This window comes from Cyanistes caeruleus, chromosome 23 (genome assembly GCF_971803275.1).
Source record: "Cyanistes caeruleus chromosome 23, bCyaCae1.hap1.1, whole genome shotgun sequence".
Lineage (NCBI taxonomy): Eukaryota > Metazoa > Chordata > Aves > Passeriformes > Paridae > Cyanistes > Cyanistes caeruleus.
In genome coordinates, this window is record NC_141723.1 from 5355861 (window position 1) to 5424559 (window position 68699).

At 43.6% G+C, this 68699-nt stretch overlaps 4 protein-coding genes and 1 long non-coding RNA gene across 9 annotated transcripts in view; 4 read left to right on the top strand and 1 right to left on the bottom strand.

The window, feature by feature from the left end:
• Window positions 1–2529: 2529 nt before the first annotated feature.
• LOC111939203 (uncharacterized) lies at window positions 2530–15671 on the top strand. 2 transcript variants are annotated; one of them, XM_086861024.1, is made up of 23 exons: window positions 2530–2621; window positions 3097–3268; window positions 3490–3678; window positions 4591–4771; window positions 5128–5267; window positions 5942–6061; window positions 6748–6919; window positions 7195–7354; window positions 7609–7729; window positions 8136–8372; window positions 8930–9178; window positions 9471–9659; window positions 10497–10661; window positions 10809–10949; window positions 11626–11824; window positions 12234–12320; window positions 12477–12596; window positions 13030–13151; window positions 13230–13316; window positions 13931–14077; window positions 14395–14589; window positions 14852–14973; window positions 15128–15671. In XM_086861024.1, the coding sequence occupies exons 2-23, from the start codon at window positions 3266–3268 to the stop codon at window positions 15357–15359; spliced, it is 3378 nt and encodes a 1125-aa protein (XP_086717150.1). In that variant the 5' UTR covers window positions 2530–2621; window positions 3097–3265; the 3' UTR covers window positions 15360–15671. The 2 variants fall into 2 exon arrangements, with proteins under 2 accessions (XP_086717150.1, XP_086717151.1); XM_086861025.1 differs by having other exon boundaries at window positions 2551–2621; window positions 13033–13151.
• A 628-nt stretch (window positions 15672–16299) lies between these two features.
• On the bottom strand, window positions 16300–19022 carry BTG4 (BTG anti-proliferation factor 4). 3 transcript variants are annotated; one of them, XM_023941615.2, is made up of 5 exons: window positions 18849–19022; window positions 18317–18518; window positions 17660–17797; window positions 17334–17529; window positions 16300–16738 (listed from the first exon to the last, which is right to left on the bottom strand). In XM_023941615.2, exons 2-5 carry the CDS (start codon window positions 18487–18489, stop codon window positions 16562–16564), a joined length of 684 nt encoding a protein of 227 aa, XP_023797383.1. In that variant the 5' UTR covers window positions 18490–18518; window positions 18849–19022; the 3' UTR covers window positions 16300–16561. The 3 variants fall into 3 exon arrangements, with proteins under 3 accessions (XP_023797383.1, XP_023797382.1, XP_023797381.1); XM_023941614.2 differs by having other exon boundaries at window positions 18317–18521; window positions 18849–19008; XM_023941613.2 differs by having other exon boundaries at window positions 18317–18521; window positions 18962–19007.
• A 4294-nt stretch (window positions 19023–23316) lies between these two features.
• On the top strand, window positions 23317–28237 carry LOC147649491 (uncharacterized). Its single transcript, XR_015278875.1, has 2 exons — window positions 23317–23497; window positions 24723–28237. It is a non-coding gene; the product is annotated as an uncharacterized LOC147649491 (long non-coding RNA).
• Window positions 28238–28621: 384 nt separating this feature from the next.
• On the top strand, window positions 28622–35624 carry LAYN (layilin). Of its 2 annotated transcripts, XM_023941436.2 has the most exons (8): window positions 28681–28757; window positions 29347–29370; window positions 30703–31000; window positions 32836–32993; window positions 33290–33328; window positions 33664–33747; window positions 34065–34167; window positions 34812–35624. In XM_023941436.2, the coding sequence occupies exons 1-8, from the start codon at window positions 28691–28693 to the stop codon at window positions 35149–35151; spliced, it is 1113 nt and encodes a 370-aa protein (XP_023797204.2). In that variant the 5' UTR covers window positions 28681–28690; the 3' UTR covers window positions 35152–35624. The 2 variants fall into 2 exon arrangements, with proteins under 2 accessions (XP_086717152.1, XP_023797204.2); XM_086861026.1 differs by lacking the exon at window positions 29347–29370 and having other exon boundaries at window positions 28622–28757.
• A 3479-nt stretch (window positions 35625–39103) lies between these two features.
• SIK2 (salt inducible kinase 2) overlaps window positions 39104–68699 on the top strand; it is a 31089-nt gene continuing 1493 nt past the window's right edge. Inside the window, exons 1-15 of the mRNA XM_086861047.1 lie at window positions 39104–39355; window positions 45399–45515; window positions 46306–46369; window positions 48927–49088; window positions 55321–55445; window positions 56910–57033; window positions 57263–57483; window positions 58518–58670; window positions 60718–60882; window positions 63572–63800; window positions 64471–64755; window positions 64986–65149; window positions 65581–65709; window positions 66264–66355; window positions 66791–68699. The exon at window positions 66791–68699 is cut by the window's right edge and continues 1493 nt beyond it. Of these exons, the coding sequence (XP_086717173.1) occupies window positions 39206–39355; window positions 45399–45515; window positions 46306–46369; window positions 48927–49088; window positions 55321–55445; window positions 56910–57033; window positions 57263–57483; window positions 58518–58670; window positions 60718–60882; window positions 63572–63800; window positions 64471–64755; window positions 64986–65149; window positions 65581–65709; window positions 66264–66355; window positions 66791–67349 (2739 nt within the window). The 5' untranslated portion in view covers window positions 39104–39205 and the 3' untranslated portion in view covers window positions 67350–68699. The remainder of the gene's footprint in view (window positions 39356–45398; window positions 45516–46305; window positions 46370–48926; window positions 49089–55320; window positions 55446–56909; window positions 57034–57262; window positions 57484–58517; window positions 58671–60717; window positions 60883–63571; window positions 63801–64470; window positions 64756–64985; window positions 65150–65580; window positions 65710–66263; window positions 66356–66790) is intronic.

Below are 68699 nucleotides of genomic sequence, written 5' to 3' on the forward strand. Positions count from 1 at the left end.
GCATGGCACTGCAGGGTTGTTTGCTGTTTGCACAGGAGGTTTTGTCTCTATTTCAGCTTTAGGAAGGCCTGGATGTTCCAGCACAGTTCTTCCCTCTCCTCCTGCAGGTTTGTGCTGTGCCCAGGGATTTCCAAGGCTATGACAAATTCCTTGGGCTCTGCATTTGTCACTCTGGCAGCCTGGAGAGGGTGTGCGACTCTCAGTGCAGGAGGCAACAAAAAACCACCCTGCAGCTCTCCTGTGCGGGGAAAACAGCTCAGCTCCTCATCACCCACACCAATGGCAGCAAGGTGAAATAAAACTCTTCATTTCCACCATCTCCCTGCTTCTCCTCTCATTCCTTTTGCTCAGAAAATTCTAGAATCCAACAACAACAGCAAATCCCCAAACCTTATTCTGTTACGCACATAAAGTACTTTTTAATTATATTTCGACCATGGGAAAAAAAAAGAATAAAATTAAGGTTAAAAAAGAAGAAAAATCTGAATTATTTTTCTCCTAGACCACTGTTCTCTTGGAAGGCTTAAGGAAAGTTCTACCAAGACCAAATTTCTCTTTGGAAGATGTCTGTGCTGCAGGACAACAAACCCATCCTGCACACCTGGTGGAGATGAGCGGTGAGGAAAAGAAATTATTGGGGTATTGAATGGGGTTTGCACACAAAAAGCCTTTCCATGGGGTTTAAAACATAAATAATGAGAAATCTTGATGTTTAATGCTGAGAATGGCAATGTAAGTTTAGCACTCTACACCAAATTTATCCTGCTCAATCCCAGAATATTCATTTGAAATTTATTTTCCAAGGGAAATTTGAGTATTTCCAAAGGAAATTTGTGTATTTCCAGTAGTACAGAAAAGGACAAGTATTCAGGGGTTTCCTTCCTAAATTACAGCAAACAGCTTGGAATCCCTTCTCAGCTCCTTTACCTGCACAGATTTTTTTCTTGGCATTGAGATTTTTATGTGCTTTTTCCTAGCAAAATTCAAAGGAGCTGAAAAACTTCCCCTCAGAATTCCAGATCCAGGCTTAAAAGCAGAATTTGCACAGAAAATTTCATACAGACAATAGGAAAGAATTATTTGCCTCAGCACAGGTTCATTGACTTCAACAAAGTTCAAGCAGTTGCTGCATCAAAAAATCCCTAAAAGCTTTGGGCAAGGCCAAAATGTTTTTAAAAAGTGCCCCAGAATGAACAGAATGTGCTAAAAATGATCCCATTTGGGTTTCGAGGTTGCAGGTGATGCCTGGGGGCTTTGCTGAGCAGATGTTCTACAAGGAAAAGCTAAATTCAGAGCAGAATTCATAGTGAGAAGCAGAAATGACCGAGTTTTGGGTTTTGTACCACTCCAGGGAAAGGATTTTTAGGGGTTTATAATCCTGACCCTCAACAATTTCACGACCTCGTGGTGCTGGATGAAGTTTCTCCGCTTCACCGAACGAATTCTCCTTCAGCAGCAGGTGCAGGTGAGTTCTGCAAAGCTCCTGAATTTTTATTTCATTGAGATATTCTGAAAATTAATTGTGCTTTTGTCACGTGCACACAGCCCCTGCAGCACCCACACTCAGGGAGAACTGGTAATTCCCTCAGAAAATGCCAAAATACACAGAATTCCAGGGATTCCTGCAGCTCCCCAGGCTCTGCCAGGGCTCCTTCTGTTCCCATTCCTCACTCTGGGCAGAGCTGGGATTCTTCTGGAATTCTCTGTTTCATTGTCTTGAAAATTGTCTAATTCTAGAAACTAAATTTACATATATATATATATATATATATATATATATATATATATATATATATACACTTATATTTTAATACAATATACATATCTATATTCTATATTTATATATAATATATCTCTCTAATTTTTATATATTTATCTTTTTATTTCTATATACTTATACAGTTTTAGACTCAGATTTACTTAATTTCTATTACTAGATGTTTATATATATTTATACATTGATTTTTATTATTTATTTCTATTTATCTTATAAAAATATATTTATATTATAAAGATAAATATATTTAAAGATAAATATTTATAAATATTTTATGTATTTACACTATAACAAATATTAAAAATATTATATATGAAATTAAATTAGAAGAAGTAAAAAATTCTAATGAATTAAATTAAATTGTATTATTAATATTATATATGAAATTAAATTAAGTAAAAAATTCTAATGAATGATATTAAATTAAATTATATTTAATTAAGTTAAATGTTACATATACTCTATACAGTACATGTTATACATAATATAGAAATTATATTTTATTATCTATTTAAGCATCTATTTATGAATATAAAAAGGAATTTCCATCTCCTGAGGTTGTTTTGTGCTCTCACAGATCACCCTGGCCCCGAGGAGTGCAGGGATCCCCTGAGCCCCCCAAATTCCACATCCCAACCCAAATTCTTTGGCATCCTCAACCCCACCACCTGCATCAGTGGCAACGTGACCCTGCTGTTCCTCGTCTCCAGGGAGCATTTCCCAGTTTATGATGTGTAAGTACAACCAAGAACAGAAAAGAACACCTCTCAGACATTTTCAATTCAGCAAAGAGAAATTCTTCACCTTCTTTCCAACACAGAATTGAAAGAAGTGACAAGGAATGGTAAAATTCTCTTTATTAACCATAATTCAATGTATTTTTCACACAGAGGGCTGTGCTGTAGGAAACAGCGCTTAAGTCATTAAGAAATTCAAGTTTACTTATTAAAATAGGCAAAATTAAATCTGTACTAACTTAAGTACAGATTTACTTAAGTTAACTTAAGACTTAACTAACTTAAGACTTGCTCTTCAAGCCTTGGCGATGCCGTTCCTGGCCTAGAAGGGCTCCCAGGAACTATTTTTGCACAGGTAAATAAAAATTCCTGTTTCTTGGGGTTAATTGCTGTATTTTGGGGGTGAAATGCTGGAGCTGTGGGGACATTTCCGTGCCTGAAATCCCCCTGATGCTCCTCAATTTCCTGCTGGGATCAACAACCCCCAATTCATAAACCTCCACCCTACTTATGAGCCTAGAAATAAAAATAATTCAATATAAAAAAGGCAACCACAAGGAATTTTTATGTTTTCCCTCCTAGAAACAACCTGTACAACACAAACGCTGAATTTGACTGGGGAGATTTCCGGAGCCTCAGGGAGGAAATCAGGGAGATTTCCAGAAATTCCCAGAAATTCCTCCTGTTCCTTTTCCAGTTCCAGGCCCCCGGCACTTATGTGCTCCGGCTGAGCAGCAACAAGCACAAGAAAATGGTTTGTACATAAAAAAACTCCTTTTTTATTTATCATTTCCTTCCTGGAAAAGCATTTTGTGCTGCAGGTGAAGGTTTGGAAGCCGCCAGAACCCGTGAGTGCCTTTTTGTAGCGCAGAAATAACCTGAGTTTGTTTCTGCCAGGGCGCGATCCCTGCTCAGTTCATAAATGCGGGAAAAACGGATTTAACGCGATAAATTTGAGTTTGTGTTGTCGTGCAGTACCTCAGGGTGATGCCAGCGGGGGGACACTGCTATGAGGATGGTCCCTTCTTCCCCAGCATTCCCAGATTTGTTGTCCAGGTGGGAATTGCCAGGAGAAGGGAGTTGCTGCTCAGCCCTGACTGGGCAGCGATCTCTGCGGTGAGCTCTGGGCTCCTCCTGCTGCTGGCGGCCTCCCTGGCGTTGGCAGTAAGTAAAATTAATCTGAATTTCTCACAGAATATGATGGGGTTTTACAAAATGAACCCAAGGTTCCTTTGTTCTTTGTTGGTTTTAGTCAATGTTAGACGATTTTAAACAAGAACTCGTAATTTGGCTGCTCTCCCCAAGCTGAAAATCAGAATAAATTGTAACCCAAGCCCATTTTATGGTTTATAGATGGGGTAAAATTCATCCCCATGAACTGATCCCATCAAAACCCCAATATATATACACACACACACATATATATATATTTCTATTATATATATTTTTATATTCTATATATTGTAATATATAACTTTATTTATTATATTATATACAACATATTTATATATTATATACATTTTATATATTATATACATTTTATATATTATATACATTTTATATATTATATACATTTTACATATTATGTATATTTTACATATTATGTATATTTTACATATTATATATTTATATATGTAAAATATATTTATATAATTATATTATATATTAATTTATGATTAATTATTAATATATCAATAATCGATTACTAATAATTTGGTTAAAATTAATTGTTATGTTTACTATTAATAATTAGAAATATTAATTAGAATATATATTATATTTTATTACATATGTTAATATCATACAGAATAATTAGAAATATTAATTTCGAATTGTTGATTATGGTTATTAATAATTAGAAATCTGGCTCTGGGGTAGGTGATGGGTGAGGGTTGGTGAGTGAATGGCATCAGTGGGAGGGGGAAGAAGAAGAAAAGGGGATTATTGAAGAAGAAAAGGGAATTATTGAGGAAGAAAAGGGAATTATTGAAGAAGAAAATGGGTTTATTGAAGAAGAAGAAAAGGGGATTATTTGGTGAATTTTGGTGAATTTTGGTGAATTTTGGTGGTTTGCAGCTCCTGTGCCGGGGCCAGGGCTGGGCACGGAGGGGCAGCCCCAGCCCCCGGTTCCGCAGGCAGCAGCTCAAGCACAACCTGCAGGGATATTCCTCCAAAATTCCAGCTGTGTTTTCCATGGAAAAGCCTCACCCCTCTCTGCAGCCCCAGGCTGGGCACTCCCACAGCGCTGCTGGCACAGGTCAGGCAACAAAAAAACCCCCAAAAACTAAAAATCAGTGGGGTTCTGCACAGAATGGAAGCCAAATTCTGTGTTCAGGCTGCTGGGTTGAGCATTTGTGTGCAGAACCAACCTAAAAGTAATGAAATAAGAGATAAAATTTATAAAAGGAAGAACAGAAAAGAAGAAATAAAAAAAAAAAATTAAAAATAAGTAAAAGAAAATAAAGAAATAAATGAAAAATAATTAAAAAATGAAAAATTCATTAGAAAGATAAGTAAAAGAAAATAAAAAATAAACTGAAAATTGAATAAATAAAAGGAAATTTTAAAATAAATAACCTCCCAACATTACTAAATGAAAATTCCTCTTTCCAGGCTATTTCCTGAGGAGGGGGAATGCCTGGGAGCCTGAAGGACAAATAGACCTCGACTCTTTTAACACCAAAGTTTTCTTTGAGCTGCTGCTGAGGCAGTCCCAGTCTGTCACCACCACCCTGGGGCACTTCAAAGAAGAGGTAAAAATCAAGATTTGGGGCTGCTTTTCATGTGAAAAGCCCAAACCTGAATAATTTTGTCTGTTCCCATTGTTTCATCAACCCTTGACCATGAGGTCGATGCTTTATTTCAACTTTCATCTCTTTAGGGCACAAGAAATAAATCAATCTGTCCTCATTTTATTATTTCCTAAAAGTGGGATGAGCAGGGGCCTTAAGGCAAAATATTTTGTTTTTCTTAAAATTATTTCCTGTTCTGAACTGATAATTTTTGGAAAGCGACTTCAGCTTCCAGCTTCAAGTTTTCATCTAGAAAATGAAAATAAATATGGATTTTCTACACTGGAGAGCTGCATGTTAAACTGAGGAGAGATGAATAAATGACTAGATGAGCGTGTAATTTGAATTTTATGGTAAATATATTAATTAAATCAATAGGAGAGCATTTCCCAGCCCAAATCTGACCCCACCTGTGGCACTCTGGTAACTCCAGGTGAGGTTTTAAAGACAGCAGAGGGAGCTGGATCACAGCAAGCATTTAACAGATAAATAAAAATCATTATTCCCCAAAAAACTGACTCAGCTCGGGGTTCAGTACATAAAGGGAAATTTCACCAGTTCCCTTCAGCTTTTTATTTTATTTATTTTATTTATTTCTTCATTTTGATTTATTTGCTTTTTATTTTGGACCTCAGGTAAAAGTTCTGTATCACAGGGTAATGAGTGAAATATCCTCGCTGAAAAACCTCTGGATAAAGGCTCTGAGCAGCCCAGGAAAGGAGGAGGATGAAGAGAGCACAGTGGCAAAACAGCAGGTAGAGCTCAGCTCTGCAAGAGTTAAAAATGGAATAAATTAAATTCAAACATGGAGTAACAAGCTGAATTTATACATGGAATTATAAATTTAAACATGGAGTAACAATTTGAATTTATATATGGAATTATAAATTTAAATGTGGAATAACAATATGAATTTATACCTGGATTAACAAATTGAATTCCCTTCTAGAAATTTTAGACACAGCCACATAAAATGTTACTTTTAGTACAGCAGGCATTTAATATTTTACAGGCTGCAAAACAATTTGTGTATAAACAAGAGGTGACACCCCAAACCTGCAATAACAAAAAATTTACACGAGAAAAGCATTAAATATAAGTCAAAATTCAAATTTGCAACATTTCTGTCAGGGTGGAGGATGTGAAAAGATCTGAGAGTTTGGGACAATAAACACTGGAAAAGGCTTTTAAGTTGTTGTAGCATTTATTGAGTTATTATAATTATCTGTTATTAATCTATCATTTAAGTGTCTATAATTATATATATATATAAATATTATCATTGTAATTATATATATAATATTATATATTATATATTTTATATAATAGATAAAATATATATAATTTTCTAAGGAAAGACAGTGAATGCCAGGAGGTTTAATTTGATAAAAATGATATTTTTGACAGACAAACAGCCTCTGTCTGCTCTGTGCTGTTCCAGCTGCCTTTCTCGGGGTCACCACAGAGCTTGGAAAAGCCTCAGAGCAGCAGATTTTATGGTCTCAGTGGGATCTCCAGTAATCCAAGCGAGTTCATCCCAAAAAAACTGATCCCACTGCTCCAGTCTGTGGTTCAGGTGCTGGAGGAAAACAGAAAAAACAATTTATCACCAGGTAAGAGAGAAGAGAAAGGCACTGCCACTTCCCTTATTTTATTCTTGCATTATTTCAACTTTAAACCCAGAAGATTTTCCATCTGACAGCTGAAAATCAGATTTTGTTGAACAAATTAAATTAAATTGCTGCAAACTTGCCCCAGGGTGGGATGAGCCCTGAAATCACCTGTAAGACTCAGTTTACCTTAACTTTGGTGAGGGCAGGCAAGGAAAAGTTTGAAAAATAATTAATTTCTTGCAGAAAAAGGTGTTTCCCTCTTGTTCCTTGTCCAGGCTACTCCTCGAGGAGCACTTTAAAAGCCTCTGCTGCTCACACAGAGGCATTAAAAAGCAAAGAAAATCATGAAACCACTCCAGCTTCCACAACATCCCCTGCCCTGCTCCCCTCACCTGCAGAAAGGATCACCCACATGCAGCAAGAAATGCAGATGAGGTGAGAAACCCCTGGGATTCCCTTATTTTTGGTGAGAAAAACACATTATTTGCAAGTTTTCCCCTCAGGGGAAAAACTCTGGGGGTGGTGCATGGCTCCAAGGGAGAACCCCGATCTCCAGGTGTGCGTGGATGAGGCAATAATTTTGGAAAAGCATATGTTTTCAGGCTGTAATTTTGGAAAAGCAGATGTTTTCAGGCTGTAATTTTGGAAAAGCAGATGTTTTCAGGCTGTTTGTGCACATCTGGCTGCAGGTTCCTCTGGGAGAAGCACAGCTGGGAGCGGGCACATCTGGAAATGGCCCTGCTGGCACAGGAGATGGGCACTGTCTGCTCCTTCTACCAATCATCCAAGGAGTGCCACCAAGGAAATTGGGTAAGGTTGGAGCTGTGCCATCTCAGAGGTCTCAGCTGACACACAGGAGAAGAGTTTTCCCTTTTCCCATCTCAATTCCTTTCTGTTTTCCCACATTGCTTAAAAAAATTGGAGCAAGGAGTTGTTTATTAAAAGGAAAAAAACCCCAAACTTGCTTATGGCAAAGTAAAACAGAACCTAATTCAGTTTTCCTCTCAATATTAAGGCACAAGAAGCAGTGGCCTCATTTTCAGTAACTCCTGTGTATTTAAGATGGAACTTAAACAAACCAGGATTTTTAAAATCCCACTGCTGGTGCTCAAATGAGCAAGGATTTTTAATTTTTGCCAGAGTATTTTACACCTCAGGCTCAATTCTCCTTCACCTGGTGCTCCTGACCATGCAGGTGGGATGTCCATAATTTCAGGGGCTGGAGAACAGGGCTGGCACGCTGGATTCACTCCTGGAAGAGCTCTCAGAACACCACGGCCAGGCTGGACAAGCCCTGCTCCAGCGACACCTGGATGAATTCAAACATTGCAGCCTCAGCCCTGAGCTGGCAGTGCCCAAACAGCCCCAACATTTCCTGGAAGAGCTTCCCCATCAGTTGTCCTTTTGTCTGCTTGGTTTGCAGAGCCCAAGTTGTGAGTTCAGCGAGCAGCAGGTGAGTTTGAGGCATTTCATGGGGGTTTTTGTCACCTGGCAGGAGTGGATGGCACAAACACACAGCCCCATTCTACAATTATCAAACCACCTTCAGCATGACCAGAAATTCCAGTGTTCCAGGTCTGCCCTGGGAATTGGACCTGCTCTGCTGCCCACAGAGCTCATGGTTGGTGTGGAAAATCCCACTTTTTAAAAATCCTGTTAACAGAAACATTCCTGGAATGTTGAGCCCTCCCCAGACTCTGTGGCCCAGAGGCTCCAGGTCTCAGGGATGAAGATTGTAAAGCTGGAAGCTCTGCAGCACAAGTGTCTGTACAGAGTACTGGATCTCTACAGCCACCTCCAGGTAGAGGATTTTGTGATTTTTGTGCCTCCCCACTGCCTGCTTGAGCCTCAAGGCACCTCACAAAACTCAAAATGGATAATCCAAAAATCTACAGATACCTGTGATGCAGAACCCCTCTCTCCAAACCCATCATTACACCCAGTGCTGGATAAAAACAGGTAATTCCTATGAAAAATTAAATATTTTCTCACTATGTTTACCTGCTCCAGGCCAGGGCTTGCCCAGAAGGTGTGAGCAGCATCCTGAGCAGGTTCAGCTGCCAAAATGCAGGTGAAGAAGTGGCCCGAGAGGTTGCTGAGAGCAGAGAGCAGCAGCAAGCAGCCAGAGCAGTGGATTTCCTCCAGGAGCACCATCGCGAGGGGAATTTGCTGAAGGGGTTAAACGCTGAGGCTGAGGCTGAGCTGAGGAAAATGCAGGCACAGTTCAGGCTGGAGCTTCAAAGCCAGACAGAGGAAAAGGTACCACAGCTAAAACAGAGGGATTGGGGTTTCTGAAGGGCCACACAGAGGTTGGGAGCTCAGTAAAAACCCCTGCCTTTGTTATTTTGGGAATATTTGATGGGATTCACAATTATTTCAATTGTGCTGTTCACAGAAAAACTTTCAAAGTCTTTTTGGAAGCTGATTCCATTATTTTCATGGTGGTTTATTTTCATCCCCTCTGGATTTGTAACTTGTAAATTGATTTACCAATGTAAATTGTAACATTTCCACAATTCCTCAAGCCAGTAAATCTTTGTTTTCTTCCCAGCTGAAAGCCAAAGAAACAAAAGTGATCCAGGAGACCAAAGGACAGAAATTTGGAGATCTTGTGGTTTATTCCCTCCTCTCACAGAGGCAGCTCAGGCACAGGGTGACTTTGCTCCAGGATTGTCACAGGCTCAGGAACGCTGCCCTGAAATCCCTAAAGGAGGGCACAGGCCTGGAACACCTCTTGGAAGTAAAATTCTCTTTTTATTTTTGCTTTAAAATTCTCCAAGTTTGGTTTAGAACCTGGACTGTGCTGCTGCAAAGATTTACAAACACTCAGGAATTATGTCTGTTTAGAGAAATGTGTCTAGAAATGAAGCTAAGTTCAGAATTAAATTAAATTACTATATATTATATATTATTATATGTATATCATTTATAATATAATTAATAATAATTATATAGTATATAATAATATCTATTATATATTTTAGCTATACTATATATAATATATTCTATATAAAATATATATGTTATCTATATTATATATAGATATATAGTATATGTATATTATATAATTATTTGTGATATATTATTATATTTTCTATTATATATTATTATTTATATGATATATTTATATATTTATTTATAAATATTTATATATTTATATTATACGATTATATTATTTTATATATTATATATAATATTGTGTAATAATTATAATTAATTTATATTATATTATAGATATTATTATATTAAATGATACTGCTTTTTAATGGCAAAAATTATTGAAACCATCCTGAGATTTTCTACTAAAAAAATCCACTTTCAACATAAATTTATGTAAGGCTCCTACAAGAATCCTAAATTTATTGTCAGCAGTTGTGGGTTTGTTATTTGGGTGTTTATACACAAAAAAAAATAAAAAATTGCAAGATACTTTTACCAAATTTCCACTGTTTTTTTAAAAAATCTTCTGCATTTTCAAAACTCCGGGTTTTAAATCTGTCCTCAGCATATTGTGTAGAAATTGAATTAACCAAAGGAGATTTCGATATTCCAGGTGATAATTCAATTTACCTTTCAGGATTTATCAGTGGATGATGCCAGCAGGGACATTTTGCACCTCCTGGAGGACAACACCGAATATTTGTTTTTAGTGCTGGAATTTATACAAGCTGTAAGGTCATTACAGCTGAGAGAAACTCACTTTAAGGAAATAATCAGAAGTTTAAAAGGCTGTAACCAGAAGGTAAAACTCAAAATATATTATTTTCTACTCTTATTCAGAAAATAATAAATAGTTGCTGTTCTCACTGTGGAAAGGGATTTGTTCTCTGAGTATCAAAATTCCCAAAACAATAACAGGATCTTTTTTGGATTTTTTTTTCATTTACAGTTTGTGGATGATGCAAACATCATAACCAATGGAGTGAAAAAATTCAGAGAGCAGAAAATCAGCAAGCTGAAGGAACACCTGAAGCACTTCCTGGAAGAGAAAAAAACTGAAAATATTTCGAGTAGTTTTGATCCATTTCAGGTTAGAAAAGAGCAAATCCCAAATGTTTTTTTAATTCAATATACAGCATATGCATAGGACATGAAATTAATAGTATAATGTTAATAAGAGCATGACTGCAGCTGTCCTGAATGATGAAATTCACATTTTAAATGTGAATATATATATATATATATATATATATATATATTACTATTATATAGGACTATTATACTTTTTATATATATTATATATAATATTATGCTTCTAATATATATATGATTAAATTGGAATATTATACTTCTAAGATATATAATATTATATATTGGATTTCTAATATAATAGAAATATTATATATATATAGATACATATGGATATAGATATAGATATAGATATAGATATAGATATAGATATAGATATAGATATAGATATAGATATAGATATAGATATAGATATAGATATAGATATAGATATAGATAAAATGGCTGAAAGCAGAGACCAGGAATGCAATACTTGAGGAAATTGGAAAGGCACAGCAGAAGAACCTTCCTTCTAAAGGAGGTTACACACAAAATGGTGATTTTAGGGGGTTTTGAGGGTTTTTTTTACTGACTGTGAGGTCTGGACCTGCCTTATCTACCACAGAAACTCATCCTCAGAGAGCCTGAGAAATTCCACAGCTTTTTCCAGGCACTTCATCCCTTCCTTTTCCTTGCAGAGTTTGATGAAGGATGGTGCTGAGAGAAGATCTTCCCTAGGAAAGGATTTCCAGCTGGATCGGCAGCAATTGAGATTGGGAGATAAAAAAGGGAAAATGCATCAGGACAGCAAATCCTCCTCCCACAGCAGCCAGAATTCCCAGGCTCCAGGGACACATCCCAGGGCACAGGATCAGCTCCTCCTGTTCCTCACTAAGAGTAAGCCAAGGAATTTCTGTGAGCTGGGATGAGTTTTTGGTATTGATTACCTGGGGGTCCCTGATGGAAATGAGCAGGGGAGAGATTCCAACACATTTCTACGTTGTTAAACCTCTTCCAAAGATTAGATATTTAGTACAAAAATCACAGCTTTTAATCTTAACAGCTCGTTCTTAAACAAGGCCCGGATGCTGTGCAGGAGAGTCAAAACTGGCTAGTGGAAAAAGGAATTTTATAATATTATATACCATATATTTTATTCTATTCTAGATTCCATATACCATTCCCTATTCCATTCCCTATTCTATTTGCTATTCTATTCTCCATTCCCTATTCCATTCCCCATTCCATTCCAATAAATCCCTCTGGAATTATGCCAGAAAACACCTGGAATTTTCTCTTCTCCCAGGTACCAAGGTGCTGAAGCAGGCAGAGCACCTGATGGCATCCAGGGTCACGCTGCTGAACCCCCAGCTCACAGCACCTCCCCTGCAGGGTAAAAAAACCCATAAAAATTAAAATAACTTTGACTTTTCCTTCTTTTTCCTGCCACTGTTCCCACCTTCCCTACAAAATTCCCCACGTTTGCTCAAAAACCACGGTGAGAAATGGATTGTTTAGGAAAACAACTTTGCTGTGTTTCTGTACCCAGGGCAGGAAATGAAGAGTGAAATCCCCTCTTTTCTCCTCGGCCTCCTGAAGGAGGTGAACGATGAGCTCCAAATTCATGTGCTAGCAGCTGGGCTGGGACAGAGCCAAAAGCTGGAGAAAAGTAAATTTTACCTCTTTTCTTTCTCATAAAACAGCCAGAATTGGTTTAATTGGAAGATTTCTGCTTCATCCTTCAGGGAGCTGTTGATTTTGATCACATTTTACTACACAAACACCTCATTTATTCTCCCTATCACTGAAGGAGAAAGACTCAGCATCCAAATCACCTGAATTTGGTGCTGACCAGCTCTAATTCTACTTTTCCAGACCTTGATTATGAGGAGTTTCTCTAGGAAAAGTAAAATTTTGGCCATTTCCTTCATTATCCATACAATAATTCACAATGCATCAACAGGGATTCATTTTGCTTTGGAAAATATTAAAATAAAGATGAGAAATGCAGTGTTTTATCCACTGGTATTGCAGTGTTACCTCTTGGACAAATAAAAAAAGCAAATAGAGATGAATTAATCAAATTAATTCTGTTTTTGCAGCAGGAATTACTGCTCAGGAAGGAGAGCTGAGAGCAGTGGACCCTGCAGCCCTTTCTCCCAGGGAGTTTGTGGTGTTCCAGTACGGCCTCTCCATCCTAAAATTCCTCACGTTTCACATTCAAGTAAGAAATGAGCTTAGATCTGGTTCATCCCTGACTTGCACCAAGTTCTTACAGGAGCATTTTCAATTCTCTCTGCAGGCTCCAGGAATCACCCTGGCTGTTGCCTCCAGCCTCCCCCAGAGCCATGCCCCAGGCAATGCCTTCAGGAATTCTTTCTTTTATCAGGTTTGTCCCCTCCACATCCATGCAATTTTGTTCTATCCGTCAAGTTCCAGCACTGGGAAGCAGAATGAAAAGCATTAAATATTTTCTTCAATAGTTGGATGTTGGATACTTTCTAGGGAAAAAAATATAAGAAATGATCAAATGTTAATAACCTCCAGGTATATCTGAGCACAAACCTAAGACAGCAATGTTTAAATTCATGTTTAATGAGAGGGTCATACCCAAAGCACATTTAATAAATAAGCTCTGGTTTTCCAGTTTCTCACATCCAAGTTTTACCACTTTTCATCTTTACCAAATTCTCCCCAGGTCAGCTTCACAGGAATAAGTGGCTTTTTCTTACCATATTTAAATTACAAACTGCTGTAATTAAATTATAAAATCAGGCCATTTGGTCTTACTTTTTCTAAGTTTTTTAAATACAAACCTTCCTGGAGAGGACAGGAATGCTTTAAATTCACAGATTATTGAACAGAGTCTTGTGCACATGGATATTCCCCAGCACTGATTTGAATCCTCACACTCACCTAAAATTGAGATAAACCACTGGAAGATTTCCATCTGCTGAGCCAATTCCTGCTGTCCCAGCTGGGGATTTTCCTTTTTTTTGCCAGAATTCTAAGAAGAAACTCTTCATCCTGAGGGATTCCCTGGGCTCTGGGGGAGGTTTCCTGCTGGTCCTGGTGCACTGCTTGGCTCACATCACTGCTGGGGACCTCAGCCACGACACCAACCCCCTCTTCCTGAGCCTTTTCCACCAGGTACAGCAGGATTTTCTCAAGAGAATCACATTCAACTCATTTCTGTTAAAATTCCTTCTTTTAAAAGTGAAGGGTTAATGCTGGCCAGAACTGAGAAAATAAAAAGGCAACTCCACCCTAACCCCACCTGGGCAGTAAAGGGGAAAACCCAAGAGAAAAACACTTTTATCATCACAGTTCTGGCTCAGAACACAGAGAAATTCATTGGGAATTAAAGCAGGAACTGGAATTTTCCCCCCCAACCCCGTGATGTGATGCAGGTTCTCAAAACTTTTCATAAAGTTTTTTTATTGTTGATTATTTTTTGATTTCTCTAGGCTCTGAAGGCCTGTCTCAGTGAGATGTTCTCCCTCAGGCTGCAGCTCTCAGCAGCTCCCCAGGGGGATAAATCCCAGGGGATAAAGCAGATGCTGCTCAAGGAGGAGCCATTCTCCACAGAGGAAATAAACCTCATCTCCCAACTTTTTGAAGCGAGAGTGAAAAGCCAAACAGACATGGAAGCCTTTGAGAAGGTAACAAGAACAAAATAGAACCAGACCTGGCTGAAATTATCCACTATCCCTAATTTTTTTTAGTTTGGCAACTAAATAATTTATAAAACCCAGCTGGTTCCAGATCACTCTGCTTAAGCAGGAAGGTTAAAATAAATTAAATTTCATGTAAACCATTAGGGTCAGCATAAACAGCAATATCATAAAAATATACTTTAAAAATCTACAAAAAGGCTTTTATAATTAACATTTATCTGTTCTCTCCACTTCTATGTTTACAAAGAACCTCTTGCTCCGTGTGAAATCTGAGGAATCACTCAACAACAAGTGGCTGATGAAGAAAAAAGAGAATTTCCTTCATCCCCTGAGCAACAGTGGAAGGGACAGCCTCCGACAGAGGGCACAGTGAGCATTATCTTCTACTTACTATTTAAATTGATTATTTCACTACCTTGTACAGTGAACTTTTTCAGGCTTGCTCCTGTGAAGGTAAACTTTTAACTCTATTAAATGAAATGGCATTTCTTCTCTCTCAATTTCAACATTTCCCTCTTTTTAGCCTTGAAGGGGAAGCTGTCAATTCCTTGTTCCCTTCAGCACTGGAGGATAAAGTGGATGCATTAACTGAGGAGCTGCTGCAGATCATGGAGGATGAAGAGCAGTTTTTAAGCAGTAAAGGCAATGAAGATCTGCTCTCTTACTACCTTGAAATAACCAGTTTGGAGAAGGAGAGTTTGGTAAAACAAATAAATGCATTAGAAGAGGAAATAGCCCAGGGCACAAAGTTGTGATGCTCAGAACTTTGTGGTTTGGTTCCTGCCCCTCTGCTCTGGGCATTAGGCTTCAATCCAAAGTAAATCCTCTGTTTTTGCTTTAATTCCAGTGTATTTTTCCTCTCCATCCCAAAGGCTCATTAAATCAAGAGGGAAAGTAGAGCAGTAATTTAAGTGACAAGACTTTGGCTGGAGGAACTGACATTTCTGGCCACATCCAAGAGCTGAGAAGAAATATTGCTGCAAAAGCCCAGACTCAGTTTCCAGGAACTGAAACAGAGTGCAGAATCACTCAATTCCTAGTGTTAAATAAATTATTTTTTAAACCAATGCATCATTCCAGGAGGTGTTCTGAGGCCTCTGCAGCTGAGAGTTGCAGTTTTATGATTTTATGACACAGCAAAAACTGCAGATACGGTTACTTGGGTTAATTATATCCGTGCAATTCCACTTGAAGTGCAAGAAATATTTTCCACCATTGAAGCAACTTCTAAGTCACTTTATTTCAGCTCTGTGCTGCCACCCACCCAGGAATGCACTGTCCAAGACCCTTCCTGCTCTTAAACCTGGGGAATCAGCCTTTCCTCCTCCCCAACTCCAGAGCCAAACCCCAAAACATGAAATAGTCAATATTTCCCCATCAATGAAACATCAGCCCAGCCTCCAGTGTAGATAAAAAGCAAGTGGGGGAAGAACAAAGGCACTCAAAACTCTTTTTTTTCCCCCCCATCAGTACAAAACTCATGGGGGCACAGCACAGTTTAAATATTTTTGTGAGTCACTAAACACTGCAGACATTTCTGCTGGTGATATTTAGGTCTTGGCTCCTTCCACCTTTGCCAGAAGGAAGCAAAGTGTCTTTCAAAGCATCTTGGGGGGTGTTTTTATCTTCCTTTATGTGCTGGTGTTCCCACCAAGAAGCTCCTGAATACCCTTCAAGGCATCACCAGCAGCTGGCTTTGATAAAAAATCATAGCATATTTATTGATTTATGCATTTCCTTTTTAACTTACAAGAAGAATCTCACAATACATCTTCAATCTTATGTTAACATCAATTAAAAACACTTAATCTCAGCTAAAACCCCCCCCAAAAAATATCCATAAATAACAGTCAGAGACAGGGATTGGACAGGAAGTGCTGTTTTTATGAGGTTTTGCGGTGCCAGCCTTCACCCCATCACAAAATTGGGGCTCCAAGATCCTGGAGGAACCTTGGCTCTACCTCTTGTTGTTGACCCAGTGGTACCTGTCCACACGTGGGCCAGCGAAAGCAGCCGTGGGCCTGTAGGTCCTGGAGGCCCTGTGCTGGCCAAAGTGGAATCCCTCAGCCACATGGGGCCTCCTGTGCAGGTACAGCCACCAGGCCTGCGGGGCAGCCTTGTAGAAATCACCAAACTGAGCAGCAAAAAGGGAAACAACGTTAAAATGTGCCAAGGAAAGAGGAGGGAGCAGCCAGGCCATCCCAGTCCTGCCACGTTCCTTCCTGTGGGAGCTGAACTGCTGCTGCTCCCTCCTCCCAAAGCTCCATCCCAGCCACAGCATCGCTGAGGGTGGGGAAAAAGCTTTTAAGAACAAATCCAGCTGTTCCCTAAGCCATGTACCCAAGTGCCAATCTTTTAAACCCTCCTGGGACCGTGACTCTGTCAGGGGTGGTCACTGTGGAAACAATGGCTGGGGTCTTCAAACAGTTACTGGTGTTAAAACAAATGGAGTAGTATGGGGACAATCAGGAAGAAATGGGTTTAGCTTTTGATTCACAGAACATGGGAAAGTTTGGTGTTTAAGAACAGGCTGTACACACTTCCATGGAACAGTGAGGACATGTGCCAGGGCTGGGAAACTCTTCCAGGGAAGAGATCAAACCTGAACCTCCTCTGGAGCAGCTTGAGGCTGTTTCCTCTCCTCCTGTTACTGGGGGAACAGCCTGACCCCCACCTGCCAGAGCCTCTTTTGTGGGATTTTGGAGCGAGAAGGGCCCCCAGAGCCTCACCTGGTAGACGCTGTTGGGGTTGCTGACAGTGGGGATGGCTTTGGGCTGCTTGCTGAAGCTCTCCTCATCTGAGGAGCTGCCCGACTGATAGTCCAGGGCCGCCCTGCCCACGGCCAGGCTGATCTGCTGGGGCAGCTCAGGGTTCTCCTCCCCATCAAAGCGTGCCACGGTGAAGGGCCGGTTCCTCTCTCCGTACCTGCAATGGCTGTGGGTGGGTGCTGCTGCTCTGGGCACCCCAAAAGCTGCCAAACCCAGGGTGTGAAGGTTGGCAGCAGGTTTAGGCTGGTAGAGCAGCCAGCAGCTGCTGTTCCAGGCTCTGAGCTCACCTGCAGCACACCTCGAAGGGATCCACCCACAGCGTCATCTCCTTGGGCAAGCCCAGCAGGCTGAAGTCCACGTCGCTCTCCACACAAGCCTGTTCCAGCAGGGGATCCCGTGCCTGTTGTTTGTTGATCCTGATACACCTGGGGGAGCAGCAAAGTGCAGCTGGAGTTGGGGTTTCACTGCAGCTTTGCAGGCTCTGCTTGTGCAGAGCACAGCCCAAATCTCTGCTCATTGCCCCTGCACTTTTAAGGTGCAGGTTCTCACTTAGAGCCCCCAGCAGCGCCTCAGCCTCACAAGCTGATTTATCAGCTCAAACAGGACTCTGCTTTTAATCCTCATCAATAGCTGATGAGGCAAGTTACTGCTTTAACTGTTTAAAGCAGAGCCATCCCAAAAGTCACTTTAAGACCACCTGAATTCTGCATCCTGGGAGTCAGAGGCTAATTGAGACACTCATCTTAAGACTTCCACCTCTCTAATCACACATTTACAGGTAAAAAAAAAATAAATTACTTTTCACCAACTAATAATTCTTCCTTCAAGCTGAAGGGGTATCCTGGTGGCTCCATTTGTATTATTTATTTCACTTTAAGGCCTCCAGAAGCTGCTTCTTGAATGTCAACCCAAGGCTCCACGTTCTTCTCCTGAGCCCCTCTCACCTGAAGGCTTGGCCTCGGGATGGATTGTCCAGGTACCAGTGATTTCTGTACTTTTCAAACAGGACCGTGGTCAGCTGCGCTGCAAACTTATCAATTTCATGCTTGCTCAGCTTTTCTTCCTTCTTCACCAGCTTTGTGATGAAGAAAACCGTGGCAGCAATTTCATCTCTCATCTTAAATTGTAGCACAGGAGGTGCTCGAGCTGCTGGAGCAGAGATGGAACACCACACAAGAGTGATTTAATAACATTAAGGCACTATCAGGTTCCAAGAATTGATGCTACAAAACCTGCACAAGCCAGGACAGACAGAGCCTGGATAACCCTGACTGCCAAAGAGCAAATCAAATTTAGTTTGGGGTATTAAAACCAGTTTAATGCATTACTAGAAGGCACCTGCACTAAGCAAGTTAAGAGAGAATATTTTAAAAAAGCAAGTTTAAAATATAATAGTTATTTATCACATGTATTACAAGCAGCAGACCTTACAAATATACAGCTTTTTATGTCAAAAAAAAGACCAAAAAAAATCACCTTTTCACAGTAGAGACAGTAAAAACTTGAGATAAACTTCACAAACAGCTTAAAGAGCCACTAAAAAAAGGCACATAAAATACTATAAGGCTCTGTATCGTGTACACATTTACCCTGTATCATTTACCCCAACACCCAAAGGATCCCTCCTGCTTTCCCTGGTGGAGTTTGGTCAGGCTTTTTATAGAACGGGAATGATGTGGCGCTGAGGAATGTAAGAATATTCAGGTGTGCAGGAGCTGCAGGTGTGTGTTAGAATAATTAACCTGTCCCAAAAATATTCCCTTGGCTTAATTCCAACATCAGATCCTTCTTTTAGGGTGATTTAATTGATTCCATTCTGAATTCTGTTGTGTCCATCAGTCTACCCCATAAATCCCCGTGGAATATTTAATATTCACCACAAGCTAAACAGCACCAGGTTTATTAATTAATGATTAGAATTGTGCTGGACTGCTTCTAGCATGATTAACCTGATTATTTTCCATGTGAAACTTTCCCATTTGGCATTCCTTCTTTAGAAAACTGCTTGATTCTGGATCTATCACATCACTGATCTTCCTCATTCACCTTATCAGCATAGATTTAAATAGGTTTTCAGGTGTTTAAAACTCAGAAAATGTCTCAGTTGCTCAAATGTTGTGCTCCTGGTTCAAAACCCCAAGTTGTAATTCTCAGAGCACAGAGAACAGCTGATTGTTTCCTTTTTTAGTTGAGTTTTTTATTCCCCTTTTGCTCCCTCTGGAAGTTGTGTCTCCAGTGTCAGGTCCCAGGAAGTGCCAAGCCAAGAGAACAAAAGGAGCTGAGTGTTCCAAACTGGTTTTACTGGGGTTGGGGATGGTGCAGCCCCACAGTTCCAGGGCTCACATCTCAGCCCGGGGTGATACCAGGCAGGGGATGAGAAATACACAGCCTGAAGGCACAAATTTTCTCCCTAAACCACAAATTTCTGCCTATTTCTGGATTTTGTTTCTCTCCAATCACACAGCTCCTTCCTCGCTCTTTAATTTCTCTCTGCATCAGAGAAAAAAATAAAAAATAAAAAGGAATAGAAGACTGAGACTTTCAGTAGAAATTCTGCTTTTAAGGAATGAGAATAAACCACAAACCAGCCCCATTTTCCTTTTCTCACATATCAAAACACCTCAGTAAGTGGAGACCTTTCCCTTTCCATGACCACTCAAAAGAAACAGAAATCAGAGTCTGAGACAGAGCAGGGAATCCTCAGAAAAACCAAAAAAGTTTTGTTTTTTTCCCTCTGACATGGAACCCTCAGCGCTGTGACCACAAGGGTTCCCTCACCACCCTGCTGGGATGACACACCAGGATTTTGTTCCCTGCAAAACCCTGAGTCATTCCTTCCTTTTTCACAGAGAAAAGGAGGCAGGGGCCGCCTGCTCTGGGAATTTTGGGGAATGCTGGAGGGCAACAGGAAACCGCTGCTGGCAGGAATTTCCACCCAACGTTTTCTGGCATCTGTCCGTGCAGTCTGTGAAGATTCTGACTCTGTCTGAGTCCAGAATTAGCTCTGGAGCATTCCTGGACAGCCAAGCTGGCTCTTCGTGCCTGAGGCCTGAGTTTTATTTTAGAGATTAAACTTCCTTTAAAAATGTCATTTTCTGAGCTGAGTGGATTCCCTTGCAAACACTGCAGTCATATCAGTTTTTCTATGTTTTTAAAATCTGTTCCATGATGACATGTCAAGAGAAAAAAAAAACCAAAATTAAAGTTTTCCAGTGACTTTAAAGTTGTGATCACATTGATTTTACTGCAGTGAGGATGAACTGCAGAAGAAGCGGGTGGTACCAAAAAAACTCAGAGCAGCCACCACAGATCTGTGGGTTTTTAACTGAGCTGGCAAAATTGGTGTCCAGGGAGATATCAAAGAGCAAGATTTGCCATTTAAAAACGATGGATAATGCACATAATTATAATTCCTTAAGTTCTTCTCAGTGAATTTAGTCCACTCTGGGTTTCCTGGCCAATCCCAGACACACAGATTTGGATTCCTCTAGGGGAGTTGTTGAATTCCTGACCAAAGTCTGGATATTAAGTCTGACTCCTTTGATTTTGTGTAATTTTTCCTCAGTATCAGATTGTAACCTAATAAAAGACATGACCCCTTCCTCTCAACTTTGATTTCCTTTTATTTTTGAGCTCCCCAAGCTAAAGCAGAATTCCCACTGCAAAACAGCAGCAGGCACGGCGGGGACTCCATCCCCTGCCCTGGGCTGGGTAATTTGATCATCATTTCTGACCCTGCCACATTTCAGCCTCAGGAATTCTCCAGGGACCGTCCTGTCCCAAATTCCAGGGTGGTTTGGGTCAGACAGAGACACAGGACGGGGTTTTGAGGGGTGTTTTTTTGCTTAATCCAGCAAGTCCAGGCAGGCCCTGGGAGTGGGGAAATTCTGTGACAAAGGAAGGAAGGGCTGGAATCCACAAGGGACATCAGAGGGAAGCGTGGATCCCTCCTCCACCTCCTTGTTGGGTTCCTTGTTCCCGTAGCTAACACAGAAACTGCAGGTGAGCAGCAAACAAAGCCCTCACCTGAGAAACCAGCCCTCCAGTGAGGTGATATTTCTTGCATGGTGAGAGGCAGAAGGTCAAATTCTACACATTTGCAACAGCAAACACGGGAAAATCTAGGCAAAAGTTCCCAGCAATTCACCCATTTGGCTCTGATTATTCAAATTGTGGTTGATACAGAAGTTCTGAGAACTTTTTAACTGGGTATTTTTAATGTCATGCAGGAGTTTAAGCATTTTTTCCGGTTAATGTGACAGAAAGCAGAACGGCAGAGGGTGATTCTGGCACCCCACTGCAGGGACATGAAAAACTGGCTCCTTTAATTAGGGAGATTCATCAAGCTTGAATCCTTCCCAGCGCTGTCAGTTGTCACTGACTGGAGGAAAACACAGCCCTGGGTGCCCTGTTTGGGGAATAACTGCTGAGGAGGAAAATGTCTGAACCAAAACTGGCACAGCCCATGCCAAGGAGAGAGAGATCCATTAAACAGCAGCCAACAAATTGTGCTCCCACTCATTCCCAGCTGCATCCAAACAGAAACTGTTTTCATCCCAGCAGATTTAGCAAAACCCAGGATGGACAGCCAAGTGTTCTGACTGAGAGGAGGCAGGAGATAAATGAGGAGGTATTTGTGCCTTTTGTAAAATGATGCTGTTTTAATCCTTATGAGGATCAGAAAAAAAAAAAGCTAAACCACTAAAAACCAGTGCCTGGATATCCATGGGACTGATCCAGAGCTCGCTGAAACCAGGGGAAATGTGTCCAAAGCCTTCAGTGGGACTGAAATCAGGCCCCCAGCTCAGCAGGAGCATTCTTAACCAGATTAAATGAGGTGTCCCCTGGGTCAGCAGGCAAGCCTAGGCTTGAGCCATGAAGGGACAGACTCAGGCACAGTTTCTGTAGAAACTGCAGCCCAAAGCTGGAGCAAACACAGCTCCCCAAACACACTCTGGCAGGAGCCACCCCTGCAGGACTTTCTTTGCAGTTGTGCTGTTTTAAAGGACTGAGCACATGGGAATAAAGAAACCGAGTGCAGCTTGCCAGTGGCAATCTCCCCTCTGCAATTTGATTTTTGTGGGTGATGGATGGCAGGCAGTTCCTCCAGGTAAGCAGCTGCAGTTCGTAGATAATTGATATAAAAATCAGACAGCCTGAGCGAATTCCATATGGAAAAGCATCCTCAGTGACAATCTCCTGAGGGAAAAGCAGCCTGCATTTGTTTGGTCACTGTCCTGGTCACATTCAGCAGCATCAACCCCATTGACCACTGAGTCAGAGGGCAGAAGAAACCTCATACCTGGAGGTTACAAATTTAGACACCTGTACTTGAACAATGCAATCCCTGTAAAATGAATTATTTTGGACTGGAGTGAACCAGAACCAGATTCTGGATCACCACCACAAAAATGTTAAGGGTTTGAGTACTCCACATTGCTAGAATTTAAGTTTTTGAGATTCAAGTAACAAAATAAACTTTAAAACCCCAGTGGTGTTGATCCAGGATGTTCTAAAGTGAAATGACAAAGGAAAGACTGCAAAGCTGCCTGGGTTTATTTTACAGATCTGAACTCTTGAAATTTTCTGGGTTTTCTTCCTCTGTTTGCCATGACTTTCTGAGCTGAAGAGGTCAAGGGCAAGCAAAGAGAAATGGCTGGGCAGCCCCCCAAAAACCAGGGGGAGAGGAGCAGGAAGGTGAAGCTGGGCACAGCGCAGGGCACTGATCCCTCTGAGCCGTTCCTCTGGAGCATTCCTGGTGGGACACGAGCTGGGACAGCCACCAGCGCCACCCCAGCCCTCCCTGGAGCCATTGGGGTGGAAATTCCAAACTTGGGGTGTGTATCCCATGTTGACTTTGCCCATGGAAACCTCCCATGGCTGTGCCCAGGTCCCCCTGGCAGGGTGGCCATGGTGACAGGGAGTACACAAAGCTCCCAGGCTGGCCTGGGGACACTCCGAGCCAGGAGCCCCAGGGGAAAAGATGGGAGCATCCCCAAAGGAATTCTGCTCCATGGACAACCTGGAAAAGGGAAGAGGGAAGAATCCACCCATTTTTCCCTTCCCAATAAACCATTTTTGTCTCAATTTTGTCTTGGGATTACTCCAGGGTAAGCTGCTTGAGGGTAAGTCTTGAATTCTTTAATGGAGGGAAACTGGGAAAATTGTTTCATTTGCAGAAAAACTTCTCCTTGCAAGCTCACAGATTGTGTCTCATTCCTGTTTTAGCTTGATAATCTATATAAAACAGCTTTATCACGTTATTAATTGCGTGCACGTCTATCAGACATGAGACATAATTGATGAGAACTCCTGACACGCACTCAGAACAGATCTGTTCCGTTTTTCAGCTGCCTCAAATGAGTGTAAAAACTGGAGCATTCTGACACCTGACTGACAGCACTATCTGTGCTCCTACATTTTTTTAGGGAGGAAAAATAAAAAAAAAGCTTTTTGAAATTCAGGGAAATGGTGAAATTCCACCAGCCCTGCTGTGCTTCATTCTGGAAAACTCCACATGGAAATGGCACAAAATCCAGGGAGCCAAGCAGGGAATGGGGACAGGTGGGATGAGCACAAACCTGAGATGCTGCAAACCAGGCTTGACAATATTCCCATGGGATATTTTGTCTGGGCCCAAATTTGCCCAAAATTTGCAGCTCCCAACTCTGGATACAGCAAGGATTCCATGCCAAAGATTTCTTTATTTCCCTTTCCTGTTGTGGTGCTGCATAATAATTTATATTTTAGTGTTTAATTGCTTTGCCTCTGCACTCTTGAAATGATCTTTGTGCTGTGTTCATTGCAGTTTTTATTAGTAAGAACTCCTAAAATGTGGTGTAAAAACTAAATAAAGATATAAATATTACAGACAAATATATTAGAACTATATAAATATGAATATGAGCATAAATATAAACATATAGGTATATATATAGATATAGACATAGATATAAACATAGATATAGATATAGATACAGATATAGATATAGATATAGATATAGATATAGATATAGATATAGATATAGATATACATAGATATAAACAAATTTTATAAATATTTCCCATTCTTGCCAATTCCTTATTATGTTAAGAGTGTTTGAGGAGATGGAGAATATGGATATAATTATTGGAAGTTCTTTCCTTCTTTCCAGGTCTGAATTCCATGACTCCAGGAGAAGTTCTTGGTTTGCAGGCAGTGTAGTTAGCTGATTGTATCCATAATTCCACAATCACTAACTTCACTGCCATCAAAACAAGTCACAGCATTCCCTGCTCCAACCTCGGCCTGGAAACTCCCAAATTCCTTATTCCTACTGCAAAATCATTAATAATGTGATTTATTTGCAGCTTTGTTTCCAGAATTTTACCTGCCCACAGCAGTGTGTGGAATATGAAGTGAAATCTTGGATTTCTTGAAGCTTTGAACCCTCAGGAATTTTCCTGGACCAAGAATCCTCTGTTATTTAAATAATTCATTTACTGTATACTTAATTTTTAACACACACAGACTGGACTGTGATTTTTTTTTTTTTTTTATGTTGCATCCTTCAGCTTATCTGCCAGATATCAATAATTGTCATTTGTTTATCATGTTTTATTAAGGAAGGTAAGTGAAGGGAGTTTTGAGTGATGATTAAATATTAAACTCACTGTAGGTATAAATTGTATTTTTTTTTCTCTGACCACTTAGCTTAACTAAGAATTTTAACTGGAGACAATAATGAAAAATGCCAGAACTTGCTGTAGGAGAGGCTTTTTGAAAGGATAAGTTGGGGTGAAAGGCTCTGCCATCAGCCTGGTTGCCAGGCAGTGTAGTTAGCTGATTGCCCAAAGCAACAATCACTAGCCACACAGCCAGGCAAAAAGGTCTGGAATTCTGGGATCAGGAATTTGGAATCAGGAATTTGGAATCAGGAATTTGGAATCAGGAATCAGACCCACAGGAATTCTGAGGACACAAGACAGAAGCATCAATAGACAGGACAGTGAAATAAAACAAGTGCTGTGCTCCTGCCAAGCCAATTTTCCTGGGGATCCTCCTCATTTCCATCTCATTTCCACTAAAAAACTTGTGGACAAAATGGATTTTTGGGTTTTAATTTCTCCAAATTTGCAGGCTTTGACTTCCCATTCTGACTGAGCTGGTCTCAGCCGTATTGAGACCTCTGTTCCACACTTCCCTGCATTTATTCTCGTTGAATAAATGAAATCAAGGCCTGTGGTGGCAGCTCTTTCCCATCCCTGGAGAAGCTGGACTGGGGTGGAAATGGCCTGAAAGAAGATGGGAATTGCTGCTGAAGCCCCAATTATTAATTAGTTAATAGTTAATTGTTAATTAGTGTGCCCCACCATCAACAGATCACAAAGCAAACCCAGGCAAACCATCCAAGGCAGAAATTGCATTTTCAGCCTGACTCTGCAATTATCCTTTTTCTTTTCTAATTTTAGCAAAGCACTCCCCATTTTTAGTGGAAAGCTGGCTTTGGGAGCCAGGCCAGGCAGAGCAATCTGCAAGAGGTGCTGAGCTCTGCAAGCCTTTCCTGCGAGTCAGCAATCCCCCTTTCCCCATCAATAATCCCAAAAGGAATCTCATCCATCACCATCCATTAGGCTGCTCTCAATTCTGGCTGGAGCCAGCAACACTTCACTGAGGCTCCCATTCTTTTTATTTTTTACAATTTTTTTAATTCAATGCAAGGTTGGATTTGATGGCTTTGGAGGGGTTTTCCAAGCCAGGATTTGCAGCTTTGGGCAGCAGTCAGCCATAAAGATTCATTTCAAGGGATAAATGGCTTTACACAAATATAGGACATCCTAAAAGCATCCCATAAGTCTAAGAAAATTCAAATTAATGCAGTGGATAGAATAAGAATAATGATCAGGTTATTATCAGTCACAGATATTGCTCAGTGTTCAAATCCAGATTTCAGATTTGATTCAGAACAAATCTGAAGGAGCAAACACTGGAAATTAATAAATTTAATTTATTATGGTATAAATAAATTATAAATAAATTTATAATGGTATAAATCTGGGAAGAGAATGTGGGTTTATCCAACAAATTCCTCAAGCAAAGAGGATCCTGCAGGCTGGGGAACTCTGAAATTCCAGGCCAGGCACAGGAGGTAAAAGAAGTTAGAAATCTAAAAAAGGTCATTAAGGACAATTTTCTATCTCAGTACCACAAGAAATAAGGCAGTGAGTCTAAATTTCTCAGTTTAATATGAAAGGAATCTTTACAGCCTGGCCATTATAATTTTTTTTATTTATTTTTTATTCTTTCCATTGCTGTCTCCAAGTTTTTTCATCCACTGAAACACAAAAGCTCAGTTTATAACCAAGTTATCAAACCATCTGGTCTGCTCCTTAAAAAGCTCTCAGAAACTGGATTTGAGAAATAAAGGAAGAATTCCATTTGGGAATTTTTATTATTATCAGCAGTGAACTGTAGATTTACTGATTTATAATGGTTTGGCCTGGCCTGGCCGGATGTTTATCAGGAGAATAAAATCCAGGAATAAGATGTCTGGATTCTATTAAGGCTTTTCTTTCCTTCTGCTGCAATTCCCAGGATACACAGCAGAGATAAATGAGTTGAAGGTTAAGAACCACAAATCTAAATTAATACAATTGAATTCCTCAATTGCACGGAGTAGCACTGAAATATTAAAGTTGATGAGTGCAGAGATTGGAGAAATAACCTGGAAAACAAGATTTCAAAAGGTACTTTCAGGACTGACGTCTTCATTTTGGACATAAAAGCCTCCTTTTTTCCTTCCTCCTTCTTTAAGCTTTTAAGTTGGTTCCTGTTAAGCACTTCCTCCCCTCAAAGTTCATTAAAATGCTGAACCAAGTCTGTCTGCTTGGCCCAAATTCTGGTTTTTATTTCCCTTGGTCTAAATATTCAGATTCTATTTAAGGGGGAAACATGTCCTGGATACTATTTATTATTATTATTATTATTATTATTATTATTATTATTACTACTACTACTACAATAATGACTCAGTTTTATCCCGTTCTAATACGTAATATTACAAGATACAGAAATTAAAAGGTTGCTGCTATTTTTCTGCACTTTTCTCCTTTATTTTCTGTGTGTTTCTCATTTATTTCTCAATAGTGGCCAAGAGAAGGAAATGGAAGCTTCACCATTTTCCAGAAGTTAAGAAGATTTTAATTTTGCTTTAATTCTGGCTGGGATTCAGAAAGTCAGGGAACAGAGTGGTTGCAGAAGTATTCTTATTTTTCTGAAAAAGCCAGGAAACATCAGAGCCTGTTCCTGTTTCACAGACATGACACAAGCTCAAAGCCAGCAGCTTTCCAACAATTCCCTCTGGAATCCCTGACTTCTGCCGGCCTGGAGCTGTTTTCATGGCATTTTAAAGGATTTTCCTCCCCTTAAAATATCAATTTCAGAACCAGCTTCTCCACTTGACCTCCCAAGAGTGGCTCAAGGTTTTAAATCTTCTATAAAATCATCGATCTCCTGTTTTAAAGCATCAATGCCGGTTATTTTCTGCCTGGACAGATTCACTTCCACCACCTGGGAAAATCTCTTGGAGCCTGAGCCATAAAACCCTGGGCTGGATGGAGAGCCCGAGCTCCAGGAAACAGGTGCGGAGCAGCTTCCCAGCCACCGGAATTCCATGTGGGAAACAGAATTCCCGTGCTGTGTTCTCCCTTCCTCAGGAATTTCAGCATCATGTGCTGAAAACGCCGAGATTTTGGAATCAGCCCCGGGATTTCTCACTTAAAGCTGGAATTGGTGATCCTTTCCAGAATATAACTTATATATTCTGGAATATATGAATAGAAGAGATAATATATAATATAAATATAATAAATAACTTGAATCTATAGATGATATATTCTGGAATAATGAATATTTAGATTTAGAAAATTGGGATTGGGATGGATAAAAGAGGTCAGAGTTTGGCTTGACCTGCAGAGAACCACAAAGCTCATCCCGCTCCTCCACAGCGAATCCAAATCTGGGAAAGCCAAGGAAGAACGTCTCCAAAAAAAGATCCAAACTCTCCAGCGCGGGGATGGATCCGCCCGTGGGTGGCTCCGGGTGGGCGGGGATGGGTTGGGGATATAAACGGGGATGGGGATGCGGGCGGAGGGATGCGGGGCTCGGGGCGCGCTCCGGGGAGCAGCGGCCGCCGAGGAGCGCTCGGCCCCGGGGCTCTGCCGGCTCCGCCGTGCCGGGGCTGAGAGAACCCGCGGCCCGAGGAGGAGGAGGAGGCAGGGAAGGAAGGAGGGAAGGAAGGAGGGAAGGAAGGAGGAGCTGTCCCGGGCCCGGAGGAGCGATGCTGGCGGCAGCAGCGCTGTGCGCGGCCGCGCTGGGCTGCGCGGCGGGGGCGCGGCTGCTCAGCGGTAAGAGGGGCTCGGGATGGCCGGGGATCGCTTGGGATCGCTGGGAGATCGTGTGGGGATCCTCCCTATCCCGGAGAGATCCCTCCGGCCCCGCCGGAGTCGCTGGGAGGGTGGGGATGCGCGGGCGGCTGTCGCGACATGGGCAGGGATGCTCTCGCTTGGCCGTGGTGCCGGGGCAAGGCTGGGTTCCATCCTTCTGGAGGTCTTTTCCAACTTTTCCGGCTGATTTTCCCCGCCGCCCTGCCCTGGGGAGCTGCCTGGGCTCTGGGGCAGATCCCGAGTGAGGATGAGGCAGAAACACAAGGAATCCTTTCAGCCTCGCTCAGAGCCGCACATTCAATGTCCTAAACTGAGCTCGGGACACGAACGAGCAGTGAAGTCCGGCCAGGAATCAATTCCAGCTTTTCCTTAGCTGAAAGTAATGGCAAGTTTGGCTGATAAGGCAGAGACTTTCTTCCTCTTTTTGTAAATGAGGAAAAAATGTGTTTGTGCATCAGCAAAGGCTGCAGATTTTGTGGCACTTCCTAGAGAGGTGCAGATTTTTAATGAAACTCTGCTGTCTGTGTTTTCCTTTTGCCGCTCCCAACAGCAGTGGACATTTCCCTCAGAAGAGGTAAGGGGCTTTGTCTTTTTCTCTGAGTGTCAAATTCCCAAGAGAAACACAGGCTGTGGTAGAAATGTATGTTTTAATAGTGCTGTCGTAGTAAAAATCCTGCTCCTATTGTAATCCCTGTGCAAAATATTAGCAAACTCCACTTCTGGCTATTTAACTGCTGAAAAATTCCAGTGTGAAAGGTGTTTTAAGTCCCACTCCTACAGTGCCCAATACAAAAGGATAAAGCAAAGCCAGCAAATATCCCATGGCAGGGTTTATAATGACCTGGCCTTGTGTTATCCCATTTGTTCCAAGCACACCACAAATGCTGCTGAATGTTTTCCTTCTATTATAAAAAACATGTAGGTTAGCAGATTGTGCCTGCAAAGAAATATTTACTGAGCAAAACAAAACTGTTTGTTTCCACAGTCTAAATATTGGGACTGCTCTGCTGAAAAAAACACACGAGTGCATCATTTTGGATGATGTGTCTTTTCACTTTGATCTTCCCTCGGAACCAAAATAAGCTCGGCTGCTTCTGCATGAGACAGTCCTTGGCTTGTGACAGCCTGAAAACAGACATTGTTTACTCCCTGGGCAGGCAGAGCACAGAGCAGAGCTGGAAATTGGGCTGTGGGAACTCATCTTGTGATCCTCAGTCCAGACACCGGAGAATGAAAGAGTTTGAGGCTGGGTGTAAACGAGAAATTGTTCCCTGTGAGGGTGGTGAGGTCCTGCTTGGCCAGAGAAGTTGTGGATGTCCCATCCCTGGAAGTGTCCAGGGCCAGGCTGGACGGGGCTCGGAGCAGCCTGGGACAGTGGGAAGTGTCCCCATGGTAGGGGGTGGAGTGAGATGGTTTTAAGGTCCTTTCCAACCCAAAATATTCTATGGCACTGCAGCATCCATTAAACTATTGCATGTACCCCAAAAGAGAAATTCTTGCTATCTCTGCTTGTATCAAATCTAATTTTGACCATTTAACTCCTTAAAAACAATCAACATTTTAAAAAGCCTCTTTTGAACCCTTGCAAGGGAACTTTGCTTTTTAAAATGTTGCATGTGTCACCTTGCTCTGAGTGGCTTTTTGGGAAGAACTCTCAGGATCTTCAAATCCCAGAAAAATCACGAGGGAGCTGAGAAGAGCAGGTTGTGAAAGGACCAACCTCAACTGTGAGATGCAGCAAGAAAATTTTGGAGATGCCATTTGCCAGCCCAGTACCACAAGAGACTTTTACCTGTGTTGTGTTTTCCATAGAAACAGCACAAAACTCACCCAAATTGATGCTTTAGCCTTAATTTTGGTCCCGTTTAGCACCGTTCCTGTGAGAGTTTCCTCTCCCTCCCTGCAGGGCAGACGGTTTGCAGGCGTGGCACGCAGAAACCCTGCTACAAAATCGTTTATTTCCACGATGCCTCCCGCAGAACCAGCTATGAAGAAGCTCACCTGGCCTGCAGAGCTGATGGGGGACATTTAGTCAGCATCGAGAGCCCAGCAGAGCAGAGACTGATTGAATCATTTATCAGGAGCCTCCTGGCTTCTGATGGGGACTTCTGGATAGGGCTCAGGAGGAGGAAGGAGGAGGAGGAGAACAGCACAGAGTGCCACAGCTTCTACTCCTGGTCAGATGGGAGTTCATCCAAATTTCGGTGGGTACCTGGGAGTGGCTCTGTGGGACTGGCAGTGCCTTTAGGAATAGTTTTGTGAAATGAATCCAAGCAGTGATGTTCCTTGTGTTCCCATCCCGGTGCACAAATCACCCTCCTGGCCTTGCTTCGTGTGAGTGCCTGCTTCAGGCTAAATTGATCATTTCTGGGGGCTAAAAGGATGGGAAAGAACAAGTGGTGAGGCCTTAAAAATCTCTGATTAGGCAGCTACCATTGACCTAAAGATTCCTGCACTTCCCCTGAAGTTTATACCTGATGTCCTGAAAAATGAAAAATGCTATTCCCTTATTGAAGAAATAACGCTTTTTCCTGTGAGACAGCAAAATATTAGAGCTGCAGGATTTATTGCAGACATGGAAAACTAAAGTCTTCACAGCACTTTTTAGATTTCTGCCTCCTGTCCTTAAAGAACCACAGGATTTGTTTTAATTAAATTATAAAAGCAACAACATTAACGCCAATTTGCATCTTTATATCAGCCATGTAAAAGCACCTTGGAATTGGTGTAAAAACACCTTGGAACTGTGACCTCTTTGCTCTGGGAGCCCATAAGGCTTTTCAGTCACTCAGAAATGAACAAATAAAAACTGATCTTAGTATTATTTGATATCTTAAAGTCTCTGCCGTGGTTCAGATATTGGGGGTGGATGATGGGAAGCTGGAATCACAATCTGCTGCTAAGAAACAGGCCCAGCTTTCCTGCCTTCCATTGGTGAGACACAGTTATTTATGCTGAATGATAAAGCCAAGGAAAACACCAGGGGAGGAAGGAAGTGAGGGAGGAATAAAGCACTGGAATGGTTGGAAAAACACGGCTTGGAATGGGTGTTCTCCCATGCTGAATACCTTTGGATAGCTGGAATTATTAATGTCCTGTGGATCAGCTCGCAGCAAATCCTTGGCAGGCAGAACATTGCTGGTTCCAGAATCCCTGGGGATTGAACAACTGGAAAAATCAGGAGACTTTTAGAGGTGGTTTTCTGAGTAATTTGCATAAAATATCTTCTCATTAACAGTGATATTGCAGCGCTGCCTCCTTCCTGTGCACGGCTTGCAAAAGCAGCTCAGGTGTCTGGTGGTGAGGTTTATTCTTAGAAAACAACAGAAAAATTATCTGCAAGACTGTGCTGGTGCATTTCTGACAGAGGAAGCCAGGTTCTGCTTCAGATTTTTCATTTTTTTTCATTGAATAGGTGCCAAAATTTTGCAGGCATTGAGACCAAGAGAGCAAAAATGATGATTTTGCACAGGTCTGAAATGGTGTGGAGAAACCCCTCGCCAAGGCTCAGTGAGAGCTCAGGAGAACTTGGACTTTGCCTACACAACTGCAGCTCATTTTGAGCCACATTAATGTTCAAGAAAGAATTTTTTCTACAAGGAAATAGTGAATTCCAAACCCACATTCCTAAAGATGTACCCAGGGACCAGGATGGAATCCTCCTTTCTGGTTTATTCCACGGTCTCCATGTTCATTCCTAACATTGCCACTACATTTAAAAAATAAATTTATTTTAAAAAATAATTATAAAAAATAATGATAAAAATCTGTTAATTGTGCTAGTTGAGATCTTTTGGTAGTGCTGACTGGGACAGGAAGGAAGGAAGGGTGATTCTGAGGAGCTCAGCCCTTTTCTCATCAATATTTGTTAAACACCTTGCTCTCAGCATTTGAAAAATCTGAATTAAAAGAACAAATAATTGCATTTTATCCCATTTTCCCCACTAAAAGTGCGAGCTGTGCCATAACCCTTTTAACTCTGATTTTTTCCCCCTCCAAGCTGCTGGAAAGTGTTTTTTTTTCCCCTGTATTTGCCCAGGAATTGGTACGTGGACGAGCCGTCGTGCGGGGGCGAGGTGTGCGTGGTGCTCTACCACCAACCCTCCGCCCCACCAGGAGTGGGAGGCCCCTACATGTTCCAGTGGAACGATGACAGATGCAACATGAAAAACAACTTCATCTGCAAATATTCCCTGGGTAATGAATCTCTGTGGGATTTAAAACTCAGTCCCTCAGGGGAAGGATTGAGGGGTGCAGTGGCTGATGGGGAAACCCTTCCTCAGTTTCGCTGGTGGGACAGGGAGAGCTTTCAATTTATGCTGCAAATGGGGAAAAAAATCCCAGTGTGTCCTCTCTGTAGCTGCTTGTGGTTCACATAAATTCCCAGGGGGTTTTTGTGAAGGATTTGAGGTCTCAGATTGAGGAAGAACAGCTCAGGTTGGAAATTGTGAGTTTCACTCATGAGGAAATTCTGCGTTTCTCTTTCCTTTCAGAGAAGCCAACGAAAGCTCCAATAGACAATTCCCGAAGAGGTGAGTTGGGTATATTTGTTTGGGATTTTTTTTTTAATAATTGCTGACTTGCAGTGGAAAACACTCTGACATTCACTGTCAAGGACACCCAAAAACCATCAAAAAACATCCTGAGCAAGAAGCTCCCCTGCAGTTTGCACTTTCCCTGTGCTGCTGCATCCTGCAGGGAAAGAATTTGGTGATGCTGAAGGGATTGAAGCACAAGAGTCCCTCACACCTCACACTTCTTTGCAGCTCTCAGCCTCTTCAATCTCCTCTCAGCCTTGCTTTTTATTATTTTTTTTTTTTAAAAAAAGCAAAACATCTGCAGTGTTAATGAAGCTGCTTCTTTCCAGCTGTGGCAACAGAGCCCTGGAAGCCAGAATTCCCAGAGGAACGCTGGAGGAAAGGTGCCAATGGAACAGCTGTGGGAACCAAAGGTAAGTTATGCTCTCAAAACCTCATTTCAAGTGTTTGACTCAAAATGTGGATGGTTGGATATAGAAAACAGCTTGTGTGGGAAAAAAACCCGAAACTTCCCTCAAGTATTTCCCGGGACAAAATAAAGAGTTTGCTCTGGCGGTAAAAATGTTCAAAATCCAAAGCTGTGCGAAGTATTTTGGTTGTGAAAAAGCCACTTTTATTAAATAATTTCTGAGTGGCTCAGCTGTGAAAGTTTTGTTTGTACATCTGTGATTAACTATGCAAAACTTGCAATTAATTTCATCTTATGACCCTGATTAATTTTTACCCCCAGAACCTGTTCAGAGCCTTGTCTACATCCTCATTTCCAGCATTCCTGTGCTGCTTCTCCTGGTGGCTGTCACTGGCATCTCCTGCTTTTGGCTCCTGGTGAAGAGGTGAGTGGCATTTTTGTGTCAGAAATTAACAGTGACCCTGTTTACAGCTAATTTCACCATCCTGTAAAAAGCTCTGGGCAGGAGTGTCTGCAGCCAAAGAAATGCTGAAAAAGTGATGTTGATGCTCCAGGCTGTGTTAATTGTGAAGTAAGATTCTAAGTAAATCCCATTATATCCTTTTCTTGCATCCACAGACACATCAGGCAGGAAATAAAGTCACCAAGATTATGATTTTGATGTGTTAACCCTTTTCTTATTAAAGGTTTGAATTTCCAGAAGCTCCCCTTCCAAAGGGAAAAAATGCAGCAATAGAAATAAAAGGATAACAATTTGGAGCAAATAATGTTTACCATCATCCTCTCCTTGCTTTCCCTGTGTGCACAGCAGCCCTGGGGGGGAATGCTGGCTGGGATTTTGGGAGTGTCAGGAGGAGTTTTGCTGCCCCAGCATCTGAGCTGGCAGCCCAGAGTGTCCCTGAGTAGGTCCTGCCATGGGATTTTCCAGGAGTGGCTGGAGTAAGGAATGTCCTGAGCCCAGCTTCAAGGCTCATCTCCAAATTACTGCCAGAGTTCTGCTATTGGTTTGTGTTTTCCTCTGTGCCCAAAGCATTTCATGGCTTTCCCCTTTTGCCCTGCCCTCCCAAGGAGACAGGAGCTGGTGGATGTGACCCCGAAGGGTGACGGGGCCTGGCTGCCACAGCCCAGCAGGGACAGCCCCAAGCTGGACATTTACAGAGTCATCCACAAGCAATCCGAGGCTGACCTGGCTGGGGCCAGGCCTGGCACGAAGAATTCCTCCTTCCGTGCCCAGGAGAGGCTGGAGAGCCCCTGCAGGGACCCCGAGGACACCTCCAGCAGTGGCCTGGTGACACTGGCCAGCACAGAGAGTGGCTTTGTCACCAATGACATCTACGAACTCTGCGGGGACCGTGTGGGCAGGAGCAAGGAGTCCACCTGGGTGGACAATGAGATTTATGGATATTGAGGAAATGGACCCAAAAAACTCCACTGGAATTTGGATTTTGAGTATCGACACGAGCTGATTTGCCCTCTCTGTGCACTTGTTTAATAATGATATGTGTGATGTTTGTCCTGGTTTTGCATTGTCCCCTTATTCTTCTATTTTCTGAAAGAATAGGGGTTTTTAAAGATCCCAAACTGAAAGGAATGTACAGATTGTGCTTTGCACCAAGCCCCCTTTGTCCCAGGAATGGCTTGTTAAAACCCTCGATTCCTTTTTGTACCAAAGATATGCCTTGAAACTGAAGGACAATCCAAAATCCTTATTTATTTATAGACCTCCTCCTCCTCAAAGGTGCTAAAAGTTACCTGTAATGTGTGATGGAGCCCTGCTTTCCTGGAGATGCTGAACAGTGGGAAGTGGAAAATGAATCCCTCGGTTTGCTTTGCTTGTGTGTGCAATCTTCACCGTGCCTATATTAAATTTCTTTATCTCAACCCATGAGTTTGCTCATTTTTACTCCTGCAATTCTCTTCCTCTCTCTGCTGGAAGGGACAGGGACCAAGCAGTGGAGGGGGAATGACCAAGCAACCAAAGAGTGCCAGGCAGGAGCACAAATATTTCACACCTTTTGTTCTGCAGGAGATTTTCTGGCTGCAGAAACAAGGCTCTGAAACACCTAAAATGTGTCTGAAAGTCTGCTGTTCTCCGTTGCATGTAAATAAATAAATAGGAAAATGAAAAGAAAACAATTCATAAGCTGGGAGGAAACAAAGGTTTGGCAAAAAAAGGTGTTTTAAATGTGGCTGAAACAATTAAGAGTGCAGGCATAGCCATCAATCTATTCTTCCACAACAGGCAGGAAGAAGTTTTTAGATCTCAGAGCTGTTGCTGACTGCTGCAAACACTGAAATATTTCAGTTGTCACAGCTGCTTCTCACTTCCTAAATGTCCCAGGTGCTGTGGCTCTGGCTCTGCAGTGGCACAGTGGCTGTTCCTCCACCAGGACGTGGTGCAAATAAAACCCTGAGAGGAGAAATCCCTTTACAAAAGAAATAATCTTCTGATTGTTTTGAAAACAGCATCGACTGGACAACAGTTTCTCCTGAAAAGCAAAATCCTGATACAGGAGAGTGGTCAGGGCTGAGCACTCGCAATATCTGGAACTTCTAATACAATAATCAATGCAAATCAAGGGAAAGTCTGTCCACTTTTAATCTTTTATTCTTGGTCTCCTTAATTTTTTTTTTCTTTTTGGCAGCTATTGAGCATCTTTTAGGCACTGAAAAACAGGAAAATGAGGTGGAAAACTCATCAGTCGCTGGAGTTTAGGTGTGTAAAGCCACATTTTGGCAGCCAAGTGCGTGGCCCGACCTCTGGAGCTGCCCGTTGGACTCAGGCAGTGACCTGAATGTGCTGGGAATTCTTGAGGAGAGGAAAATTTATAAATTCCTGCCTTTGACAGCTCCTTTGGGGCATCCGAGCTGCGGGAGGATGTGCGGGAGCAGCGACCACACGAGGGCATGTGCGCTCCACGGTGGTGCCCTGGAAAAAGCTGCTCAGCCCCGGGATTTGGGAGGAGTTTGAATCCCTTTCCTTGGAGCAGAGCAAAAATCATCAAAAGGCTCTGAAAGCTGCCCTGCAAATGATGTTTTTTTTTTTGCGGGTGCAGTTCCTCTCTCAGCCTTTCTAAGCCGTGGGGGTTTTTTTTGTGAGCTGAATTTTCCGGCTTTGTGGTGGCTCTTCTGTAGAAGTTTTCTCTTCCGAGCACCAAAATCTGACTTAATAATTCATTTTGCATCGGGCTGAGGCTTGAAGCAGGGCAGGAAGCAAATGAGTTTTAAGGCTAAAAACTTCCTTTAGAATGACGTGACTGAGAAGGAGTGTTAGGTAACATTCTGCAGGGAAAAAGTAACTTTTGACACTCCGAGTTTGGATGCGAAGAAAAGGTGAAAGAGGAGTGAAATTTGGCAAGTGGCAGCTCGGGATGACACCATTTGCTATTCAAAGAGGATTCTGGAAGGCTCGCTCACGTACCCATCAATCACTGAAAGGGTGGATGTCTGACTAACCCGAGCCATCAGTTAGTTACTCACTGCCAGAACTTCTGCAGGGGATAAATAGAGCAGCAACAGCTCCCTTATTCTCCATGGCAGCCCGAGCCAGCAGCGTCATCCCAAAATGTCACTCCTTGGAGGAATCTCATCAGCAGTGAAGGACAAGCATTCATTTCTGCACAGAGATCTTCAGCTCCCTCTGCAGAACAGTCATCGCCGCTTGACACCGAACAAAAGTAACTTTTCACAAGGATGAGGCAGCTTTACGTGTAAAACCTGTCTAAAAAGGGAAAGAACAGCACAACTTTGTTCCTTGCATTCTTCCACTCTTCTTTTTTTTTTTTTCTTTTTTGGGTTGTTTTGTTTTTTTGGTTTGGCTTTTTTTTTTTTTTGTCCAGGCTCTGTTTTGAGCTGTTTGTGTCCACTCTGTGTGTTCAGAAAGCTCTGCTGATTCAACAGGCTTGTGCTGTACCATCAGCTTTGGGACAGGCCTTGTTTGGTCAGGGGAATTCAGCAAAGATGCCAGGGTTGATTCCTGGTTCCCAAATGTCAGAAAGGTACCAGTCCTCCAGCCTGAGGAGAAGGAGGGACAGGCACGAGCTGGGAGAGCAAAGATTGCTGAAACAAACGTGGAATTTTAAAATGTTAAGCGCACACCTAAAGCAGAATCGGTGAACTTGGCACTGAAAAGGAAATTCAGCAGAAAGGGCCTTAAATTTTTTCACACATTCTCAGCTCTGATGACCCCCAGATCATTTCAGGTCAGAGGGCCCAGCAGAGCTTCCAAAGCTGCTTTTCCAAATGTGCAGGAAATAGAACAACGATTCACTGAGAAAGGACCTGCAAAAATCACCCTGTCCATCTGCCTGGCCACTTCGGGACATCACAGAAGTTATTTAAGGGTGTTATTCAAATGCCTGGGGCTGGACAGACACCTGGGGCTGGACAGACACCTGGGGCTGGACAGACACCTGGGGCTGGACAGACACCGGGGGCTTCCTCTCCTCTCCATCCAAAAATGAGCTGGGCACGTTTAGTTTAGAGAAGCCTGAGATGTCACCAAGGCACGTAAACATCTCCAAGGTTCTGTTCACTGAGACAGGACGAAGAACAACAGCCATAAATGAATAAAACCGGACAAGTTAGTTCTGCCCCAGGGCGAGACAGAACTTCTTCCCTTGGAGGGTGACAGCGCTGCCCGGGGCTTGCAGACACCCCAGAGCTCCTGTGCCACCTGCCCCGGGTGACATCCCTCTGCGAGGGGACACTCCGGTGCCTTCCCAGCCGCACCGTGGGGAGCCGTGTCCCCCGGGGCTGCTGGCGCTGTCCCCGCAGGGTCCCGGTGTCCCCCCAGGGCTGGGGGCACTGTTCCCGCAGGGTCCCGGTGTCCCCCCGGGGCTGCTGGCACTGTCCCCCAGGGTTGCTGGCGCTGTCCCCGCGGGGTGCCGGTGTCCCCCCAGGGCTGGGGGCACTGTCCCCGCGGGGTCCCGGTGTCCCCCCGGGGCTGGGGGCACTGTCCCCGCAGGGTCCCGGTGTCCCCCCGGGGCTGCTGGCACTGTCCCCCAGGGTTGCTGGCGCTGTCCCCCCGGGGTCCCGGTGTCCCCCCGGGGCTGGGGGCACTGTCCCCCAGGGCTGCTGGCGCTGTCCCCGCGGGGTCCCGGTGTCCCCCGGGGCTGCTGGCGCTGTCCCCGCGGGGTCCCGGTGTCCCCCCGAGGCTGCTGGCACTGTCCCCCAGGGTTGCTGGCGCTGTCCCCGCGGGGTCCCGGTGTCCCCCCGGGGCTGCTGGCGCTGTCCCCGCGGGGTCCCGGTGTCCCCCGGGGCTGCTGGCGCTGTCCCCGCGGGGTCCCGGTGTCCCCGCACCGGCGTTGCGCGGGGCGGGCCGTGCCCCGTTGCCATGGCGAGGCCCCGCCCGCGGTGACGCGCGCGGTGACGCCGGTCGGTGGCGGAGGGGGCGGCGCGGCCCCGGGGGCGCCGCGCGGAGCCGAGACCCGGAGCCGCCGCCGCCGCCCCCCGAGCCCAGCATGGTGATGGCCGAGCCCCGGCGGCCCCCGGCGCTGCTGCCCCGCGGGCTCGGGCCCGTCCGCGTCGGCTTCTACGACATCGAGGGCACGCTGGGCAAGGGGAACTTCGCCGTGGTGAAGCTGGCGCGGCACCGCATCACCCGCAGCGAGGTGGGCACGGCGCGGGGGGCGCGCCCGGGGGGCGGCGGGGCCGCGGGGGCCGCGCGGGGCCGGGGCTCCCGGGCGCGCTCCGAGCCGCTTTTGTCCCTTCCGGCACCTCCCGCGGGGACACGGCGGGGCTGCGGACCGAGGGCTCGGAGCGGCGGCAGCCCCGGCCGCTGGCCTGGGGGCTTCTCCCGCTCCATCCTGCTGGGAAGGGCAGGAGAACGCCTCCGAGGCCGCGGGGGGGGATGGCCGAGGATGTCACCCGCGGGGTGTCACCGCCAGGATGGCACCCCAAAGATGCCACCTCCAGGATGGCACCCCCGGGATGGTGGCATCGCTGCCGGGGTGGCACCCCCGGGATGGTGGCATCGCTGCCGGGGTGGCACCCCAAGGATGCTCCGGTGCTGCTCGAGCAGCACTTTCTGCTCCCAGGGAAGGGTCAGACCTTGTGCTGTGCCTGCCGTCATGCTCTGGATATTTAAGGGTTCCTGACCTGGGCAATGCTGGGTTATCTGTTTCAGCAGAGGAACTTGTGTGTGTGTGTGTGTGTGTGCTGAATTCTCCAGCACAGCATCCTGCAAGTTCACCAAATCCAACCATTTTTAGCCTCTTTGTTTAACCGCCCCCGTGTATTACCCGGTGATTATTGTTAATACCTGGTGCTTTACCTAAAACAGAAATGATTGTCAGTCTGCCTAGTCGTGTTCACTTTAAAGAAAAAAAAAGAAAGAAGAAAAAAAAACCAACAAAAAGGAGGTATCTGATGAGAGTAATGGCTCTGAAGGATCAGCTTCCTCTTCTGTGTTGTTTTAGGTAGTTTTAGTTGCTACACCTAGAGGTGAGCTTTTTGTAAGCCTCTCTTCTGGTCGCTTTCATTGTTGACTGAAGAAGAGGTTCCTGCTCTGTACCTGCCAGGAGTCATTAAAATACTGCCCGAAGTGCAGACTGCACAGGCCCGCAGTTATTCACCGCCGTGGGCTTGTGTGGGAAAATCATTCCTTACAGGAACGGGAAAATGCCCTGAAATCTGCAGCTCGGTTAGGGAGAGCAAACCCTGGTGCTGACAGGGCTCTGGCCACGCCGTGTGATTGATGAGCTTTGCATCCCAGAGACTGAAAGAAAGTTCTCCTCTTGCCTTATTTCTCAAGTTCATAATAAACTGGATTCTTTTTGAGCTCTTCCTTGCTCTTGCTGAAGAGCCAAGCAGTGCCAATGTTCCCTTTCCAAGTTTGGTGCCATGTGCCAGAATTGCAAATGCTCCACTTGAAGATACTCGGTTGTCATTCGCTCTTCAGCCCTCATTCCTTTGGCAGGCTTTGTGATGGAGATGAAAACTTTAATCTTCGTTTTTATTGTCGTTTTAGTAAGCGTGTTTGTTCAGCATTGTTCGAAATAACAAAGGTTACAGAAAACACAGAGCTTAAAAGCTCCCCGATTCCTGGATGATTCTTTCATCTGTGTCCTGAGGAATTGCTGAATTCTGTTAGGCTTGATATTTTTATTATTATTTTTTTTTTTTTTTAGCCAGCTTTTCTGTCCAGCCTTCAGCCTTTTTATTTTCTGTGGGATTTTTACAGCAGATTTGCCTGTGCTGGAGGTTTTTTGTCAAGGTCTTCGATTTTTTGAGTCAGCTCTGACTTCTGCAGTGGGAGATGCAAGAGTGTTTTTCTGGAAATGAATTGCTGAGTTGATTGCTGGAAGTACTTACACAATCTTTAAGGAAGGGGAACCCTGTTAAGATCACTTCTGGTGATGTCAGAGGAAATTAATTCCAGCCAAATACTCTTTGGAATAGGCACTTCCAGTTTGGAGCAGCTCACCTGATTGTTGGATCCCTGAACACACCAAGTGGAAATCCTGCTTGTTAATGTCTCCACACTGAAGGGTTTTCATATTTCAAGTTTGTTCTAAACCGTTGCTTAAGTTCCAGTGGAAGAATATTCAGATTTTAGGTCCTGGAACAGCTGTGCTGGTGCACCCTCAGGTCTGTGCTACAGGAGGATGCTGTGATGCTGCTGGGACCTGCTAAAAAAAACTATTTTAAAAGGAATCCTTGTCAAAGTTTCTCCTGAATCTCCTGATCTGAACCCTTTATGTTCAGAACCTGTTTGTTGTTGGGCTTTTCTAGCACTGGCATTTGGAAATTGTGTTTTATATAATTTTGACCTTTAAAAATACTTGATTTTTTTTTTTTTAACACAACTCTGCCTAGCCAATAACCATCAAATTAAAAAAAAAAAGAAGATGGGCTCTTATTACCCGGAATTCAGCACTTATGGATTGTGTACTGTCCATCCTTTTTCTGGAAAGAGAGCAAGGATAAGAAGATAAAATTGTTGCCATTAATTGTGTGCATGCAAACAAAGTCAGAACTTGAATTAATGCAGCCCTGAAATTCTAACCAACCAAACAGAAGTGTGAAAGTTGGGAAAAACGGGGGAATTAATGAAGATATGGAGGGCTAGAGGTGCTGCCTGACCCCTTTTTGCTGCCAGTCCACCCAGGGGAGGCTGAAGCCAACTTTACTTGGCTTGTTTGGGTGTTTGGTGCCATTTGAGTGAAAGCCACGTGGCTTTTTCCTGCCACACTCCTTTCTTTATCCAAATCCTGTGATCCCAGGGCAGCTCCTGCTAATGAGGCGTGGAAATGAGCAGAGATTTTCCTGGGGAGGAGGAGAGGAGAGAACAGAAATAATTGGAAGCGTCAAGCTGGAGAAGATGGAGATTTGCTTCCTGTGGAATAGGATGGGGATGTAATAAGGAAAAGGTTTGGAGTCGGTGGGAAATAAAGAAAAGGTTTGGGATAGGTGAAGGTGCTGCTTGGAAAAAGCAGGGAATTTAGGAATCCACCCCTAAAATCCTTAATTAAAGCCCTCTAAGGATTAATCCCCTGCTGAGGAACTCTGCTGGCTGCTCCCCAGGTGAAAATAAAACCTGGATGTCCCTGTGGATCCCAGATGTGCTTTCACCTGGCTGCTGTTACAGGGAATTTGTATTTTTCTCTGGAAAAAAATGATGGAAAATAACCCTCCAGCCCCTGATTTGATCTGTGGCACCAGTTCAGGTGTGCTCAGGTATTTGCAAAGTGAGTAACTCCAGCAGAGACAGCAGCTCCCTGTGCTACACAACAAAATACCGAGTTTTTCCAGACTGCAGGAAGCTCTATTTGTTAATTTTAATGCACTTTATCTATTTTAAGAATGCACTGGATGAACAAATCTGAATTTCTGTAACCTGCAGGGACAAAGCTCTGTTTGAATGTGAACTTGTAGCGGGAGGTTGTGTTGTGGTTTTGGTTTTGGTGTTTGCTTTTTGCCTTTGCTTTTCCTTTGGAGAATTAAATGAATAAAAGAAAAACAATGAAAAAGGACAGTTGGAGTAGCTGAGGAGCAGAACTTTCATCTTTTCTCGACAAGCTTTTCATCCTCACTCCTTGGCAGCTGCAATTCCCAAATGTCAGGGGAGGATTGAGCAAACTCCCGTTCCCTGGGCCTTGAGTGGAAGAGGGAAGGAAACTTGTGCAGTTCCTTGTGTTTTTAAATGAGAAGAAACCACGAAAGCTGCAAAAATATCTTGGAATGTAACTCCTTAAGCAGCAAAAACTGGTGACAGGGCGAGATCAGGGAAGGCAGAGGATTCCCTTTTGGTTTTCCTTGTCAGATGAAGGATGTGCTGACATTATATATTGAAATTTGGGATTTTTTTTCTCCTTGTTGTTGTTTGCTTCGAGCTGTTGCCAGTAGTTGCTGGCAGGCTGCATGTTTAGGAACAAAACACACTTTTCAGATAGGAAACTGCTCCGTGGCTTGAAGGAGCTTCTCCACCTCTAAGAATTACATCCCTTTTCCTGTCATCGAGACACAGCTGAGCTCATGGACAAAAAGGAGCTGCTGAATTCCCCATTCCTCCTCACATCCTTGCGAAGACTTTGCTGGATTTTAAGCATTTTCAAGTGGTTCTTCTCTAAAATCTTCCCTGGTCCTGGCAAGATGAAGATGCAGAATGAACTGAGGTATTTAATCTGCATTTGAGTGGAGGAGCAGAGGTGGCAGCTGCTGCTGTGCTGCCTCTCCTATAGTTTATACATTTTATGGACACATTTCATGCACACTTGAAGTTGTGCAAGGCTTGCAAAGAGCAAGGGACTTTTCCCTTCAAGTAGGTTTTTATTTTCTGCTCTCAACAGCAACTTTTTAATAGCCCCAAAAACTCCACGTCGTAAGACAAAAGCATGGTTTGATGTAAAGCAGTGAGGTTTGTGAGCTAAAAAATCTATTTAAACTGGAAAAGCAGCTCGTTCTCCATTAGTTTGCAGCTCAAGATATTCTTGATTAGTGGTGGAGCTGTGCTCAGAACTGTCCCTGTGGTTACAGCATAAATGGTGCAGCTCATCAGCGATTATTTGCATCTTTTATTATCAAGTTTTATACTTGAAATAAAGTGTGAGTTCCATAGAAGGAACAGGAATAAAACGAGGAGGTAACAAATAGGAGAAGAGGCAGGTGATCCACGTTGGATTTTCATTGTTTAGAGCAGTCCCTTCATCATTTAAAACACAGAAACTTCCAAAAAATGACCTGGAATTTTTCAGGTTTTGCCACCTTGAGCATCACTGTTCCCTTCTGCTTCTCAGCTCTGTGTTTTGAAGAAAAAAGGCTGTGGAATAACTCAGGGTTATTGCTGGAAATTCTGAACCTCTTTTGATTGTTTTTAATGGCTGTATATATCAGAATTACTATAATTTTGTATTGTTTATATTGATAAAACTGTTTTGCTCAAAATTTTGGACGTTTAAAAAAAAAGTCCCAAACTTGTCTTTTGGGAAAATAAAAATACCCCAAAAAAACAACTTCTTGTTTGTTTTGGATAACTCAGCTCTGTGAAAGCACATCCTGCACCTTCAAAACAACCCCAAATTTGCACAAATTTTACCGTTTATTCACCCACAACAGAATCTCAATTTCCTGGGAGTTGGGGAAAGACAAGGGACTTTTAAAGAAGGGAAAATCAGAATGAACCGAAGTCAATAAATAGTTAATTTTGAATTCAGGTGGGCCCATAATCAGTGTTGGAGCAGATAATGAGGTTCACCTCCCGTGGATTTCTGTCTCCTGTGCAGCAGCTCTCCCATGTTCAATAGTTTGTGAAATTCTGTTATAATTGGAAGCATTTGTGGGGCTTACATTGTTTGCTCCTTTTTCAGCATTACTAAAGTGGCATTCAGGGTGAATAAACACCATTTATACATTCAGAGCTCTTTAGCATTTTTACCCTTTGCATGTTCAGGGGCTGTATTTTCACTTTCTTCTTGGTTTCAATTTTAAACCTCTTCTGTTGGAGCTTTTTAGTCCCCCCAGCGTCTGTAGTTACCTTCCCTCTGCATTTTATTGGCTGAAAACAAGGTCAGCAGGGCCAGGGTGCGTTTTGTGAACTAATTGAGATGTGTTTCCAAGGTTTGACTGATAAATTTATCTGCAGAGTTTTTTTTCTCTGAAGGGATGAGCTGCAGATACCCTTTTATAACAGCACATGAATTAATTAAACACGTCACAGCTGCAGCTACACGGATCCTCTTGTGTTTGCGTTATTTGTGTGGAGCCAACAGTTTTTCTCTTAAAATATCATTTTGTGGGACTCAGATTTGTCACCTTGACTCCAGAAATGGGCACCATTGAGGAAGAATCTTCTTTTTAGGAAGATTTTGGTCACTGCAAATTGCTGATTTAAGAGCACTGGCCTCCCTCACTTGTTCAGCGTCTTCCATTCCATGGAAAACCTGTTTTTTCTCATGGAAAACCTGTTTTTTCTCATGGAAAGCCTGTTTTTTCTCACATGTTGGTGTGGGTGAGAGCCGTGCAGCCCCTTAGAGGGACCCCTGAAACTTTGAATGCTGCCCTGCTGTATTTTTCAGCCTGGAATTTGTATTTCAGAACTCCCCTGAAAGCCTCCAGTTACCTGGGGCTGCGTTGTTCCCTTTCTAATGAGGGTGAACTCACGAGGAACACGTTGGGGGGAGGTTTTTAAACCTCATTTTTGCTGTTGGTCTGCAGGTGGCAATAAAAATCATTGACAAATCTCAGCTGGATGCTGTGAATCTGGAGAAGATCTACAGGGAGGTGCAGATAATGAAGATGCTCGACCACCCACACATCATAAAACTCTACCAGGTAGGCTTAGAGGGGCTTTCCTCCCTTTTCCCCCTCTTTTTTATCCCTCTCTTAGTTCTGTTAAATAAAGATGAAGATCCCAGTTAAGACCAGTTCAGCTTTAGATTAATTTTTATGCAAAAGAAACTGGCACTTGGTCTTTAAAATATTGATGTGCCAGGTGGAGATGGAGCTTGAGGAGTTAAATTTGCAGCTGCCTTGATAATATCTCCCCCGAGTTCCTTTCTGAATGAATGACACCACACAAAAGTGGCAGAGGATGTTTAAATGAAGTCTGAAGATCAGCAAGATCACCTGAAGAGAGAGTGATGGTTGTGTAGTGCTCACTCCTTCAGTGACTGGGTAAAAAATGCATTTGATAAATGAGTTTATTTTTCAGATAGCCTCCAAATTGTCTCCCCGGTTTTGCTTTGATTTGTGAGCGGGCTCTTGGGACTTTCAGGCCTTTATTTAATAAATAAAATGCAAAATCGAATTCACAAAGGTCGTGCCCACGGACAGGTTCAGCTCATGCCGAATTGTTCCTCTGAGGTTATTGAAATAAACCCAAAACACGTTGAATTTGTTGTCCTGAATTCTAAAATGACTTTTTGAAGTGGAGGATTGCTCACTCTCAGTGAAACCTTTGATTATTTTGTTTGCACACTTTGGAAGATTGTGACAACTCCACATGCAAGGCAGAACTTCCACAGCTTTAGGAGGGAACCAGATAAATAAGGATCCTTTTGGGTGTTTGTTGGCTTTTTTTGCTCTTCCCCCAAGGCCTCATGTGTGATTTGTGCATCCACAGGTGATGGAGACCAAAAGCATGCTGTACCTCGTGACAGAATTTGCCAAAAACGGGGAGATTTTCGGTAAGGAGGCGAATATTTCCACATTCAACTTTTTAATGCACTTCTGGTCTCTGTGTAAACAAGGATCTTTAGGGGCTGTTATTAGAGATTTATTATTTCTGTGCACTTGCAGGGTTAAAAATCCTTTTAGTTTGAAATTGGATTTCCTCTGTTTCACTTGGTTTCCACTGCCTCTTGTCCTTTTGCTGGGGGGAGCCCAGCTTTGTCTTGGGACAAAAATCCTGCTCCTTTGGCTGTGCATGTAAAATCACTTCTGCCTTCTATTCTCTCCTAATAACATGAAAAAAAACCCCCAAAACCTGCTGTAAGATGGTGCCACCAGGCTGAGATAAATACAAAAAAATTTATCAGGCAGAGGTGGCTTGATAAATTTTAGTGCCCCCATCCCAGTCCCTGTTTGCACTCTGGTTAATGGCCAAGCCCTGGTGCTCCAGGAGGGAGAGGGGTGATCCCAGAATAAATGACCTGTTCTGAGCACACTGAAGGGTTTGGAATCTTTAAATAAGTCCTGACAGAGCCAGAGCCATAAAAGCAAACGACAGCTTGGCTTCATTAACTTGTTTGCTGCATTGCTAACAAATGATGGATTAACAGCTCAGAGAGCTGGCTGGTGCTCAGGGGTAATTTAGTTTGTGCCTTTGATATCTGACTTCACCTTGATATCATATGATTTGTCAGTCACTCTGTGCCTGAATGATATTTAGCTTGCAAATATTATGATCTCCCCTTACTGCCAGGCTTTTGTTTGTTCTCGTGCTTTGCCAAGTGAAACCAGCTGAGAGTGTGTGAGGTGGGGTGGGAGCAGCTCCCAGAGATCGGCTTTGACCACAGAGAAAACTTTAAATGAAAATATTGCCGAAGTTACAAAGCCCCTAAATGATATCTGAATCAGAAAGCCCCTAAAACACAGGCTAAGAAAGCCTCCTCAATGGTATTTGAATTAAAAATGTCTTAAAACACAGGTTAACAAAGCCCTCTAAATGATATTTTAATCAAAAACCCCCCTAAAACACAAAGCCAACAAAGCCCCCATAATATTTGAATTAAAAATCCCCTAAAAGCCAGGCTAACAAAGCCAGGTTTGGAGTTGTGTTGGGCAAGATGCTGCTGCTGCTGGGATCACTGCTGTTACACAACTGGGTGAGAAGATAAGATTAATCACTGGCTAGAAAATCTATATGTATTTGCTGCTCCTTGGCCATTAACTGCATTCTTTGTGGGATGTCAGAGGCAGTCCTGAGCCCATCCCAGCAGCTGATTCCCTGATTTTGTGCTCTTGGAGAAAAGCTCTGGAATTGGCTGTGGAAGCTGCTCCTGTCAAGGCTCACGCAGCTGCTTGCTCCCCTTGTTATTGTTCCTGAGGATAAATGGAAGTTTTTGGTTTCAGGGCTGACATTGGGTTTTACAGTGTAATCAAATATGGAAACAAAATGTTCTCTCTGCCTGTGACGCAGTGGAGGGAGAGGTCAGGATGGGCACCTTTGGGGTTCTTGTTTTATTTCCAGAAATTAAAAGAAAAAATACTTTCAGCCACCACACAGCCACTGCTGAGGCTTCAGAGGGAGAAGTGGGATGGGAATTCCTCTAAGTGAAGCTTAGAGGAATTAAAGCTTGAAGCATCCAGGATGGTGAAGCACATTATTCCAAGTATTCCCCATGAATTGTGTTGTGAAAATATTGGCCAGGTAGCTGTAGAAGAAGGAGCAGAGAAGTTTCCTCTTTTTTTCCAATTTTTTGGAGGGTTGAATGGGAGAACAACAAGCTGGAAATTGCTTTGAGTTCCCTTGTGCTAATTACTTGGGAGAAATTAAATTTCAGTGTTGTTGCTTGCTGCCCAGTCCATTTAAACCTGAATTGTTTCATTTATGCTGATTGGAGTTCCCAGGCTGTGAAATATTGGTCAGGTAAAGGAAGGAGCAGAGAAAAATTTTCTCATTTCTTTCCATTTTTTCGAAGAGTTGAGTGGGAGAACAATGAGCTGAAGGCTACTTTGAGTTCCTTTGTGGTAATTATTGGGAAGAAATCATTGAGTTTCAAATTTGTTGCCTGAGTCCATTTAAACCTGATTTGCTTGATTTCTGCTGCTTTTATTTCCAAGATCACAGTGAGTTCTGTTATGAAAATATTGTGCAAATATTGACCAGGTAGCTATAAAAGAAGCACCAGAGAAAAGTTTCCTTATTTTTTTTCCCATTTTCTCGATGTGTTGGCTGGGAGAACAAGCTGGAAGCTGATTTGGGTTCCTTTATGCTAATTATTGGTGAGAAATCACTGAGTTTCAGGATTGTTACTTGCTGTCCAACCTGATTTAAAGCTTTTGGTAGAGTTCTGATTTAATTTCTGTTATGAAATGACCAGGTAGCTATAAAAAACCCAGAGAAAAATCTCCTTATTTTTTGACTTTGACTTCTTTTTTACTCCATCTTTTCAGAGGGTTGGCTGGGAGATTAAGCAGCTGGAAACCTTTTTTGGGGGGGGAAAAAAATCATGAAATGTCAGTGCTGTCCAAAATGATCTAAAGGAGATTTTCTTGATTTGTGGTGATTTTGTTTCCCAGATTACCTGGCCAGCCACGGGCGCCTGAGCGAGCCCGAGGCTCGGCGCAAGTTCTGGCAGATCCTGTCGGCAGTGGAATATTGCCACGGCAGGAAAATCGTGCACAGGGACCTCAAAGCTGAGAATCTCCTGCTGGACAACAACATGAACATCAAAATAGCAGGTACTCCATGCAGAAAAAACTTATTTTTATGTGGTTTTTTTTTTTTTGTTTTTAATAAAACCCCTCTCTGGAAATCCGCTCACACCGCCCGAGATTCCTTTGTGAGATTCTTTCTTTTCCAAGTTTTTTTCATGGTGGGTGTCAAAGTCCATCCAAATTTCCAATATTAACTTCCAGAAGAAGAAAGAAATTGGAGTTATTGACATTTTTTTTGTGGGTGTCTTTAAAGCTGCCAGATGTTCAGGTTAAAACAGAGTTAATCAAATAACTCCTTTCAACATTAAAAAAAATCCCCTCAAAATGGAAGCTTATTGATTTTTTTTTTTTCCTTTTTGCATGCATGATTTCACTTTAATTATAAATTTAGACACAGCAGATGTTGCTAGCAATAGAAATCATTTTCATTACAATTCCACGGATCCTTCCATGCTGACTTTAGCCCAGAGAGGCTGGAAATGGGTAAAATAAAGAATATCTTGATTTGGGAGACCTCAGTCTTCAATAACAGGGGAGCAGGAGGGGGAGTGAAGGAAGGAGAGGGAATTTCCCTTTCTCAGGCTGAGAAAAGTGAAATGATAAAACATTTCTGATCATTCCTGGATTATTTTACCTTTTCTTTTCCCTCCTGGCATTTCTGGGGTGGTGATGGGGTTTTGTTCCCCAGGTGGGGGGTGCTGCCATTTGGGGGGTGTTTCTCCTTTTCTCATTTCTGATTTTATACTTGAATTCACCTCCAGCAGCTCCTGGCACTCAGAGCACCTGGAGAATCATGGCTGAGAGATAATTTATTCACCAGGCCAGTTGATACTGAAAAAATCCTAAATACAGTCTGGGGGCTGCCAGTCACCCCCTTGCTCTGAGGAGTTGAGCTGAAAGAAGGGAATTTCTTGCTGTTGTTCATCTGTGCTTTCTCTCCTGCCTTCACTGCCACATTTTTGCCCCCTGGTCCCTCTCCACATCTGTGTGCAGCTCTGCAGCTCAGCCTGGCAGAGTTTTTCAGAGCTCCTCGGGGGTCTCAGCTCCTGCATCCAGAGGTTTTCCTGCCCTGGGTGCAAATCCCCTGAGAGCAGCTCACAATCCCCTCCCTCCAGAGCATCTCAGGAGAGCCATGAGCTGCTCTGTCACCGGGAGTTTCAGCGCTGGAGCTCTCCAGGGACTCCAGTAAAAGCTCTGAAAATGGGAGTGAGGAGATTCCATCAGCTGCTGCTGCCTCTGCCCTGCCTCAGCTGCTCTCCTGCTCCACTTCTCCAGTGCAGAAAGTTAATTACAGGTGGGCTAGGTGCAAATGAACCCATTAAATGGTTCTCCAGTGGATCTCAGGTTTTATCAGGCTGGTAAGAGCTTCACCAACCTGGCTGATGAAGGAGCTGGAGGAAAGTTCAGGCTGCTGGAAACTTTGTAGTGATTTGTGCCGAGTCAGTTGTTGGGTTTTTTTTCACTGTAAAGGAGACAGATTATGAACTCCACAGAGTTTATCTGGGATTTTTGGAGTTATCTGGTGCTGTGCAGATCCCTGGGAACAGCCTCTTCCAGTTGTTCATCTTCTTCATGGCTCATTTATCAGGCTGGGGAAGGACAGAGGCAGCCAGGATCCCAGCTCTGATAACTGGGATTTTCCTCTGATTTCAGTAGGAATTGAAAAGAACAGCACAAGAACTGATGAATTATTTTGATAAAGCTCTTCTTAACTTCCAGTGGGCCTCTTGGTTCATACTGCTGCTTCCAAGGCTTTTATTGAAGCTTTTTACTCTTCAAGAGTACAACAGTTTTTAGTCAAATACTGAAACATGCACAAAGTTACCTCTGAGATTTCCATCTTTGATGCTTGAGGCTGGACTGAAATCCAACAGTTTTGTGTTAATATTGCTCTAAAAGGACGGGGACAGGCAGAATTCAAAGGATTTTTCCTCTCTCACTGACCCGACAACAAACAGAGGATGAGTAAAGAACTCAAAGTGAGAGCTTTGATAGATTTATTTTCTAGAAGATATGAGGTGGTTGGGAGCAAAGCCCTCAAACTTCAGTGTAAGTAGGAAAACTGAAGGTGTTAATGAGATAAAATGTCATTGAGAAGGGGGAAGGTGAGGAATTCCATGCTGGGTTTAACGTGGAATTTGTGCTTAGCACTAGCAAGGCAAACCTCCCTGGTTCTTCCCAAAGTCAAGCAGCTGGATTGGCCACGTCTCCTTTGGATTTGCTGCTTTTTCAGGGCATCTTTTGAGCTCATTTCAGCTCCCTGTGCTCTCCCTGAGAGCGTTCCGAGAGTTCTTTGCTGTGCAGCCAGAAATCCGCGCAGTGAAACCCAAACCCAGCTTGGAATCCAAACCCAGCTCCTCTTTTTGTGTCCTCCAGCCCCAGATTCGGGTGCCTGCAGCATCCTGACGTCTGCAGCAGCCCAGGTAGGCAGAGACTGTTATTTTGAAGGAGGCTGGAGCTGCTGCTGGACAGGGAAATGTGCATTGACGTCAGGAGAGGCTGCTCAGCACTCAGCCCCTGAAGTGGGTCAGGTTTGTTGCTGCCACGCTCGTACCTTGCCTTTATCAGCACCTCTGTGCCCATTATCTCCCAGGCTCACATTTCTCCTCCAACAAAAGCTCCCTGTGGCTCTCTGCAAGCCGGGCAGATTGAGTTCTGCTCGTAATTTTAGGAGAATGGATTAATTATAGCTGCGGAGCTCCTTCTTGGAGGGTGCTGGGGGTAGAAATGAGAGGCTCTGCCGTCCTGCTGGATGCTCAGCAGAAGTTGCAGCAGCTCTGGCAGGGAGCTGCCGTTTCTCAGATTGCAAATGGGGCTGAAATCTCAGTCTGTTTCCATTTTTAACGGGAAAACAGATTCCATTGCCGTGATGTGCGCTCAAAAAAATTATACCTTCGAAATTCAAGATTATTCTAAAGGGGGTAATGGGATTGAGAAACCAAATACCACAACTGTGGAGAGCCAATATTTGCAGATTGCACAAACACAGAGTTTATTCAACTGAGCACAATGCTGCAAATGATGGCCTCTTTTTTTGGGTTTTTTTTTTTTTGTGTTTTGTTTTTTTTAACGTGCAGATTCAGGGAAATGTTAAGAAGATCACTCCATTATATAATCCCAGTCCTTTGGTAATGAGCCCAATTTCGGTCCTTTTAGAACACTCTGGCTGGCATGTGTTTGTTTTGGGTTTTTTTAGAGGGCTGGCACATATTTCCCTCGAACATCAGTGATGTTTCCTCTGGAATGAGACATTTTTGGGTTAAAAATGACCACTTTGGGTCCAGAACGGCTGTGGCAGATCAGCAGTGGTAAAAGAGGAGCAAGGTGCAAGGGGGGAGAAGGAGAGACTCACGATTGCTTTGTGCTTAACAGAATCCTGGCCACTCCAAAAAAGTGGGGCAACTCAACTGACAGCGCAGTAATTAAAAATTGAGGAAGCCCCATGGACCAAACACTCAGGATCCTGACTAAATCCTCATTTTTTTTTTCCTTTGAAAGGGTTTTCATGGATGCTCTCCATGCTGGAGTGCTTACAAATTGTTTCCCAGCCATTTGTGTGGGAAGAATAATGGGAACAGAAAGGGGTGACCACAAGAAGTTGTGTACCCTAACAAATAGTGCTGATCTCCCCCAGCCAGGGAATTATTTTGTCCGACAACAGAACAGAATTGGATTTTTTAAAGCTAAGAGCCAGTTGCTGACACACAGAGCACTGGTTTTAATGGGTATATTACATGAAAAAGCCCAGTGCCAGTCAGGTGTCTGGCAGTGCTTTGTGCAGGAATTCAGAAGTGAAGGATTCTGGTGTTCCATCCGTCATAAAGAGGGAAGAAATTGAAGTTTTAGAGGTGCAGGCCTAAGGCAGAACAGGGGAAATGATTTTCCAGGTGTAGCAGACAAGAAATTCCCACTCGCTGTGGCTCAGCCTCCTTGGCTGCTCCTTCTGGTAGCAATTCACAGCCTCTCATTCATGAATTTGCCTAATAAAGCTCAATCGTCTGTGCTGTCACAAGACCATCAGAGCCAGCCAAGAGCTGCTCTTCCACCCAGTTAAGCACTGCAAGTTCTGCAGTTCTCTTGCTCAGAGAGGCCAGGAGCAGCTCCAGGATGTCCTTGCTCCCAAAGTCCTTTTGGTGCCCAGAAATAAAACTCTGAAATTGATCATCTAAAGATAATAATAGCATAAACCTGAGGCTTCTCTTATATTGGCTCTGTTCTTTTTTGCTGCTCAGGTTTCTTCATGTTTCTTTTTGGTGATTTCTTCAAAGAGGTAACTTTAAATCCCAGTCTGGGCAGGCAAATAATTTCACCTTTTTTTAGGATTTGAAAGCCTTGTGCTCCCAAGCAGGTCACACTTTCTTTATTAGCTGTGCTTACAAATAAATGTTCCTGTACTTGTGAATCTGATACAAAGATTTATGAGGGTGGCACCCGAGTGAGAGCTGCAGTTCAGAGATAAAAACCTGATGTTTATCTGCAGCACTGTGAGGATGTTGAAAACCTGACAAATCCGAGATAAGTGAGGGGAGAAATCAGATTTAACGACACCTACACGGAGTGGCAGAATGCTTCTGTGGAGAGGAGAAACAGCTCCGTGTCTCCCAAAGCATTGTCACGGTTGCCAAGCCAATTCTGTGTGAAGAAAAGTCTTCTCAAAGAGAATAATGATTAAAAAAAAATTCACAACAGCAGTCTGTCTGTGATGGGGGAAAAGGGAAAAGGTGACACAGCGATGGGGGGATTTGGGGGAGATTCTGTGGTTATTCCAGAACTGCAGGAGGGTGAGAGGAGGGGCAGCAGGGATGTTCCATCCTGTTCCATCCCGTGGTTCCTGGAGAGGTTTGGAATCTGAGCCGGCCTTGGCCGCTGGCAGCCCTGGGCTCGGTGACGTCCCTGGGCCCCGGTGGCGTCACCGTCCCTGCCCGTCAGGGCTCGGCTGGGACCTGACCTTCACAGCAGCCCTGGCAGCCAGCCCAGCTGGGAGCAGCCAGGGATCAACCCTTTGATGGTGCCCAGGTCCCAAAAGTTCACCCTGCAGGGTATCGGGTGTGCTGACCCTGATCCCGCCGGGACATCTGGGCCTCCGCACGTACCGGGGATTGTGGGGAGGGTGAGATGTTCATTCTCGCCTCCAAAATCCTCTGCGCTCCTGGTGTTCCCAAAACTGCTTCATTCTGAGTGATCTTGCAGGTAGAATTCCTTTAAAGGGCTGCTGGAGCTCCTGCTGGGAAAGCAGCCCCCGTTCCTTCCCCACAGAGCTCGGTGTCAGCAGGCAGCTGCAGCTCTGCTCTGCTGCTCCAAACCAGCTCCAGGCTGACTTTTTTCTGAGGCTTTGTTAAATCTCTCTCTCTGTTTGTCTGACTCTGAGGGCTCTCTCGTGGTTTTCTGGCTCCTCTGAGCAGCACAGGCAACACAAACGGGGTGGACGGGGTGGTTCAGCAGAGCCTGTGGTAACCACAGCGTTTATCAGCTCTGCTATCTGCTGGTCAGCATTCCCGACATCCCTGGGAACATCCAGGGCTGGATCAACAGCCTGAGCCCTGTTTGTCACCTCTGTCACTGCATCCCTGGGGACATCCAGGGCTGGATCACCCTGAGCCCTGTTTGTCACCTCTGTCACAGCAGCACCAGGAGCTGCCCAGCTCGAGGGGACAAGCGCCAGCCTCTGTCTCCAAGCCCGTTGCTTTTGCTTCTCACCCCTGAATTATAAAAGTTCTGATTAATATCAGACCACAGCTGGCCCTGTTGCCATAAAAAGCAATATTTTGAAGAATTTTTTTGTTTGTGGGCTGGTAATTGCAAGGACTGCAGACAGTCCCAGTAGCAGTGTCCTTCCCAGCAGAAATCCCCCTGGTTTCCCGTGCCTGTTGCTCTTGGCACAGCTCCTTCCTCCCAGCTCCAAAGCTTGTCAAAATTTGTGTATTCAAGGCTAGAAAGCACCTAAGGAAAAGCCAGGAAATCTCAGATTATCTCTTGGCAAGTCAATAACCTCGTTTGTCTGCTGCTTTGTTGAATTTTAATGGTGGCTGTTTACAAGTTTACTCAAAACTCCTCCAGGTTGTGAAGGTTTTGAGGTGTTTTTAACAATTCCACATTATGAAAACAGTAACAGAGGACACCCAGCATCCCAATATTTTTAGTGGGGGTGCCCACAAAAGGATTTGGGATGGAATCACAGTGTGGCCATGCATATAATTATTCATTGTGGTGCGGTGGAAGCTTGGGGTGACTTTTCCCTTTATTTTTTTCCCCACAGATTTTGGCTTTGGGAATTTCTATAAGAGCGGGGAGCCTCTGACAACGTGGTGTGGGAGCCCCCCTTATGCAGCCCCAGAAGTCTTTGAAGGCCAGCAGTACGAGGGACCCCAGCTGGACATTTGGGTACCTTTATCCTTTATTTTAACTTCATTCCAGTCAACTTCTGGGAAGCTGGAACCAATATTTGGTTTTTCTTAAGGTGCAGATCTGGAATATTTGATTTTTCCGAAGCTGCGGGTCTGGAATCTTTGGTTTTCTTTTAAGCTGCAGCCAAGTTGTTCCAGGTTTATTTCTTGAGTGCCATAAAAACCTTTCCCACTGTGTGGAATTTGGGTTCCCTGTCCAAACGTGCACAGCAGGTGGATCTCAGAGGGGAACAAACCCCTCCCAAGGCTCCTTGGCTGGATGAGCAAAATTTGCTTTTTTTCCTGTTCCTTTTGGTGTTTTCTTTGGGGTTTGATTTTAATGTTCTGATTTTATTTGCATTTTTTGATTCACATCTTAAGGATGATTTGTCAGCCTCAGGTTTGCATGCATCACCCCAGGGTGACTTTTTGGCCAGGGCAGCTCATGAAAAGCCACCTTTGGGCTGCTCAGTTAATTTAAATGAACTCAAATCACCTTCACAAATAAAATCTTCGCTAAGTTTTTAACCAGATAAACTAAAAATGTGCTTTTACAGACATTTATCTGGCTGTGTGCTGGTTCTGTGTACATAAGCACCTAATAAATACTGGTTTTAGAAAGGCTCCAGCCTTCCTGGACCTTTGGGAGTTGGTAAACACAGAGCAGACGTCAGCCAGGTGACGCTCTGAGCGTCAGAAGGGAATCCCTGAACTTTGGTAAATATTCCTTAAATATAAAAGATCCTAAATCATTAACAGGATCTGACTGCCCACAGAGAAGGCATTGGAATTTAAAATAAAATCATCTTAACTTCTGAATTAAGGAGTCTGTGAAGGTGCCCAGCTTGCAGCAATGCCCAGTTCAATTTTTGGCAGGTTTTTTTTTAAAAAAAATCTGTATTTAATTTTAAAATCTCTGTGTTTTTACAAAGTTTTGAGGTCTACACCTGCTTTTTCCCCCTTGGGAGAGCCAGTGCTGTGCCAGGCTGGTGTTCTGCCCTCATGGAGTGTCGCACTGTTATTTTTTTTGGCAAGAACATTCCCACTGGCAGTGCCAATTCACTGCATCCTCCCAGGAATGAGCAATTGGAGCAGAGCTCCTGCCCATGATTTCCCTTTTTCCTCACATTAAATAATCCCCTAAACTGACTGTTCATAGAAACTCCTCCCCACAGGCTTTTGCAGGCTTCAAATGGAAAATATTACAGTTTTTCACTTGGAGTGGCTGCTGTTTGGGGGTTGCTTTTCTATGGGCAACGCTGAGATTAATAAAAATATCCTGAATTCTCAGCTGAAGCTGGGGTTCATTCTCAGGTACCCCATGTGCAGCTCCCTCATTTTCACTTGAATTCCCTTTTTCTGCAGGAAATAATGATTTCTGTGGCAGGGCTTGGCTTGCAGCCTCAGAGACACTGCTGGGAGCTTGGAACTGAGCTGAAAATTCCCTTTTTTTTCCCGACAGAGCATGGGGGTGGTGCTCTACGTGCTGGTGTGTGGAGCACTGCCCTTTGATGGACCCACCCTGCCCATCCTCAGGCAGAGAGTGCTGGAGGGAAGGTTCAGGATCCCTTATTTCATGTCAGAAGGTAACAGTGGCGTGGTTTTACTCATTTGGTGCGGTTTGAATAAATTCTGGGATAACCAGGAGGCGGGCAGGGGGAATGGCGCTGTTTGCCATGAAGAATTTGGGCATTTCTCTACTTTAATGTGATTTTTTAGTCTTGTTTTGAGAGATATTGAGCAGCAGTGATGCAGCTCTGGGCTGGTAGGTCACTGAGCAAGTTTCTAATTCATATTTTTATCCCCTGCCAACAGAGTGTGAGCACCTGATCAGGAGGATGTTGGTCCTGGACCCTTCCAAACGTTTGAGCATCGCTCAGATCAAGGAGCACAAGTGGATGCTGGTGGAAGTTCCTGCCCAGAGGCCAATCCTTTACCCACCAGGAGAGGAGAATGAGCCCTCCCTGGGGGAGTACAACGAGCAGGTGCTGAGGCTGATGCACAGCCTGGGCATAGACCAGCAGAAAACGGTGGAGGTAAAACTCAGATGGGGGTAAAATACATTTATATGGGGGTAAAACACATTTAAATGGAGGTAAAATATATTTAAATGGGGGTAAAACACATTTAAATAAAGGTAAAATACATTTAAATGGAGGTAAAATACATTTAAATGGAGGTAAAATACATTTAAATGGGGGTAAAATATATTTATATGGGGGTAAAACACATTTAAATGGGGGTAAACCACACTCAGATGAGGGTAAATCATATCAATAAATATGGGGGTATAATATAATATAATATAATATATTATACAATTATATATTATTAATATATTTTATTATATAATTATACAATTATACAGTATATATAATGATAGCATAAAATACAATAATTTAATATAATAATACAATGCCTTACATATTATATATAATTATATATAAATTATATATAATATATAATAATATATTGATATAATTTTATATTGATATAATTTTAACAGATTTATATATTTTATATATTTATATAATTTCTATATTTTTATATATATTTATATAATCATATAAATAAATGGGGGTAAAAGACTCCTGAGAGAGGTTGGATAAATCATTAACTTGGCAGCTGGAGAGACAAGGGGGAATTAGAAAATAAATTCCTTTTGAGCTTTCAAGAGGGTGGCAAATGAGAATCAAAGTCAACCTTGAGCTTTTAGCAGAGAATCAAGGAGGAGCTGAAGGCAGAGAGCTGTGCCTGCCCTGTCCAGGATATAATGCCAGGATTCCCCGTGGGGTTAACGTGGTCATTCCCTCTGGGACGGGAGCTCGGGGCCCTGTGAGGGTTCAGAATGGGATTTCTGGGTGTCCCATCCATCTGGGAGCTCAGCACCACCTGGGATTGATGTTTTTCTGTCCCTGCCACTCTGCTTTGAGCCCTTCTCAGCTCAGAACAGCGCTTGCCCTCCCCTCCACCTCCCAACCACCCCAAAACCCCCTGTTTTTCCTGGCAGAGCACAAAGCCCAGCACCCATCTGGCTGCTCCCACATTTGCTGTGCTTCTCTTCTTGCAGTCCCTGCAGAACAAGAGCTACAACCACTTTGCTGCCATCTATTACCTGCTGGTGGAGAGGCTGAAGTCTCACCGGAGCAGTTTCCCCGTGGAGCAGCGCGTGGACGCGCGGCAGCGCCGGCCCAGCACCATCGCCGAGCAGACCGTGGCCAAGGTCAGCTCCCTCCTGCAATCCCTCCTCAGCCTCATCCCCTTCCAGAATTCCTCCCCTCCACCTGCAGCCCCTGGCTGGTTGGTGTGGGTTCATCCTGGAGCCTGAAATGCAAATAATGGGTTTGGCTTTTGCGAGGATCTTGTTTGTCACTTCACATCTCCTGTTGAAGGGGAAGCCCTGTGCTGCTGCTCCTAACTGGAAGAATTTGGGTTTGGCTTTAGTGGGAATCTCCCTTTTTAACCTCAGCTCCCATTGGCAGCCCTGTGCTTTTTTCCTAACTGGAAGACTCTCATTTTTGAGAGTCTGAAGCTTTTTGTTGGTGAAAAATTTAAATAAACACCAGGTCTGGAGCCTGGGCAGCACTGGGAGTGTCTTTAGTGGGATCAACCAAGGAGCTGCTGAGTTTATGGAGGCTAAAATCTTCCAGACACTCTAAAGGGACCTGTGGAAAATAAAATGGCTTTATCCCCTGCCATTCCCTGTGAAATGGCAAAGAACAGGAAAGAAGTGCCCCAAAAAACCCATTCATGATCAATTTACCAGGTCAAGGTGGCAATTCCTGGCAGTATTTGGAGTAGCTGATAAAAATGTCATTATCTTGAGCCACTTCATGGCTGAAGTCTCAGAGCTTTGCTCCTAACTGATGTCATTTCTTTCAAGATTTACACCCCTTTTCCCATGGCCCAGTTTCCTGCAGAACCTCTGTGTGCACAGAGCCAGTGGAGTGATTAATTGATCTCAGTCCTAAGGATGTCAGGTTTATTTTATCAAGAGCAGTTCTGGGTGCTCTCTCCATCCTCTCCATGGCATGGCTGGACACTTAAAATCCTCTAATTACCTTGATTGATCCAGCACTGAGGCTGCTCAGCTTTTCCCTGCTCATTTTCTCCACAAGAAAATTTCTCCACAGTTTATCCTGTCTTATTCCAGTGATTCTGAGATTTTGATTATTATTTTTTTTTTATACACTTTCTCTTGTTTCATTAATACACCCAACCATTGTGCAGCTCGTTTGATTTCTATTAATGCACTGCTGGAAGCATGAGAGGCTTGGCCTGAGATGACTCAGATTTCTCCTGGTCTCAAGTAAATATTCCCTCAAATTCCATCCTCCTGGGTGCTGTGTGCTGCTCTCTGCCCAAATTCCACCTCCACTTCCAAGAGAAATCACAACCAAACTGCTCTGCTCTTTTTTTTTCCCCCCCTTGCTTCAGGCACCAAGAGGCTCTTTGGGATGTTTGGATTCTGCTGAGGTGAAACTCAGCTTCAATTATAAAAAGCACAGGTCCAGGAACAGCATGGCAAAGATTAAACTCAGGTTTAAGCTTGGTTCTAGTAGCAGGAAGTCGCAGGATTGCAGAGAAAATTATCAATTTGAAGATATAATTAAAGCAGGTGGAGCCAGATGAATGAGGAGGAATAAAACACCTCTGGGAGGGGATTCCTTGTACTGAATTCCTGCATTTTAGAGCCACATTCCCACTTTTTTCTTCAGTTACAACCTCACAGTTGTCCCAAGGATAATTTGTTTTCACACGTGGTGGCACCACAGCTGCTGGCTGAGGCTGATCGTTTCCTTTTGACCAGTGGTGTGGAAATAAAGGAAATAAAGGTTCCAGGAAATAAAGGTTCAAAACCAGGGAGACATATCCCTGTTTTCCTGGATTTTTAGGAGATTTCCTGTGAAACTCATTGAAACCATTCCTGAGCCCCCTGGTAGCAGTCAGGGGGTTTGTAGTGAATATAAAAAGGGATTTTAGAGCACCAGAAAGGCCCAAACTCTGTCTGTGCTGCTGGGAATAAGTCAGCTTCAATAAGTCCTGAGCTTAACGACATTTGGGCTTGGCCTGGGTGTTTTGAGGGTGGTAATGTTGGTTTTTTACCCCGAGTTTAAAGGCTAAGAATATTCTTCATCCTAAACCAAGAAATAAATCTTGCACTTCTGCTTTGGCCCTGGGCTGCACATTGTTTAATCCCTGGCTTTGGACATTGCTCCCTACCTGAAACTGTTCCACTTTTGAGTTTTTGAATTCTGGTATTTTTTTAGGCACAAGCTGTGGTCCCCTCAGTGAACCTGCATTCCCAAAATCCAAGGCTGCTGCAGTCTCCAGGGCTCCCCTCAGCCTCAGGAGCAGAAACCTTTTCCTTCCCTCCCTCCAGCTGCCAGGGAGAGGCAGCTTTTATGGAGGAGGAGAGGGTTGAGACACCAAAGGTACAGCTTGATTTATTATCATATCAATGTATTGATTTATTTATTATTTATCTTTTTTCCCAGAAATCATTCCAGCTAAAAATCGTTCTTGTCTCTTAAAAGCACAGCAATGCTTCCTGAAATTGAAGTATTTATAGAATTAATATTTAAATATATAAAATATACTTATATTTATAAAAGAAATAAAATTATATTGATTTTTATATATTATATTTTATATATTATATTAATATAATAATTATAACTAGATTCATATTTATAAAAATATATAGTATATAGTTATATATATTATATAAGTATATTATACATATACTTAGTGTTTATATACTTATTTATAGTATTATAGTGTATATTAATATAATAGTTATGTATTATATTATATATTAATAAAATATTATTATATTATATTATATTATATTATATTATATTATATTATATTATATTATATTATATTATATTATATTATATTATATTATATTATATTATATTATATTATGTCATGTCATATCATATCATGTCATATCATATCATATTATATATTAATTACATTAATTATATTAATTATATTATATTACATTCTATTACATTACATTCTATTATGATATTACATTCTATTAATTATGTTATTTCTCATCAAGAGTTGTAGGTGTTCCACATTCCCTTTCCCTGTGACTCTCCACAGCTTTTATTTTCAGCAATCCTCTGCCTCTTTTTCTTTGCTTACATTCCAATCTCACCACACTGCTCTTGGGAAGGGATAAAAAAAACACCCAAAGAATTGGGTTTCTTTCCCTTGTTCTTCTAAAATGTATTTTTAAGAGCTGTGAAGGCTCCTCCTCCTCACACAGAGGGGTCGTGGATGCAGCTGAAGTGTCCAAATGAGCTCCAGCCTGATCTGGAGTCAGCAATTAGAAGGGGAAATAGCTTAAAATAATTACATTTATGAAGTATGTGACTCCCATAAAACTTGTGTTGTTTTCTCTCATGTTGCACCACGTTATAACTCGAATTTCAGCGTATTTCTCCTGCCTGCTGCCAGCTGGGATTTGATGTCCTGCCTGCCAGTTTGAAGGGTTTATTGCTCCCTGGTTTGTTCCCAACACCGAGAGTGTGGCCCTGGTTCTCAGCACTGGCTCCTTGTGTGGTCTCTGGCAGCTGGAAAGCACAAACCAGTTCAAAGGCACTTCAAAATTAACATTTTGAGCTTTATTTTGCATCCCCCTTTTGCTTTAGAGCTGCTCTTTGGTCAGGGTAGGTCAACAGCTGGTGACAGCAGCGAGGTGTCGAGGCTGAGCTCGCTTGGGAATATCCTTAACTTCTGTAGGACAAGAGCACTAAAGGATTTTCCAGGCTCTGATCCCTGGAAAAACTGCAGGGAGCCAATGTGGGATCAGTTCTGCTCTTCCTTTCTGCCAGATCAGTGCCAGGCTTTTGAGTGGAAAACTCCCAGATGGGAAGGAAGGTGTGCAAGAAATTAAATTCAGAGGTAAAATCCACTCAGTCGAAACAGAGGCAGCAGAGCCAGGGTTTTCCTGTGCAGGAATCCTCATTTTCCTGCTGTTTAAACTATTTATAGCTGTTTCTTGATATTTTCCTACCATATAGTTCTGCCTCGAGACCATTTGTTAAGGGTTGCCGTCCGTGCAGTGAAACCTCTTTTCCAAACACTCCTCCTTTTCAAAACAGCAAAGAACTTGGAGGAGAATTCAGGAATGGCTCAAAAAAAATGGCTTTACATAAAATCAGCTGCAGCAGCTCCAGGTTTTGTGGTAAAGGATTGTGTTTTTTCCATCCCTGTTTTACCCAGTGTGATCCTGTTTGTGCAGCAGGACAGAGCCTCCAAAAGCTGCAGGACACGGGAATATTTATAAATTAAAAATAAGAGAAATAATAGAAATGTTGATAATAAAAGTTGATGTAAAAATGAAAATATATAAATAATATTTTTGCCTAAACACAAATAATTTCATACAGCAAAGAATTAGTATAATTCTTTAGAGTTAGAAAAAAGTCCAAGCAAACTGGCTTGGAGAATAAAACCAGAATTAAAATCCTAGGAGCAGTTTAGGTTGGGGAGGTGCCTCTAAAGGATCCAGAGCTGTGGGAGGCTGCTCAGGGCTTTATCAGGCTGGGTAAAATCCAAGGAGGGAGATTCCACAGCTTCTCCAGGCAGCCTGTGTTTGCAGGGGAACAACATTAATCAAGTGGACTCGTGCTGGAAAAAGGTGCATTTATGGAGTTATTCCTGAGCACAGCCCTGCAAGGATGAAATACAAGGCTGGGTTTTTTCTTCCCTGGTGTTTATCTGAGTGTGATAAATGAGCACAGTAGGTATAGGAAAGGGGGGAACAGCAGTATTGCACATTCCATAAATATTTTATAGTTGTGACTAAGCTGGCAAAGTTTTTAATAACTCAGACCCTCCCCCCATAAAAGAAAAAACAAAAAGAAAAACAAACAAAAAAAAATAAACCCGGCCCTGGAGAGCACAGAACTGTGGGAATGAGAATATTTAATTTTAGGGAATTGAGTGTTAAGGGGATGTAAACAGGAAATTAAGAATTGTCCATGACAAGCCTTACTTAACTCAGCAGAGTTAAAATGACTGCCTTCAGGCCAGGGATTTCCTGCTTTTTGGGGGCGATTCCTTGGGCACCAACCAAAGCTGTTCCCTGTCGCTGTGGCCCAGGTGAACGGCTGCCTGCTGGACCCCGTGCCTCCCGTGGGGATGAGGAAAGGATGCCAATCCCTGCCCTCCAGCATGATGGAAACCTCGATTGACGAAGGAATAGAGGCAGAAGGGGAGACAGAGGAGGACCCAGCGCAGGCTTTCGCCGCCCTGCGGGCAGCTCGGGGCGGGAAGCGGCGGCACACCCTGGCTGAGGTCACCAACCAGCTGGTGATGGTGCCAGGCTCAGGTACACAGCTCAGCTCAAAGCTCGTTCTCTCCCTCAGTCTGACCAGCTGGTGATGGAAAACGTGAGGTTTTGTGAGTGATGAGTGCCAGACAGTTTGTATTTGCTAGAAAGGACAAAGGGAACAAGCCATAAAATACCCCAATACCACAAAATGCCCCAAAATCTGCTGTTGAGAACAGTATAAAATCAGAGCAGCAAATTTAGAGGTGATTAAACCCATGTACAACCCCAACAAGACTGGGAAATCTGGCAAAACTGGCTGCTTTTTCAACTGAATGTCCCCAAATCATTCATCCCCCAAAGAGGATCTGGCAGAGAATGGTGGGGAAATAAAACCCCCTGGAATCCCAACACCAGTGAGGTGACCAAGGCTGTACAAGTCTGTACAAAACTGGATTGTTCTGCCACAAGATTATCTGTGGGCAAAAAAAAAAAAAAACTAAACACTTTCCAGACAGGCCAGTGAACATCTGCAGAGTGTCTGACTGCAAAAAGCAGTAGCAAATCCTCATTATTGCACTGCTGGTTTTACTTGACAATTCCTTTGTCAGAACTGGGGGTTTTTTTTGACTGTTCACTCTAAGATAGCCACTGTTGGCAGGAGTGGCTGGAGTCAGTGGCACTGATTCCCACTTTTATCCTGGTTTTTGGTTGGTTTTTTTTGTCCCAGGGAAAGTCTATTCCTTGGATGAGAACTCCTCCCTGAGCAGCATCGACTCCGAGTACGACATGGGCTCCATCCAGAGGGATCTCAAATTCCTGGGAGAGACCCCTTCCTTGAAGGAGATGGTGCTGAGCAGCCAGCAGGCCCCACGGGTGGCTTCCCCTTTCCTGGGGCTCAGACCTGCCAACCCAGCCATGCAGGCCCTGAGCTCCCAAAAACGAGAGGCTCACAACCGCTCCCCCGTCAGCTTCCGCGAGGGCCGCAGGGCCTCCGACACCTCCCTCACCCAAGGTAACTCCTCTGCAGCAGTGTGTTGAGTGTGTGTTCAGTGACAATTCTGTGTTTGAATCTGCTCTGGCAGTCATGACAGCCAGGCTCAGCAGGGAGTGCCCTCCACGCTCGGCTGTGGCTCGGTTATCAGCTTATCTCCTGTGCTAAAATCAAAATCTCCTGTGCAGAAAATCAAATTGTTCTGACAAAGGGTTTTTTGGGGGTTTTTTTTCTGTTTGTCTCCTCTCCAGGAATTGTAGCATTTAGACAGCACCTCCAGAACCTGGCACGAGCCAAAGGAATCCTGGAGCTGAACAAAGTCCAGCTGCTGTATGAACAAATGGGATCAGAGGAAGAGCCTTCTCTGACATCAGCTGCCAGCCAGCTGCAGGATCTCATTAACAGCCCTGCACAGGTACTAAAAGCAGAAATCGAGCTCCATCTTAAAGCTTTGGGACAAATCAGGAGAGGATGAGGTGGTGTGCAGACCTGGGAAGAGCTAATTGATAGATTAAATACCCTATTCTCCTTCTGCCTCCCCCAGACTGGAGAATTTGCTGTCAGTGAGTGGCTCTGTCAGCTTCCCAAACCCAGCTGCCATTGCTTTCAATCTGAAGGATGTTTTGGATTTAGCAAAGGCCAGTAACACCTTTTCTTGGTGGAGGTATAATTGCAAGCAGTGCTCCCAGCCCGATTTTCAGAGTGAGATATTAAAGAGCTCCCAGTGAGTTGTTCAGAGCGGAACGGGAACGCGGCAACCGTGGAACCTCTGGCAGGGAAAATCCTTAAAGAAAGGGTTAAGAGAGCCTTCTCTGGGCATGCAGCTTCTTCCTCTTCCCTCTGCAGGAGGAAGGCTCCCAGCAGCAGCAGCAGCAGCAGCAGGAGGCTCCAGCTGCTTTTCCCAGCAGTGCACACCCCCCGCTGTTATCCCGACGGCAGAGCTTGGAGACGCAGTACCTGAAACACCGGCTCCAGGTAGCCCTGCCCTGCCCTGCCCAGGCTCAGCACAGCAGCTCTGCTGCCCAGCAGAAGCTCTCAGGGGATAAATGAGCACAGAGCAGCTCAGCTGGGAGTTGCACCGTGTTTTTCTGGTGTCAGGCACTGACCCGAATTATGCAGAAAGTGCATTCTTGCTTTTTCCCTGGCGGTGTTTAATTGCTGGAACATCCCATAAAGGTTCTGCATCAGCACCTGAGGAGCCACTTCACCCCCTGGGCCTTCCTCTTCCACACACCCTTTATTTCAAACCCATTTTCCTACACTTTTAGTTTATAGAAAACTGGGGTTTCTCCAGTTTTCCAGCTTGCAGCTTCATCCGCTTGGGAAGAAAGCTTTCCGTGGATTTTTATGGCACAATCTCTCCTGCAAAAATATTGTCTAAGGGTTAGAAGCCAATGGGCAGCATTGTGGCTTCAGGGAGTGGCTCTGTGGACAGCTGGGCAGTTACAGGGGTAGAAAAATTTCCTCTTGCTTTCTGGACTAAGTCATTAAATCAAATAACATTTAAACCAGCTCTGCTTCCCTTGCAGAAGCCCACTCTGCTCTCCAAAGCTCAGAACACTTGCCAGCTCTACTGCAAAGAGCTGCCCCGGAGTCTGGAACAGCAGCTCCAGGAGCACAGGTGAGAATCCCCCAAATTATTATTCTCAGAAGAATTATTCTGAGGGGTAATTAAAGAACTGAAACTCTCTTTGTCCATTTAGAAATTATCTGAAAAAAGGAATAGCTTCACTTCAAAACTTTGAAAAGCAAGAACAAGTCCTGCCATGTGTTTACAAATTTCTCTGCCTGATCTTCAGCTCCCAAATTCCCCAGAGCAGTGAGCAGCAGGCTTTAAAATACAAAACACAATGGGTCTCATTCTTAACAAACTGAATTAAACAATGCACGGGCTTAGCTGAGAAAGTCGCTAAAGTTACCAAAGGAGATGTGTGATAACATTGAAAGGTGATAACTTTGATGTGCCGCACAAGTTAAGGAGCAGGATTGCCCGGGGATTTTCCTGTGTGAGCGGTCCAAATGGCCAAAAATAACTGTTTTTCTGTCCTGGCTGCAGGCTGCACCAGAAGAGGCTGTTCCTGCAGAAGCAGTCCCAGCTGCAGGCCTACTTTAACCAGATGCAGATAGCCGAGAGCTCGTACCCCCGCGCCAGCCCGCTGCCCCTGCCCTGCCCGGAAGAGCTGCAGCCCCAGCCCCAGCCCCAGCAGCAGCAGCAGCAGCAGGAGCAGCAGCAGCAGCAGCAGCCAGCCCAGTTCAGCCTGCAGCAGCCCCTGAGCCCCGTGCTGGAGCCCTCCTCGGGGCAGCTGCGCTTCGAGCCCTTCCTCAGGCAGTTCCCCAAGGTGCAGCTGGAGCCGCTGCCCCCCAGCCCGTCCCGGCTGTCCCCACCGGGGCAGGGACAGCCAGCACAGCCCCTGCAGTTCCCCTTCCAGACTTGTGACGTGCCTGGGGTCCCCTCTGCCGAGCAGTGCCGCCTCCCCACGAGCTCTGAGAGCGGCTCTGCCGAGGCACAGCCCGGCTACGAGTCCCTGCCCCTGCCAGAACTGCCCGGACTCTTCGACTGTGAGATGATGGAGGCAGTGGATCCCCAGCACGGCGGCTACGTCCTGGTCAATTAGCACCCAGGGCAGGCTGGAAGGACAAATGGAGAAGCATGTGAATTTTTGGTTGGTTTATTTTTTTTTTTTTTTTTTTTTTTTTTTCTGTTCCTAATTCCCCCCTCCCCAAACCCCGGAATTCATGGTAGTTTTTCGACTCTTGAATCGACAGGGGAATTAAAAATCCACCTGGCTGGAAGGAAAACAATTAAAATAAAGCAGGAGGTGTTTGGCCCCAGTGGCAGGGGCTGGGGAACAGGGAGTGCAGCTTCATCCCACAAAGTCTGCGTAGAAGGAGGCAAAAAAGGTGAATTTCAGAGGAAGGAAATAGCCCCTTCTAAAAAAATCTGGGGAGTTTGTCAGCATTCATCCAACACGCACTTGGAGAGAGGAGAGTGCACACTTATCATACTTCTTGGCAATAAAAGCAATAGTTTCCATGGAAATTCAGGGTGGATTTGTGTCTGCGCTGATGGCAACTGAAATCCTCTGGAGAACAGGAGCACGAGGTGGAATTCATGGGAAGTTGCACTTTGGTTGAGCTCCTGGTCTGGAACTACTCCGTGGCCAGCCCTGAGCGTCTCAGGCAGCCTCCACTTCCTCCTGCTGGCACCTGAACGGGATTTCCCAAGCCTGCCAAGGAGCTCTTGACTGGCTGCTGAAGGAATCTGGAGCAAGGGACAGCTTGACTTTGTCAAAAGAAACCTGGGACTGTGTGGAGAGACCTCTGGGTGGGGATCAAGGGTGAGCCAACAGAGCCAGAAGGTAAGAGAGCCACGAGAGAGACAGCAAGAGCTGCAGGAACTTACATTGATAAATAAAAAAATCCACCTATGTGGCTTTTAAAATCACCCCCTTTTGCCAGGAGGGCTCTGTCCTGGAGAAGTTCTCACTGAAAAGGATCCACCTGTCCCTGGGTTGCATTTTTAAAAAAAAAAAAACAACAAGCAAACAAAACTCTGTTTTGAATTTGCAGTATGTGTTGCTGGTGGTTTCTTGAGCTTTGTATATTTGGACAGTTATTTAGGGTTTTAGAACTTTTAAGGATTAAAAAAAAACAAAACAAAACAATGAGCTTATAAAAAGTAAAAAAAAACACCCCCGTGAAGTGATAGTGCTGTGCCTTTTTCAGTTCTTTATCAGCCTATATGCTTTTTTCTGAAGAAAGTAGACAATACCCCATTTATATCCCTGCTGTGGCCAAAGTCCCTTCAGAGCACACGTCCCACCATGTGGGACATGTTTAACTTTCTTAGTGTTTGAATGGCTCGTGTATATAGGACACTGAAAGTATCACAGCAATATTTCAGCATCAAACTGTTGATGTCTCGACCATTTCAAGGGATTGCTCCGGCTCCAGCTGGAGCTGCG

Excerpts from the sequence above, each read along its gene's own strand:
- LOC111939203 (XM_086861024.1), top strand. Across the intron at positions 10,950-11,625 it reads GTAGTTTTGATCCATTTCAG|AGTTTGATGAAGGATGGTGC; the intron begins GTTAGAAAAGAG and ends TTTTCCTTGCAG. Across the intron at positions 12,321-12,476 it reads CACAGCACCTCCCCTGCAGG|GGCAGGAAATGAAGAGTGAA; the intron begins GTAAAAAAACCC and ends TTCTGTACCCAG.
- BTG4 (XM_023941613.2), bottom strand. Across the intron at positions 17,798-18,316 it reads TCCCGAGGCCAAGCCTTCAG|GTGTATCAGGATCAACAAAC; the intron begins GTGAGAGGGGCT and ends CTGCTCCCCCAG. Across the intron at positions 17,530-17,659 it reads CCCTTCGAGGTGTGCTGCAG|GTACGGAGAGAGGAACCGGC; the intron begins GTGAGCTCAGAG and ends CAGCCATTGCAG.
- LAYN (XM_023941436.2), top strand. The coding sequence starts at position 28,691 with ATGCTGGCGGCAGCAGCGCTGTGCGCGGCCGCGCTGGGCTGCGCGGCG. Across the intron at positions 31,001-32,835 it reads GGGAGTTCATCCAAATTTCG|GAATTGGTACGTGGACGAGC; the intron begins GTGGGTACCTGG and ends GTATTTGCCCAG. Across the intron at positions 33,329-33,663 it reads AATAGACAATTCCCGAAGAG|CTGTGGCAACAGAGCCCTGG; the intron begins GTGAGTTGGGTA and ends GCTTCTTTCCAG.